The following is a 72089-nucleotide window of genomic DNA, read 5'->3' on the forward strand; positions in this document are numbered from 1 at the left end:
GAAGGGCATAGCAGACATAATGGTATATTGCTTTTTAAATTGGCCATTGTGACAAAAAGTGACAGTTGAAAACATTGTCACAAATGGCCGTTTTTTCCTACTCATTTTCAGTATTTATTTAATACAACAGTTAGTTTCTTTGGAAAAACCGTGAAGAATCTACACAAATGACCACTTGATGAATTCAGAATTGTATCTACGTTTCAGAAATCTATAGCTTTTCTGGATCACCCATGGGATTCACACTGGTTTCCACCAAAAACTGGAAGTAGGTTGAGAGCACAAAAAAGGAAAAAGAGGCTACTTCTTTGAAAAAATACCCATAACTGTATTTTTTTATTCAGCTCTGAATGTTCCTGAAAGCTGGCAAGATGGTGACTTTAGCACAGCAAACCATTCGTTGATGCCTTTATTAGGAAAAAAAACAGACACTTTTATTCAAAGAACTAAAATGTAGCTATAATTTGCCTATTTTCAACATCCCCTCCAGGGGAATCAGCAAATCCTGGGTTTTAAACAAAAGGACACAAATATTGCGTGGATACCTTATGTGGAAAAAAGTTATGGAGAACTAAGCACAAACTAGCCTAAATAGCCAAAAAAGGGCTCATCACTGGGGTGTGGGGGTGGGAGGTCCAGCAGTTTAGGAGTTACATTTCTCCCATTTAAAAAAAAATGGTTGTATGTTTATGTTATATATGTAACGGTGCTACATATAATAAAAGGTATGTCCTGTGTAACAAAGAACATATGAAACAGGTTCTCATTCACCCATACACATATATCCCATTCATACGCACACATGTTCACATATCCCCAAAGACCACACTCTCACTGACAGACATGGCTGCCCTGTCATAGTGCTCATAGTCAAAGTATTTTGTTCGAACAATAGTATCTGGCTGTATGGGCATGAGGCCTAAAGCCAATGAAGATGGGCGTGGGGGTATCTGGTAACAATGCCCGAGTTGCTTTGTCTGGTGTAGACATTATGATGTTCCAGGAGAGCTGTCTGAGGGAGAGCAGGAGGTTGAAGAGTTCACAGTGGTTGCCAAACATGCTTCATGGTGGCCAGTTAATAATGATTTCAATAAAGATTGCAAAATCTTTCTCCCAAGTACACACTTTGAATGGCTCCTCACAGCAAAAGTTGATATTCAATTGGGTAATATTCATTGTAAATCTTTTGTTCTTGTAAATGTGTATATTTTGCATACATTTTTTAAATTCTTATAACAGTTATCTCTTTTGGAGAGAGATTTAACAATCTTACCATCTGACAACATGCTGTGAGTGTTAGCCCTAGTAGGTGATTTTATTAAGAAAATTTACTTGTCGCAATTCAGTGGTCCATTAGATGACCAAGTACTTATATGCAGTATACCTAGAGCACATTTGTTCTTTTACTATCTCACAAATTAGGAATGTGTTATCCTGGAGGCTAATGGGAAAGATTATCTTTCTTCCATTTATGTAGCTCAGATGATGGAAGGAAGATATTCATTTAAATGTATGTATAAATGACATATGAGTCACTCAAAATATATAAAAAATGGAAACTAATAGTAAAAGCTTTCTTTATTAGTCACATAGAGATCATTATTTGTCAAAATATAAAGAATTCATCGAAAGAGACCACCCTGAAGCTGATATGCATACCAGACAAAATAACACATTTGTGATTGTATTCAAATTAATACTTATGGACCAATTGCCTCAAACAATTATTTAAAACAGCTGATAATTGAGTGACCTATAGAACTCATACTGTTCTGTCAGGTAAGAAGGCGTTGATAACATTACCCAATATTTGGGTATACATCTAAGGATAGTAACAATTGAAGTATAAAATACTTCAAAACCTCTTTACATGTATTCTATCTTAAATTAACAAAGATTAAATAAATCATCCCTATAGATAAAGTATTGTCAGTGTTTTGGAGACTTTGAGGCTATTCTAGGTCTCCTTCATCAGTACAGATGATTAAGAAGTCATATGTATTACGTACAGATGATTAAGAAGTCCTATGCATTAAATAGATTTCTCAATTATAATATGTAAAAAGACATAAACATACATTAAAACACTTAATATACAACCTACATGATACCACAAAATATTTATACGTGAATTGAGCAATAAGGCCGTCAAAGAATAAATTACACAGGCACATATCTTTTTTTAAACATATTTTATTGATTTTCGTGTGTATGACATTGCAGTAAGTGAATGAAGAACAAAACAGCACCACTCAAGACCGTTGTGCTAGGACACCAGTGAGGGTGGATCCTTATGCTTCCATCTGCGAGCAATGTCTTTCTTGGCTACCATCAGGCCCAATTGCAAAAGTGTTTAACCGTGCTGGTTCAGGTTCAAGTCAGCCATGATGTGCAAGAGAGCTAGTTTACGGTCGAAGGGGATGAATGTCATCAGGGCTGTTCAAGCGATCACCTGCCTCCAGAATGGTTTCAGTCGCTCGTATAACCATGTGGTGTGTAGGAAGTCTCTCTCCTGGGTAGTGCAGAGGAGACAGGAGGAAGGAACTATGGTCCCTATTCTAGTTCTAAGTTTTTTCCTTGTAATATCAGTCTGGTACAGATAATGCAATTGAATTAAGCGGTATTAAATCGCTATATCTACATGGCGGGGGGAGGCCAGAGCCTCGGCCCAGTCATCATTCTTCAGGATGCCAAAGTTCTGATTCCTAGATGCATTGGGCGTGTGGTGGACAATGGTTGTATAAATCTGTTGCACTTTGTGGTCTCCAAGATCCTCAAGGAACGGTTTAGTCTCCAAGAGATTGTATTCTGGGAGGTTCTTCAAATTTGTAATGTAGGGGGTCCGAGCATGGCATAGATTGTATTCTACTTGCAGCATTTGTTAAGTGTTGAGGGTCATACCCTCCATTAAGTCACCCAAGACAGAGACGCTAATCAAGTCCCACTTGCAAAAGCCTTCCAGTGCTGCCCTCTGTGGCATAATGGAACCCTCCCACAGCAGAGTCTTAGCTGTAAGTCTGGTCTCCCACCCCCAGCATTTAAAGGTCTAGAGTCTAAGGACCATCCTTGTTGCCAGGGGGAGGGGCACTCGCACTTTACCTCTGTATAACAAATGACATATGGTCGTTCCCTGGAGTGCCCCTGTCTTCCCGGTGTGGGCAGAGTCAGTTTGTATGTCATAACACCACTGATTGATGACTTGTAAGTGAGAGGCCGCAAACCATGCCTCAACATCCACGGCTGCACTGCCCCCTACTTAAGTGGACTGAAAACAGGATGCGAGGGCTATACGAGGAGTGCCATTATTCCACAAAAAACTGAGGAGCTTGGACTGAAGGGTGTGGAAGAAGGATTGATGTAGGTCATAGGGATAGTTTTGCAACTGATAGAGGAAGCGTGGGTGGGACACTATCTAAAGAGGGACAGTGGAAGGGCAGACAATGTCCAAAAATCAGACTCCAGTTCACTCATTAGTGATTGGATGTTGTGCGCTCATGCTGTGTACGTTTGTAATGTGGTATACAACACCAGGTAGCGGAAACCCTTTTGTCTTTATGTGGAAGACTGTGGCTCATCAACAGTCCTTTGGATGATTGGGAGTCCGTAAGAAAGGCGTTTTTGGCAAGATTAATAATTTTGCCCAATGTGTCCCCGAAGATGTAAACATACACAGCGCCTGAGGGTCAGAGGTCTCGGGGTTGATGAGAAAGTCAAGGACGCCGTCAGCGTAGAGGGTTATTCCTTCTGAGATCCCCGGTCCGCACTGAAACCCACTTACATGTGTGTGAATCCGGAACCACTGTGCCAGCCGCTCCAGGCTAATGGCAAAGAGTAATGGGGATAGGGGGCACGCTTGCCATGTGTCTCTTTGTATAGGGAATGGAGCTGAGGTTGCTGAGCCCACCCAGGCACAAGCTGTAAGGTAATTGTGTAGAGCAATCTCAGATATCCCATGAAGTGCGACCTAAAGATGAGTCAACAGACAACAGCGACGAGTTATGGCCAACCCACTGAATCAAATGCTTTTTCTATGTCAGCTTAGAGAACCTCAGCCAGTCTCCCCAATCTACCCGATAGGGCCATATCCAGGCTTAAAGTCTGCCTGGCCTGGATGCACCAAGGACGTGATGACAGGGAGTAGATGATCTGCCAATGTTTTGTTGAGAATTTCCACATCTGTGTCTAGAAGGGAGGTCGGAGGAGCAGGAGTCAAGAAGCTGTTCTGTTTTGTGAATCAACACAAGTTTGGTCCTCTAAAGTTCCGGGAGCAGATTCTAGCTCTCCAGGGCCACCTTGAGGTTATCCTCCAGGAGAGCGCCCAATTTATACATACGATACCAAAGGGGATGATGGACGGAGCGCTGGGGCAAATCAAACACTCACCCCCAGTCAACTGATCTGGGTTTAATCCATCATCATTCTTTAGCTCACTCCACCACCCCAGTTCAGACATGGCCATATGCAAATCAGTCTGACCCTGTGCCTCGTGGAAACAGTCCAGCCCGAACTGCCAAGCCATATCTTCCCTGGACCGGAAGCAAGCATCCTGGGACCGGTTTCGGGTTCATGACCCTCATCAGCCAGGCTATCTTGAATCCAGTGGCAAAGTGAGCAAGGGACCCACGTCTGGGCATACCCTGCCAACTTAGGGCGAACAAAGCGATACCAAAGGGGATGATGGGCGGAGCGCTGGAGCAAATCAAACACTCACCCCCAGTCAACTGATCTGGGTTTAATCCATCATCATTTTTTAGCTCACTCCACCACCCCAGTTTAGCCATTGCCATATGCAAATCAGTCTGACCCTGTGCCTCGTGGGAACAGTCCAGCCCGAACTGCCAAGCCATGTCTTCCCTGGACTGGAAACAAGCATCCTGGGACCGGTTTCGAGTTCATAACCCTCATCAGCCAGGCTATCTTGAATCCAGTGGAAAAGTGAGCAAGGGACCCACGTCCGGGCATACCCTGCCAACTTAGGGCAAACAAAGCGATACCAAAGGGGATGATGGACGGAGTGCTGGAGCATATCAAACACTCACCCCCAGTCAACTGATCTGGGTTTAATACATCATTCTTTAGCTCACCCCACCACCCCAGTTCAGACATGGCCATATGCAAATCAGTCTGACCCTGTGCCTCGTGGGAACAGTCCAGCCCGAACTGCCAATCCATGTCTTCCCTGGATCGGAAACAAGCATCCTGGGACCTGTTTCGGGTTCATAACCCTCACCAGCCAGGCTATCTTGAATCCAGTGGCAAAGTGAGCAAGGGACCCACGTCCGGGCATACCCTGCCAACTTAGGGCAAACAAAGCGATATCAAAGGGGATGATGGACGGAGTGCTGGAGCATATCAAACACTCACCCCCAGTCAACTGATCTGGGTTTAATACATCATTCTTTAGCTCACCCCACCACCCCAGTTCAGACATGGCCATATGCAAATCAGTCTGACCCTGTGCCTCGTGGGAACAGTCCAGCCCGAACTGCCAATCCATGTCTTCCCTGGATCGGAAACAAGCATCCTGGGACCGGTTTCGGGTTCATAACCCTCACCAGCCAGGCTATCTTGAATCCAGTGGCAAAGTGAGCAAGGGACCAACGTCTGGGCATACCCTGTCAACTTAGGGCGAACAAAGCGATACCAAAGGGGATGATGGGCGGAGCGCTGGAGCAAATCAAACACTCACCCCCAGTCAACTGATCTGGGTTTAATCCATCATCATTTTTTAGCTCACTCCACCACCCCAGTTTAGCCATTGCCATATGCAAATCAGTCTGACCCTGTGCCTCGTGGGAACAGTCCAGCCCGAACTGCCAAGCCATGTCTTCCCTGGACTGGAAACAAGCATCCTGGGACCGGTTTCGAGTTCATAACCCTCATCAGCCAGGCTATCTTGAATCCAGTGGAAAAGTGAGCAAGGGACCCACGTCCGGGCATACCCTGCCAACTTAGGGCAAACAAAGCGATACCAAAGGGGATGATGGACGGAGTGCTGCAGCATATCAAACACTCACCCCCAGTCAACTGATCTGGGTTTAATACATCATTCTTTAGCTCACCCCACCACCCCAGTTCAGACATGGCCATATGCAAATCAGTCTGACCCTGTGCCTCGTGGGAACAGTCCAGCCCGAACTGCCAAGCCATGTCTTCCCTGGACTGGAAACAAGCATCCTGGGACCGGTTTCGGGTTCATAACCCTCACCAGCCAGGCTATCTTGAATCCAGTGGCAAAGTGAGCAAGGGACCAACGTCTGGGCATACCCTGTCAACTTAGGGCGAACAAAGCGATACCAAAGGGGATGATGGGCGGAGCGCTGGAGCAAATCAAACACTCACCCCCAGTCAACTGATCTGGGTTTAATCCATCATCATTTTTTAGCTCACTCCACCACCCCAGTTTAGCCATTGCCATATGCAAATCAGTCTGACCCTGTGCCTCGTGGGAACAGTCCAGCCCGAACTGCCAAGCCATGTCTTCCCTGGATCGGAAACAAGCATCCTGGGACCGGTTTCGGGTTCATAACCCTCACCAGCCAGGCTATCTTGAATCCAGTGGCAAAGTGAGCAAGGGACCAACGTCTGGGCATACCCTGCCAACTTAGGGCGAACAAAGCGATACCAAAGGGGATGATGGACGGAGCGCTGGAGCAAATCAAACACTCACCCCCAGTCAACTGATCTGGGTTTAATCCATCTTCATTCTTTAGCTCACTCCACCACCCCAGTTCAGACATGGTCATATGCAAATCAGTCTAACCCTGTGCTTCGTGGGAACAGTCCAGCCCGAACTGCCAAGCCATGTCTTCCCTGGACCGGAAACAAGCATCCTGGGACCAGTTTCGGGTTCATAACCCTCATCAGCCAGGCTATCTTGAATCCAGTGGCAAAGTGAGCAAGGGACCCACGTCTGGGCATACCCTGCCAACTTAGGGCAAACTAAACGATACCAAAGGGGATGATGGACGGAGCGCTGGAGCAAATCAAACACTCACTCCCAGTCAACTGATCTTGGTTTAATCCATAATCATTCTTTAGCTCACTCCACCACCCCAGTTCAGACATGGCCATATGCAAATCAGTCTGACCCTTTGGTATCAATTTACACATACATTCTTTAAAAAATCCATTGGAAACTCATTTGGTCCGGGTGCTTTCCCTGAGTTAATGCGACCTAATGCTTTTGCAAGCTTGTCAAGTGTCAGTTCACCTGCTAGGGATTGCCACTCTACGTCTATGAGGGTTCAGAGGGGGAGGTCAATTACGAAGTCAGCTCAAACAATGTTCCTGGAGGTACACTATCCAAAATTCAAGCTCACACACCGTTTTCTGCTTACTGCATTTCCCACCCGTCATATGACTGATAATAATCCCTCTAAGAGATGCCTTAAAGGCCTCCCAGAGTCTGACGGATGTCATGACCCTGACCTCCTTGTGTTCTCACTCCTCCTGTACCTTGTGTGTGTGGGGGCTAGCGGGATCGAGCACACATCTCAGTGCCTCCCTGGCTGTTCATAGGACTCATTGCCCCATAGGCTTGACAATGTTCTTTGCATGGTAATTATCCCCTGGGGCCCTAGGCCACTGAGTCATGAAATATTAAGGTACAAAAGTAACAGCCCCTAGGGCCTTCTGACTGACTCATGATGACTATGGTGATATTTGGGCTGACTCATAGGCACATGACTATGGGGATATTTGGGCTGATTCATACACACATGATCATGGATATTTGGCCTAACTCATTAGGATTTGGGAATAGTATTTATACTGCACACAAACCACGAGGCAGTGATTAGTTTACCCACTGGTTGTAGAGTATGGGTCATCTTCAGCAATCCTGCTCACCTGAACGTCTCCATGACCCGGCCAAGCTTCTTTTTCATTGCGGCTCTCCTGCAAAACTCAGAAGCTGCGGACATCTTCTCCCCTGCAAATCCAGATACGCAGCAACCTCCATGCCTGCAATACTGCACGGCCCTTCTGTGAATCTCTGACTCTGCGGACATCTCCTCCCCTGCAAATCCAGCGATGCAGTGAACACCATCCCTGCAACACCACATCTAAACATATCTAAGCACCAACTTTAATGTTAGCTCACTAACAGAAAGCGTATCAACCAAAGACTAGTTTTAATGACTTGAAAATTGAGACATTGTTGGCATTATTTAACACGCATACCAAAGCCTTGGTATTAGCGCCCAGTGACGGTTTTATGTGCCATACTTTATTGTTCTGTAGTTTGTGAGGCAAAAAGCACACGCTTGCGCACTTTGTGCCTAGTGTTGAACAAACAAGGTGTACCTTAGTGTGTGATGTGAAAACACGATATAGCTTCTTCCGGGAGTCCCACACTCCGAGTATAACTTTTGATTATTGGAAGTCTACACAGCAGTAGATTAATTATCGTATAAGTGACTGTTAGTACACATGTAAAGGCAGGAGGGAATATTTGATGTCTACTCATTTGTTAAATAACCTCTCTACTTGTATTTGCAGTACAGCTCACCCCACAATCCATTACACACAGACCACGTCAATGCTCTCCAGGACTGAGAGGAGACTACGCACGACTCAAAGAAGACAGTGGCTGAACTTGAAGTCATGCAAGTCTCACTTGTTTTCATTTTGTCCCAGCCAATTCCTTCATCAGACGCCACCCTAGGGGAGATAGGTGGTCCAGCATTGTCTCTCCAGACAAGAGCCAGATGAGTGGCATGACAACGGTGGAGGTCACGGAGGTGCCCTTTTGGGCAAAGTATGTGTCAATGGTGTCACTGAGATATGTAATGGAAGTATTATTGTGCCGGGATCAAGGAGTGAGCCTTCAATGTAATGAGATTCTTCGGAGGCCTGTCGATAGTCACAATTCTACCAGGGAATGATCCAAAAGGTAGTCTGTGGCCCTGTGCAGTATGGCTTTTGGTATTAAGAAACAGTCAAGGCCTGATTATGTACTGTGTGCCCTGGAGTAAAATGTGTACCCCTTCTCCCGCAGGTGGTATTGCCATCAGAGCCAATGCCTCCATAAAGGACATCATCAGTGTGCAGCCTGTGGCAGTCTGGGATCCGGTCCTGTGTCTGTCAGTATTGTCGACCACCAACCATTCCAGGTGCCCCCCCAACATGACTGGCCCCTTGGGAAGGGGTTTACATCAGGCTCTAAAAAGGAAGCGATGGGGTGGGGCAGGGCATACACATGCACTACTGTCGAGGGGTCACCCTCCAGTTGGCTGGTGACTGCAGTGTGTCTAACCCATGGGTCCAATCACGCCTTGAAAGGGATGTAGAAAGCTCCCTTCTGGAGCAGAATAACCACTTCCTGTGACCCCCTCATGAAACCAGTGTGGTAGACGTGGGTGTAGCCATAGCGGGTGAGTAAAGGGGTTTTATTGCCTAGGAGGTTTGCCTTTTGGAGAATCAGCCTGCGCCCTCTGAGCAGCCTCCAGGACCGCCATCTGCTTGAATTTATCTAAGAGGTAATTTAAATTCGCTGGGCCCGATTCACAGAACTAACTTAAGACAAAATCCTAAACTTACTACCATTTTCGTATTCACAGAAGACACTTACTCATTTTGGTATTCACAAAAGATACTTACTCATTTCAGTATTCACAGAAGTTAGGAGTCCTAACTTTAGGACTCCTGAATGCCTTCTGTGAATACCGAAAGTCTTAAAGTTAGGATTTTTCTCAGTTTAGGAGTCCTAAAGTTAGGACTCCTTACTTTACTACTACTAAACTGAGAAAAATCTTAATTTTAAGACTTTCGGTATTCACAGAAGGCATTTAGGAGTCCTAAAGTTAGGACTCCTAACTTCTGTGAATACCGAAATGAGTAAGTGCCTTCTGTGAATACCAAAATGAGTAAGTGCCTTCTGTGAATACCAAAATGATAGTAAGTTTAGGATTTTGTCTTAAGTTAGTTCTGTGAATCGGGCCCAAGGTGAGTATGCAGAACTGGGTCATACGGGTTGCGTTAGTATGGCCAGGCATAAAGGAACTGTGGAGGTACCGTGCCAGGGTGGTGGGCATTGTCACCTTTAGAGCCGATGTACACTAGCAATGTGAACAACAACATAGAACCCGGGTAGGAACCTAACTGCCCACGCAAACTATCTGTAGGGGTGAGGCAGAAGGGACCACGGGACACGCCTGGTAAGTTTGTAAGGGGTTTTCTTTTTCTTGATATTCTCCTTTCTTCGGGGTTAATTAACAAAATCACAAAAGTCTTTACAAATGGGTAGGTATCACAGGACAGAGTGGTACACGGTCCCTCTCTGTCTTCTCTTCCGGCCCTCAGGTATCGTGGAGTCTGGGTCCACCCGGCCACTTCCTCAGGTCCCGTTATAATAGGAGAACGAAAGAAAACAAATACAACCAGTGATTACTGCTGGGTTTCAAGTCTCCTCCTTGTGTGCTACTGTCACCAGAACAAAAACACGGGTAGTGAGGGAGTGGAAGCTTGAGGAAAACCGACGCAGTGCAGGGATTTAAAAATAACACTCACGTGACCTAGTTTCCAGTGCCTCCCCACCACCCCCACCAAAACAACCCCATTAATGGTACTCGCCTTGAACCACGGCCCATGTCCAGGGCCGTGGTATAGGGACCCGGGGCATCCTCTCTCCTCTGTGCGCCACCGTGCTTGGTCGCAGTATACAACACTCTCTTCTGGATCTCCGCCCACTTGCCTTGGTCGTCCTCATCTTCCTTCCCTGGTTCGTCCCTCTTGATCCTCGGCTCTCTCCTCACCTTCTATGCCTCCGTCTTGGAACACTCGAGTTCTGTCTCTCCATCTTTTCTCCCTTCCACCGCCGATGACGTCAGGGGTCTCCTTGTTTTTCCCTGCCGACGCTAGACCGCTAACCTCTTCCGGTTTGGTTAGTGAGTCGGCACTCTTCATCGGGCACTTCCGGTGTGCTCCGTTTCCGTCCTCCTCACACTATCCTTCTAGAACATGAAGCATCTTCTGCGGTGTAGTGCTGTTACCAGCACCAACTGGACACTGGCCCAATACCACCGCAAGTGGATCCCAGCACAACTGTCAAACACCAGCAGCCGATACCCCCTAAGAAGCTTCACAATATTAGCACCTGAGTGAGCCTCAAACCGTAAAAGGTAGGCAAGTGGTCTTCTCTAGCCTTCCTCGCCTTCTGCCGGTGAGTTAAGCAATCATTGATCAGCAAGCCGAATGCAGGGTTGAGCCGGGGCCCTCTTGTAGCCCACCAGTCCCCTTGTGGGCTGCTGGTCAGTCCTGCAGTAGCCTTGCTGGAGTCATCGTGCAGACCATTGATTCTGATGGCGAATCCTGGGTGTCGGGAGACTGATGGTCCTGCTCCCGTAGATCGTCCAGATTCCCCTTCTTGTGTCTCCATGAGGAGCATGAGCGCTTTCTAGCACCTCCTCAGCCACAGAAGTGCCTCAGGGGTGGGGTGCGTCAATGTGTTTCAAGGTGTTGCGTCATCCCAAATGGGGGCAGGATGTGGGACCGGATGGCAATGGTTTCCTTGGTCCAATGAAACAGTCTCGATTGATCACTTTGAGTCAAGCTAGGTAAAGTAAAGGAGCATGTAGTTGCGCATCCTCCTCTTGGCCTCCAGGAAGAATTTACATAGTTTTTGAACAAGTTTGGTCTAGTCTGTAAAAAGCAATATTTTGTGAAACTGGTACTGTATAGTAGTCTGGCTGATGGTATACTGCAGATGGGCTTCTATATCATGATAGTTCAGGATGCAAATGATAATGGGTTTTGCTGAGGCCCCCGGAGGCTGCCTCAGAGCCAAGGCCCGGTGCGTCCACTACACCACAAAGCAGGAGGACAGACCATGCTGCGGCTTAAAGGAACACAGGCATCGGCCCATCAAGGTCTCTGGGGAGGGGCCCTCGCTATCATACGGGAACTCAATAAGACAAATGTTGCTTCACCTGGCTCTCCCCTCAGCCTCCTTGACCACGTTGCCAGTTCTTTAGTAATGGAGGTGAGCTTGAAGAGGGACTTTTGCATTCCAAATACTGTAGTCTCGATGCCAGGCACTCTATTCTCCGTGTCCTATATTCTGTCCACAGCTCGGCGTAATTCTTGGCGGAGAAGCATAACATCAGAGCCCACTGCTCCAATGTTAGTTTCCAGACTGGGCAATGGCATTAATGATCGCTGTGGTGTCAGCCCCCTCACCGTGCGGCTCACTCTCAGGCCCGTAGTCTCTGTCCCAGAAAGGGGTGTGAAATCTCAGGCACCCAGACTCAGTGCAGTCCAACAGCTACTTCTTGGGCACCCACAGGGGCAAAATCACCTTCCTACCAGCCTCCAGTCCCGGTGGGACCACTCCAGGGCAAGAGGTCTGAACTCCGCAGCCCCAGCAGCAAGGGCAATCCCTTTGATGCAGTGATGAGCAGGAGGAGCCTCACCTTCTCTCCCAGTGGCTAGGGATTTTCTGCATGCCCCTGCTCCAGGCCAGAGCTGCACCCAGGTCAAGGCTGCATGGGTAGGGTCTGAAGGGGGTCTCAGCGCAATCTGGCACTCACTCTGCCAGGTCCTGGCTTCCGCAACACTCCCAGGAGGGCCAGGCATCATGCTATGGTAACTCCGTTCTTCAACACCATGGGCATTACAGGTCCAATTCCTCCATAAGAGCTCAGAGAGCTTGCCGCGGGGAGGCGACTCCGAGCCTGCAGACCACCCATAGCTCTCTACACCACCTTCTCCGTGCTGGTTTCAAGGACTGCGGGAGTCTCGGAGAGGGTGCCGCAACACACCCCTCTCAGGTGACCTGTACAGTGAGTGCTGGTAGTATAAGGTAGGGGAAGGATGTCGGGCAGGCGATAACGAGCTGACCTCGGTTGCAGCCTCCATCTTCAGCATCCAGACTACGCCCCCCTTCATTCGGCCTCATGAACCAAACAACTCACAGACACATATTAATCAATTGTAATTTCAAATATCGAAAGAAAATTCATAATTTTAACCAAGATATTCAATTTGTATTGTAACATATTAAATATTATGTCATGTATATATAAAATATTGTCATAATCTCAGAGCCACAAGACAACAATCTTTTAACATTGTGTTATGATGAGAAATAGTAAATGACCAGAATCTCTGCTGCTAGAATCTAAATAGAAGACTACTTGTACTCATTCTAGGCAACAGCCCTCTTTAACACATCAGTTACACAAGATATTTAAAAAAACACTGAATAGAGGAATAAGGAAGCTCTTCCTGCTATAGACAAGGTTACTCTGTTGAAGTGATCCCATGCATGGATGCTATTGAATATCTATGATAATCTGAAAATGCAACCATACCTTAGATCAGGATATGCAATAAAAAAATTCATGCTTTTACTTTTTGGATCCCTCCCATCGTGGGACGATACACCATCCGGGGTAAAAAAAAAACTTTGAAGGTAAGACCTGCATACTATGTGGTAACACAAAGGAAGACATAGCATCCTGGGTCTGCATCTTCCCTTCTCTTATGAATTTTCAGAAAAGCGCTACTACGTTCTGCTTTTAACCAACTGAATATCAGCACATGCAGACGAACAATACTGTAAGTCACAATATTGAATTCTCAATTTACAAAGTTTTTAAATAAGACTGAAAAACAATTAAAGGAACTTACATGAACTTCCCATGCTACATGCTGATGTGGAGTTATTAAAGATAGGACTAGATAGATGAGTGTGGGAAACTGATTTTTAAATTATTCTGTATTATGATATTGTAAGTTTTATTGTTAAATCTTTACTTTTATGCTTCTTTGCACTGTTTTGTATATGCAACATTTTAAATTAATTATGATTAATAAACGTATTCTTTATATTATAAATGTGATTTCTTGTTTGCACCTTTTATCTGTAATTGTTTTTTTATATTACCTTTTATGTGTAACATGAAAACTATCAACATTCTGCCAATTAGCTGAATATAATTTATTGATTTATTAATGATTTATTAATGATCCTTAAAGCAAAGCCTCTGACTTTATTTATAGCGGATGACATTACATTCTTTTGACATAATAATACATAATGCTGAGACATATCACATCAAAATCAATTAGGATTCACAACCACTAGCTTGCTTATTGCAAATTGTAATTAAATCCTTCATGAAAAGAAAATTATGAATTATCCCAGAGAGCTAGTCCCATATTGTTCATATTAATCGCAGAAGAAATTCACACACTCATCTTCTTGCTTGAATGAATGAATGAATATAAATTTTCTAAAGCGCGAACTTAGCCCAGGGGCATCAAGGCGCTGCGGAGCAGGATCCTGGTAGAAGATATCCGACGGTGAGGCACTAAAGATTCATATTGGGCACAGCAATCGGACAGGTGAAAAGCCAGGTTTTCAAGGACTTCCGAAAGACCAGATGGGACTCCAGGGAAGAAAGAGTGGAAGGGAGGGAATTCCACAGGTTGGCCCCTATCAGGGAGAAAGCCCCCCCCCCATCTGACTCTTCTGGCTCTAGGGACAATGACCTGGTTCCTATTTCTAGATCTGAGGGCCTTCCCAGGACAGTATCTTTGAAACATTTTATTGAAACCTTCTAACCCCTTTTTGTGAACAGCCTTGTGGACCAGACATAAGGCTTTAAACACAATTCTCCTCCCCAACGGGAGCCAATGCAGGCTCCTAATAGTGTCAGATACTGAATGGAATTTAGGGAGGTTCATCACCAGTCTGGCGGCAGCATTCTGCACCAGCTGGAGACGGTACAGGAGTCCTTTATTGGTCCCCAAATAAAGAGCATTGCAGTAGTCCAGCCTGGACACCACAAGGGCCAACACTACCTGTTTACGGGCAGAAAGGGGCAAAAAACAGAAAATCTTCCTAAGGGTCCGTATCATCCCAAAACAGGTGACAGCTGTCCTATTTATTTGAGAGCCCAGAGAAAGCGTGGTGTCCATAATAATGCCTAAGTTCTTGGCAGTGGGACAGGGGCTAGGGCAAGAACCAAGCGAATCCGGCCACCAGGCCGCTGACCAAATGTCAGTCTTGCCCCCGAAGATAAGGACCTCTGTTTTATCCCCATTGAGTCTCAAGTAGTTCTCCACCATCCATGCAGCCACCACTCGCATGCAGTTTTTAAAGTTAAGTGCTGAGGCAGAGACACTCTCGGTGATGGAGATCAAAATCTGAGTGTCATCGGCATAGGAAAGCACTTCCAGGCCGAAAGACCTTACCACAGCAGCGAGCGGTGCTTTATAAATTAATGAAGGCTACCAGTAACCACAAATATTTCAAAGTGTGGATATGTTGACCTTAGTAACTACACCTGACAATGCGTATCAACCAAACACCAAATCACTGTTAATTAACGTCAATCACTCAGTTAGAAATACCACCCCAGTGTTATAGGGAAAAGTCCAATTAAATACAATTATAATAAACCTTAACTACCATTTCCATTATTTCTATTGTGTTATTTTTTTTGTTGCTCACTTGCTATAGAACCACGGCAGATGTTACTCCCACTCGCAAAGCTTGTAGTTAGGAGAAGTGCTTGGGCTGCAAAGTAACCCTGCGGTTTACATTAATAAAAAAATGATGTACACATATCAACTAAAACAACTGCTAATACAAAAACATACTACTTAAAGAACATCTACAACACAAATCTTCCACAATTTTACCTTATTTAATAATGGATGTTTTTCATATTATTATCTATTTTTGATGCAAGGAGAATACTCTTCAGGTTGAGTTTTTCAAACAATGAAGAGGTCCTTTATTTGATGGAACCTACTGCGCTTTTTGAAGTAATTAACTCAATGAAGCATACTTGTGCTTACCTGACAATGCACTGGCAGGTATATTAAGTCAACACACGCACTGGTGGTCTACAGTTATTTCTCCAATTTATAAAAGGATGGTGTCAAATTGTGGTTGATGGCGCGTTAGAATAAGGTTACCATTTCCATCCAATAGAAGTGTCAAATTGTGGTTGATGGCGCGTTAGAATAGGGTTACCATTTCCATCCAATAGACCTTTGTGATTGACTGAGAGGCAAAGAAGTTAACAGTCAATAAAACAATTTAATGTTCGTATATCCCTGTCACGGGGTCGCCCCGGACTCACATGGTGCACAGCGGTGCGGGGACGCGGGCTCCCCAGTGACGTCGGACCTACATTTATCTGGCCGGTGCACTGTCTTTTCTCCACAGCATCACGAAGGGACTTGGAGTCCCACCGCCAACGATGAACCACGAAACGGGACGGAGCCCTTTAATTTTCCCGGGAGTACGGAGGAACCCGCCCATAACTGCCTCGTGACCTGCCATCTCCCAATGAAAAGGAACCTGGGTTACAACATCAGGCAGACGAACGTTCCAGGAAGAGAAGCAGACGAAGAGGACAGCGCGCCGGGAACCGAGGAGTCGGAGGGCTTCACAGACGCTGCACGGGACGAGGACTCGAGGAGAGCCACGGACGGAGAAGGAGGACGAAAGCCAGGAGGCCAACCGGAAGGCGCATCGCCCAGCCACGTACCTGGAGGCGCGTGGCTCACCCAGGTACGTGGGCGTATGGCAGGGTGGTTTGGGAGGCGGGAGAAGGTTTAGTCGGCTCTCCCTTCTATTTTCCTGGTAAACCCTGGGATCACTGCACCTTCTGATAATACAAGCACCGGTGTCCCTCACGCCTTTCCACAAACAAAAACACATTAAGGCAGGCTATTATAGCACTTTTCTTGTCTCCCTTGCCTTACATGCACCCTTGACGTATCCACCCTGGGGAAGAGACCGGAGAAGACGCCAAGCCATCGCGGAGCATAAGGACACACCAGGAAGATCGTACATAGCGGGACTTCCCAGTTCGTTGAGTGTATTACTGACTGTAGCAAACAGCCTGCTTAGACATATACGGAAGAGGAATAATAAAACCATCTCCGTTTTGCCACAACCTTGTCTCAGTGTTATCTGCCTTTCGACCTGTCCCCCTCGCTTAGCTAAACGCTAAGGCCAACCCCGGGGTCCAAACGATCACAGTTGGTGGAGAATGCGGGCACTGTAGCCATTAGCATCGAAATAATGGAAACCGTCATCCAACACCTTATCAAAGGGCAAGATGACCTCAAATGGGCGGTCGAACGGCAGATGGCGTCTGCCCAGGCAGATAGAGACGTGTTCAAGGATTCCTTTGCGACCCAGCTGGAGCATTTAGTGAAATTCTCCAGTGAGAAAGCAAGTGGTGGGACAGAGGTACCCCGATCAGTTCCTACAGGTCCAACAGGCATCGCCCTACAAAAATATATACCGGGTGAAGATCCAGACGCATACCTGCTGAACTTTGAGAGAGCGGCAAGGGCCTGTAAGTGGCCAGTAGAACAATGGCCTTTTGTCTTGGCTCCCCTACTCACAGGGAACGCCTAGGCCGCATCCCAGGTGGCAAACCCAAATGGCACCACCCTGTATGAGACCATTAAAACTGTTATACTAGACCATCTTGGAATGGACTGTGAAGCATACCGCATACGTTTTCGCAAGGAGAGGGGACACCCGGGAGAGAACCCCAAGACCCTCTTCTATCGCCTGAAAAACGAGGCCGACAAGTGGCTGCGCTCACAGGATAGTACGAAGGAGGAAATTCTCGATAAAATCTACCTGGAACAGTTCTTAGAGGCCCTCCCCTACAATACACAACGGTGGCTCCGCCAACACTCAGGTCTTACCACTACTGAGGCCATCGAGATGGCCTCCACGTTTGCACGAGCCCAGCCTCGGCTATCCCAACCAGAAACAGAACGTGGGAGTTGACTACAGAATCAAAAGCCTGAGAGGAGAACGATAAAGCCCCCTCCGGAATCGCTGCGAATAATTCCGCGCCGCATGGAAGGAGTACCTCCTAAGGGGCCGCAGTGCAATGACTGTGGAGACTGGGGTCACATTGCTAGAGCCTGTCCCAAAAGAAAACCCCAGGAAGAACCCATGGAAATCGGGTATTTACCGAGGACAGTGTTGCATACAGCCGAGTTGGGAAATGCATTTTACGTGAGTGTCCTGGTGAACGGTCTGTCGGTAAAAGCCTTACTAGATTCCGGGTGTAGGCAGTCAGTGGTAAAGAGGGAATTGGTAGAACCTATTCAAATCTTGCCAAAAGAACAGGTACACATCAGGTGCGTCCACGGAGACATCAAGCCCTATCCTGTAGCCCTTTTAGAAATCACCTATCCCGGGAAAACCCCACACTCCATCAGGGTTGGTGTAATGACAGGCCTTCCCGAAGCATTGATAATAGGGACAGACAACCCCGAATTTCTAGAACAATTCCAGCACCTCCTCCACATTCAATCCCTGAAACCAGACAGAACCAGAGTAGGGCCCACGGTCACAGACGCCTTACTTACCCCAGAACCGTGGCTTCTGGACAGAAGCTTCAAGTTCGCACAAATACACTGTGCGACACTGCATAATGCCTGGGAGAGCGCCCGTAGAAGGAACGATACCAATACCTCAACCTATCCCTATTTCTTTATCGATAAAGAAATGTTGTATAGAAAACCATCCCTAGAGGATGAGGCACAGTTGTTGGTGCCTAGGGCCTTTCGCTCACAGCTTATGTTCTTTTCTCACTCCCACCTAACTGCGGGGCATACCGGGGTAGAAAAAACCTTAAAAAACGTGTTAAGACACTTTTACTGGCCAGGGATCTATCAAGAGGTGAAACAATACTGCCAGGAATGTGCCACGTGCCAAAAACGCAACCCCTATCAACCCCCCCATGTGCCATTACAACCGCTCCCGATTATTGGCACACCATTCACCAGGGTTGGGATGGATATAGTAGGTCCTCTCCCCAAGACCCGTAAAGGGCATGAATATCTACTCGTGGTGGTCGATTATGCCAACCGGTTCCCTGAAGCCTTTCCATTAAGAACCACGACCACCCAGAATATAGCCAATTGCCTGGTGGAATTGTTTGCGAGAGTAGGGTTTCCCAAGGAGATCCTTACGAATCAGGGAACCCCGTTTATGTCCCGGACTATGAAAGAGGTGTGTACCCTCCTCGACCTGTCCCATATTCGTACCTCGGTTTATCATCCCCAAACCGACGGTCTGGTTGAGAGGTACAACGGGACCTTAAAACTCATCCTCAAAAAAATGTTACAGGCAGAAGGAAGGGACTGGGACCGCCTCCTACCCCTCGCTCTCTATGTGATCCAGAGCCAGCACCAGAGTAGTCTCGGTTGTTCGTCCTTCGAACTACTCTATGGACGACAGCCCCGGTCTCTTCTGGACATGACAAAGGAGGCATGGGAGAAAGAAGAGGAGATAGGCACCAGAGAAATGCTGGAGTACACACGGGATCTCAAATCCCGCTTGGGAAAATTACGAGACTTAGCCTATTCACATCTAGAGAAAAAACAGGTAGAACAAGCATACCACTACAATAAGGGAAAAAAGTGGAGAGTCTTAAAGGAAGGAGACTGGGTGCTGATAATGATGCCGTCCTCCACTTGTAAATTCAAAGCCGAAAAACTGGGACCCTATAAAATCGTGGGAACAGTGGGGAAAACGAGCTATAAACTACAAATAAACCCCAATAGAGTACAAACCTACCACATTAACCTCCTTCGCAAGTGGTTGGGCCCTGTACCCCAAACGGTAGGCTTTACCTTACCCACTCTCAAGACAACCGACACTACTTAGAGCAACTAGTTGTCAATGCAGAGCTAGACAGTGGTTCCAGGGAAGAGCTCAATGTCATCCTGCAGAAATATGTCACACTATTTTCCGACCTACCCGGTAGAACTACCCTAGCCGAACATAGGATACACACCCGTCCTGGCCAAGTGGTTAATAAAAAACCCTATAGAATACCAGCTGCCCGACGGGAAGCCGTCCGGAGGGAGGTACGCGATATGGTACGGATGGGGGTCATACAGCCCTCCAGGAGCGAGTGGAACTCTCCAATAGTAATGGTCCCGAAGCCTGATGGTTCCATTCGCTTCTGCATGGACTTTAGGGCCCTCAACGAGATATCGAAATTTGACTCATACCCCATACCAAGGGTGGATGACTTAATTGAGAAACTAGGGGAGGCCCGCTTTATCACAACATTCGACCTTACCAAAGGATATTGGCAGGTCCCGTTACATCCATTAGACCGAGAAAAGACCGCCTTTTCCACCCCAGATGGGTTGTATGAGTTTTTAGTGCTACCCTTTGGTCTTCATGGGGCACCGGCAACATTTCAGCGCCTCATGAACGAGGTGCTGAAAGACGTACGACATTGTGCCTCAGCATACCTGGACGACATAGTCGTGTTTAGCTCAACATGGGAAGAGCACCTACAGCACCTCGAGCTAGTCCTGAGCGCTCTAAGGGAGGCGGGCCTTCACATCAATTCAAAAAAATCACGAGTGGGTTACCAATCTGTCAAATATTTAGGGTACGTGTTGGGACACGGGTTGATTGCCCCGCAAGAAGAGAAGGTACGGGCTATCAGAGAGACACCCTTTCCTAGCACCAAAAGGGAGGTTCGTGCCTTCTTAGGCCTCCTCGGTTACTATAGGAGGTTTATACCCTCATTTTCCGAAATAGCGGGTCCACTCACCGACGTGTTAAAAAAGGATGTAAAGAACAAAGCCCTCCAGCAACCTTCTGAGACATTAAAAAGAGCCTTCGAAAGCCTTAAACACGCCATCACCACCAGCCCAGTCCTGGTGTCCCCCGACTTCACACGCCCCTTCCTGTTACAAACAGACGCCTCCGGGTGTGGGATCGGAGCGGTACTGTCACAAACATCGCGGGAAGGGATAGAACATCCCGTTCTCTTCATAAGTCGAAAATTGTTCCCCAGAGAACTAAAATACCCAACTATCGAAAAAGAGTGCCTAGCAGTGAAATGGGCTATTGATAAATTAAGATACTATCTGGAGGGAGCCCATTTCACTCTCTACACGGACCATGCCCCTCTACAGTGGCTAAGCAGGACCCAAGGACACAACCCCAGAGTATTACGATGGTTCCTGACCCTCCAGCCCTTCTCTTTTACTGTCAAACACAAAAGGGGCAGTGAGAACGGTAATGCGGACTTCCTATCCCGCATTTTGCCTCTCCCCGATCGGGGGAATCCTAGGGGGGAGGAATGTCACGGGGTCGCCCCGGACTCACACGGTGCACAGCGGTGCGGGGACGCGGGCTCCCCAGTGACGTCGGACCTACATTTACCTGGCCGGTGCACTGTCTTTTCTCCACAGCATCACGAAGGGACTTGGAGTCCCACCGCCAACGATGAACCACGAAACGGGACGGAGCCCTTTAATTTTCCCGGGAGTACGGAGGAACCCGCCCATAACTGCCTCGTGACCTGCCATCTCCCAATGAAAAGGAACCTGGGTTACAACATCAGGCAGACGAACGTTCCAGGAAGAGAAGCAGACGAAGAGGACAGCGCGCCGGGAACCGAGGAGTCGGAGGGCTTCACAGACGCTGCACGGGACGAGGACTCGAGGAGAGCCACGGACGGAGAAGGAGGACGAAAGCCAGGAGGCCAACCGGAAGGCGCATCGCCCAGCCACGTACCTGGAGGCGCGTGGCTCAACCAGGTACGTGGGCGTATGGCAGGGTGGTTTGGGAGGCGGGAGAAGGTTTAGTCGGCTCTCCCTTCTATTTTCCTGGTAAACCCTGGGATCACTGCACCTTCTGATAATACAAGCACCGGTGTCCCTCACGCCTTTCCACAAACAAAAACACATTAAGGCAGGCTATTATAGCACTTTTCTTGTCTCCCTTGCCTTACATGCACCCTTGACGTATCCACCCTGGGGAAGAGACCGGAGAAGACGCCAAGCCATCGCGGAGCATAAGGACACACCAGGAAGATCGTACATAGCGGGACTTCCCAGTTCGTTGAGTGTATTACTGACTGTAGCAAACAGCCTGCTTAGACATATACGGAAGAGGAATAATAAAACCATCTCCGTTTTGCCACAACCTTGTCTCAGTGTTATCTGCCTTTCGACCTGTCCCCCTCGCTTAGCTAAACGCTAAGGCCAACCCCGGGGTCCAAACGATCACAGTTGGTGGAGAATGCGGGCACTGTAGCCATTAGCATCGAAATAATGGAAACCGTCATCCAACACCTTATCAAAGGGCAAGATGACCTCAAATGGGCGGTCGAACGGCAGATGGCGTCTGCCCAGGCAGATAGAGACGTGTTCAAGGATTCCTTTGCGACCCAGCTGGAGCATTTAGTGAAATTCTCCAGTGAGAAAGCAAGTGGTGGGACAGAGGTACCCCGATCAGTTCCTACAGGTCCAACAGGCATCGCCCTACAAAAATATATACCGGGTGAAGACCCAGACGCATACCTGCTGAACTTTGAGAGAGCGGCAAGGGCCTGTAAGTGGCCAGTAGAACAATGGCCTTTTGTCTTGGCTCCCCTACTCACAGGGAACGCCTAGGCCGCATCCCAGGTGGCAAACCCAAATGGCACCACCCTGTATGAGACCATTAAAACTGTTATACTAGACCATCTTGGAATGGACTGTGAAGCATACCGCATACGTTTTCGCAAGGAGAGGGGACACCCGGGAGAGAACCCCAAGACCCTCTTCTATCGCCTGAAAAACGAGGCCGACAAGTGGCTGCGCTCACAGGATAGTACGAAGGAGGAAATTCTCGATAAAATCTACCTGGAACAGTTCTTAGAGGCCCTCCCCTACAATACACAACGGTGGCTCCGCCAACACTCAGGTCTTACCACTACTGAGGCCATCGAGATGGCCTCCACGTTTGCACGAGCCCAGCCTCGGCTATCCCAACCAGAAACAGAACGTGGGAGTTGACTACAGAATCAAAAGCCTGAGAGGAGAACGATAAAGCCCCCTCCGGAATCGCTGCGAATAATTCCGCGCCGCATGGAAGGAGTACCTCCTAAGGGGCCGCAGTGCAATGACTGTGGAGACTGGGGTCACATTGCTAGAGCCTGTCCCAAAAGAAAACCCCAGGAAGAACCCATGGAAATCGGGTATTTACCGAGGACAGTGTTGCATACAGCCGAGTTGGGAAATGCATTTTACGTGAGTGTCCTGGTGAACGGTCTGTCGGTAAAAGCCTTACTAGATTCCGGGTGTAGGCAGTCAGTGGTAAAGAGGGAATTGGTAGAACCTATTCAAATCTTGCCAAAAGAACAGGTACACATCAGGTGCGTCCACGGAGACATCAAGCCCTATCCTGTAGCCCTTTTAGAAATCACCTATCCCGGGAAAACCCCACACTCCATCAGGGTTGGTGTAATGACAGGCCTTCCCGAAGCATTGATAATAGGGACAGACAACCCCGAATTTCTAGAACAATTCCAGCACCTCCTCCACATTCAATCCCTGAAACCAGACAGAACCAGAGTAGGGCCCACGGTCACAGACGCCTTACTTACCCCAGAACCGTGGCTTCTGGACAGAAGCTTCAAGTTCGCACAAATACACTGTGCGACACTGCATAATGCCTGGGAGAGCGCCCGTAGAAGGAACGATACCAATACCTCAACCTATCCCTATTTCTTTATCGATAAAGAAATGTTGTATAGAAAACCATCCCTAGAGGATGAGGCACAGTTGTTGGTGCCTAGGGCCTTTCGCTCACAGCTTATGTTCTTTTCTCACTCCCACCTAACTGCGGGGCATACCGGGGTAGAAAAAACCTTAAAAAACGTGTTAAGACACTTTTACTGGCCAGGGATCTATCAAGAGGTGAAACAATACTGCCAGGAATGTGCCACGTGCCAAAAACGCAACCCCTATCAACCCCCCCATGTGCCATTACAACCGCTCCCGATTATTGGCACACCATTCACCAGGGTTGGGATGGATATAGTAGGTCCTCTCCCCAAGACCCGTAAAGGGCATGAATATCTACTCGTGGTGGTCGATTATGCCAACCGGTTCCCTGAAGCCTTTCCATTAAGAACCACGACCACCCAGAATATAGCCAATTGCCTGGTGGAATTGTTTGCGAGAGTAGGGTTTCCCAAGGAGATCCTTACGAATCAGGGAACCCCGTTTATGTCCCGGACTATGAAAGAGGTGTGTACCCTCCTCGACCTGTCCCATATTCGTACCTCGGTTTATCATCCCCAAACCGACGGTCTGGTTGAGAGGTACAACGGGACCTTAAAACTCATCCTCAAAAAAATGTTACAGGCAGAAGGAAGGGACTGGGACCGCCTCCTACCCCTCGCTCTCTATGTGATCCAGAGCCAGCACCAGAGTAGTCTCGGTTGTTCGTCCTTCGAACTACTCTATGGACGACAGCCCCGGTCTCTTCTGGACATGACAAAGGAGGCATGGGAGAAAGAAGAGGAGATAGGCACCAGAGAAATGCTGGAGTACACACGGGATCTCAAATCCCGCTTGGGAAAATTACGAGACTTAGCCTATTCACATCTAGAGAAAAAACAGGTAGAACAAGCATACCACTACAATAAGGGAAAAAAGTGGAGAGTCTTAAAGGAAGGAGACTGGGTGCTGATAATGATGCCGTCCTCCACTTGTAAATTCAAAGCCGAAAAACTGGGACCCTATAAAATCGTGGGAACAGTGGGGAAAACGAGCTAAAAACTACAAATAAACCCCAATAGAGTACAAACCTACCACATTAACCTCCTTCGCAAGTGGTTGGGCCCTGTACCCCAAACGGTAGGCTTTACCTTACCCACTCTCAAGACAACCGACACTACTTAGAGCAACTAGTTGTCAATGCAGAGCTAGACAGTGGTTCCAGGGAAGAGCTCAATGTCATCCTGCAGAAATATGTCACACTATTTTCCGACCTACCCGGTAGAACTACCCTAGCCGAACATAGGATACACACCCGTCCTGGCCAAGTGGTTAATAAAAAACCCTATAGAATACCAGCTGCCCGACGGGAAGCCGTCCGGAGGGAGGTACGCGATATGGTACGGATGGGGGTCATACAGCCCTCCAGGAGCGAGTGGAACTCTCCAATAGTAATGGTCCCGAAGCCTGATGGTTCCATTCGCTTCTGCATGGACTTTAGGGCCCTCAACGAGATATCGAAATTTGACTCATACCCCATACCAAGGGTGGATGACTTAATTGAGAAACTAGGGGAGGCCCGCTTTATCACAACATTCGACCTTACCAAAGGATATTGGCAGGTCCCGTTACATCCATTAGACCGAGAAAAGACCGCCTTTTCCACCCCAGATGGGTTGTATGAGTTTTTAGTGCTACCCTTTGGTCTTCATGGGGCACCGGCAACATTTCAGCGCCTCATGAACGAGGTGCTGAAAGACGTACGACATTGTGCCTCAGCATACCTGGACGACATAGTCGTGTTTAGCTCAACATGGGAAGAGCACCTACAGCACCTCGAGCTAGTCCTGAGCGCTCTAAGGGAGGCGGGCCTTCACATCAATTCAAAAAAATCACGAGTGGGTTACCAATCTGTCAAATATTTAGGGTACGTGTTGGGACACGGGTTGATTGCCCCGCAAGAAGAGAAGGTACGGGCTATCAGAGAGACACCCTTTCCTAGCACCAAAAGGGAGGTTCGTGCCTTCTTAGGCCTCCTCGGTTACTATAGGAGGTTTATACCCTCATTTTCCGAAATAGCGGGTCCACTCACCGACGTGTTAAAAAAGGATGTAAAGAACAAAGCCCTCCAGCAACCTTCTGAGACATTAAAAAGAGCCTTCGAAAGCCTTAAACACGCCATCACCACCAGCCCAGTCCTGGTGTCCCCCGACTTCACACGCCCCTTCCTGTTACAAACAGACGCCTCCGGGTGTGGGATCGGAGCGGTACTGTCACAAACATCGCGGGAAGGGATAGAACATCCCGTTCTCTTCATAAGTCGAAAATTGTTCCCCAGAGAACTAAAATACCCAACTATCGAAAAAGAGTGCCTAGCAGTGAAATGGGCTATTGATAAATTAAGATACTATCTGGAGGGAGCCCATTTCACTCTCTACACGGACCATGCCCCTCTACAGTGGCTAAGCAGGACCCAAGGACACAACCCCAGAGTATTACGATGGTTCCTGACCCTCCAGCCCTTCTCTTTTACTGTCAAACACAAAAGGGGCAGTGAGAACGGTAATGCGGACTTCCTATCCCGCATTTTGCCTCTCCCCGATCGGGGGAATCCTAGGGGGGAGGAATGTCACGGGGTCGCCCCGGACTCACACGGTGCACAGCGGTGCGGGGACGCGGGCTCCCCAGTGACGTCGGACCTACATTTACCTGGCCGGTGCACTGTCTTTTCTCCACAGCATCACGAAGGGACTTGGAGTCCCACCGCCAACGATGAACCACGAAACGGGACGGAGCCCTTTAATTTTCCCGGGAGTACGGAGGAACCCGCCCATAACTGCCTCGTGACCTGCCATCTCCCAATGAAAAGGAACCTGGGTTACAACGGCAGGCAGACGAACGTTCCAGGAAGAGAAGCAGACGAAGAGGACAGCGCGCCGGGAACCGAGGAGTCGGAGGGCTTCACAGACGCTGCACGGGACGAGGACTCGAGGAGAGCCACGGACGGAGAAGGAGGACGAAAGCCAGGAGGCCAACCGGAAGGCGCATCGCCCAGCCACGTACCTGGAGGCGCGTGGCTCACCCAGGTACGTGGGCGTATGGCAGGGTGGTTTGGGAGGCGGGAGAAGGTTTAGTCGGCTCTCCCTTCTATTTTCCTGGTAAACCCTGGGATCACTGCACCTTCTGATAATACAAGCACCGGTGTCCCTCACGCCTTTCCCCAAACAAAAACACATTAAGGCAGGCTATTATAGCACTTTTCTTGTCTCCCTTGCCTTACATGCACCCTTGACGTATCCACCCTGGGGAAGAGACCGGAGAAGACGCCAAGCCATTGCGGAGCATAAGGACACACCAGGAAGATCGTACATAGCGGGACTTCCCAGTTCGTTGAGTGTATTACTGACTGTAGCAAACAGCCTGCTTACACATATACGGAAGAGGAATAATAAAACCATCTCCGTTTTGCCACAACCCTGTCTCAGTGTTATCTGCCTTTCGACCTGTCCCCCTCGCTTAGCTAAACGCTAAGGCCAACCCCGGGGTCCAAACGATCACAATCCCATTTGACCACACAATAAGGACCAGGAATTGGTAACTTAAGTGGGTTTATTATACATTAATAATACATTTTAATCAATGAACATTGAGCATCATTTATATACAGAATTCAAAGAGGAAGCATTAGTCAACATAGTAAATTCAGTTTGACAGCATTAAATATATGACAATGTAGCCACATAGATATAAATTGCAAAAAAACAGAAGTTAACGTTCCTTAAAGAAACTCAAACGCTCCCTTCCCAGCATGTATAAATCTTAAAATCATCTAACCAAGGTTCTCATTTTACATTGAGGATGGTTCAGAATGAAATATCTGCAAGAAATGTAAGAAGCAGGGAGGTGTTAGCATAGTGAAGATTTCAGTAGAAATCTACTAAAAAGGAATAAGTGTTTAGCATATAACTTTGCACCTAGAAAAATAGGGCAAGCAGAGAGGTCTGTACCTCTCAAAGTCCAAAGGGGTCTGTTCTGAACTCTAACAGTGTTTACATTAATTAAAGCATACAGATACAGCCTCATTATCCGATTCTCGCACCACCGTTCCAGGGACAAATGGTGTTGCACTTCACATTGCACAGTGGCAACGTCTCCAGATTTTCTCATCACACGAAACCTGGACATTCACACGACCTTGGGTAGTACACCATTACTGATATGCAATGAATAGGAGGCTCTTCATATCTCTGCCAAGATTTTCTTATGAGGCCTCACTATCTCTGATCCTTTCTCTAGTTACTTAAACCTTGAAACGGCATCTGCAGAGGAGAGAACATGCAAGGCAAACAAAATGCATTTCAAATTCAGACCTACTTGATTAAGCTATGGTGAAGCTTCACGATGTGCACTTCAGGTAAATGACAATATGTGCATGGATAACTTCAAAATAAATGCAGCAATCTAAATGCGAACATAGGTAAATGAGTTAATGCTTACATATGTGGGGCATTTTCATATAAATGCACCATAGCTTGAGACATAATTATACATATGTATGAGAACTACATTTCTTCATGGTTAGGCTAAACATTAAGGTACACACATTTATGAATCTCTATTTTTTACAGTGAATGCATTTCAGTAATACATTTGAATATTTCTTATTAATAAGGTTAAGCACACAGAGTAAATGATGCTAAATGCACATATATATAGCGCTTTTGTTACGCGCAAGGGTGGAGATACAATTGTGCTGCTCCATTGTCAATCTTTCAACTACTTCATAATGAGATTTGTGCCTGGGGAAGGGTTTGATGTGGATGGCAGGCTAACTGAATATATCCCCATCAACAATGGCCTTAAACAGAACCGTGGTTTAGATGTGCCTATTTGTAGTCTATTTTTAGCAGATGCTCCTTCTATATTCCAGGGTACCCACTCATTCTGAGCAAAAATGTCAGCATGGAATGCTTCCTGCCTTCTCTATGCAGATGATCTTGCTGTTTTAGGTTATGCTTTTGGTTGGTATACAATACAAATTGTTACCATTAGGAAATTATTAAAAGGTGAATAAACTAGTTGTGCATGTTAAAAAAATAGAAATTGTGATAGTCTCCTCTAGGTTTCCAAAATATAAATGGTGGCATGCAGAGAAAAAGCTGCACACGGCTTCTTGCCTTAATTTGCTAGGGATAATCACCTTTCTATGAATAAAGCATATGCACTGCATACAATTAATGCCCTCCTTTATTTTGACAACTGCTTTGGGGCGTATTCGATAACACCCTTAGTGGAAACTTTCATGTGCAAAGTTCTTCCAATGGTCTTTATGAAACTGAATTATTGACTCTTGATCCACAGGTTTACTGGCATCTGCTTGAGGCAGTGTGTTTGAAAGATGTTTGAGACTCACTCCTAACTCCATGCCTTTATTTTGCGTTTGGAATTAGGGTTTGTGTTGTGGGTCGTGCTTGCCCAATCTCATACTTAAATGTTTTCTATCTGCTCCAAGCTATAGCATCAGTTAAAATCACTTACTTTTGGTTTAAATCTTTGAGAAAAGAAGCAGCTAAAGCAGCTCTTCAATTTATAAACCATTGAAACCTATGTGGATGGAAATGTTTCCTGATTGCTGCAGTGGATTTGAATCTAGTATGAATGAAAAAAGACTACTTTGTATGGCTGGAAGAAGTGCTAGTCAAGAATTTGATGAGGAATATGTAAGTAAGACATACTCAATATCCTCAAACGATGTCTAGTGCAATCAGAAACATTTCCTTATCTGCTGTGCCAGAAAGGAGACTGTGTTTAGAAATAGTATGCATAAGGATATGTTTAAACCAAAAATGGTACCAACCCAAGTTAAGTATTACGTTTCAAAAGTATGTTTATTAAAGATAAATTGAGACATAAGTATATAATGCAATACAGTAGAAAATACTCTTACAATTAAGATTATGAAATTGAAAAGATTATTTGGGGATAGAGGGGGTTCTACATGGTTTGGGAGGAGTTAGAGATTCAATATATTGTATGTAAAAAGCAAAATAACAGTAATAAACATATTAAAACACTTCTATTATCAATAAGTGGAAACTCAAGGAGGTTGAAAAACTGCCTGTTGATCTGGTGTATGTGAACAAGTGCGTTTTGCATTGTCATCAAGAAATTGTGTAACAGGAGACAATAACATCAAACGTTTCACACCAAGAGGTGGAGGGAATATATATGCTGTGTCCAATCTATGATTATGAAAAACTGCACACCACCATGCTTGGAAAGATAATATGGTTACGCCCTTCCAATTTTTGGTTATCTGCTGAAATGCAACTGCTATTAATGAATCCAGAATTTGCACGTTAGATGAGCACATAATCCAATCACCAGATAAAATTCCCAGAAAAATGTTAGCAATAGTAAAGGGTACTATGGAGTGAAAAATTGAGTTCATCTGAATACAAATTCATTCCCAAACATCATGATCAGAAGGACAAGTGAAAAGTAAGTGCTTAAAATCAGTATGTTCTAAGGAACACGTCCAGCAAGTGTCAGAAAGCTCTGAATGTATCTTATGTAGGACCATAGGTGATAGGAGAAGTATATAATACATTTTAAAAAAGTGTTTGGTATTTGCCACTCTAGAGGATTTCCTAATTTTGGCTCATATTTTGTTCCATGGGGTAATGGAACATTCCAATCCTAAATCCTATTCCCAAGATAGTTTTACATTTGTTTTTCCTCGGTCAGTAATGGAAAAAAATAAAAGGGAATAAATAGTTGATCCTTTGGGGTAAGTGAGCAGAAGGGTGTGCAATCGCCTAGTACAGGCTAAGACAGTAATTGAGCATAAGCGGAGCAATGAGCATGTTGTAAAAGCTGATATTTATTCTGAAAAAAGGAGGGAAAAGCAAAAAGATAACAAGCTTGTGAAAGTAGCCTAGAAGTATTTTGAGCAAAAAGTTGATGCACTCAAATTGACCACTTCTTTCTACAGGACTTCCAATAAAAGGGTTTGTTATGAATCACTGTGAATTCATTATGCCAAATAGTAGTTTCAAGATCTGTGGGAGTACAGCATAGTACAGAGTCTAATAATGTGCCTGAATATTTAAGGACGGGTGTGGAAAGAGTTTTTGATTTCTGGGTAAAAGAGAGATACTCTTGAAAAGAAAAAGGGGAGAGAGATTTTTTCAAGTTCAACCCATAGTCGACAATCCATTGGAGAACCTGAAATCCAATGTGAGGATTGAAGCAATAAAAACGCCCTGCGATACTTGGAAAAATCTGGAAAATGTACCCCACCTTCTGATTTTGAACGCGTTAGTCTTAACGACGACATACAAGGCGTTTTGTTACTCCAAAGGAACAAGGAAAGTATAGAGTTCATCTTTTTAAAAGATTTAAAGGGTTTAGGGAGTGGTATATTAGAAATGATATAAAGTATATTGGGAGCTAACTTCATTTTAATGGTGTCAAGGCGGCCCCACCAAGAAAGATATAAGGGGTGCCACTTATTAGTAAGCGTAGATAATTTTTGTGTAAATTTTTCAATATTTAAGGAAATTGAAGTTTTAATGGATTGAGTAAAGCATAAACACAAATATTTTTTACGTGCTAGGGAGTCCACACAAAATTGGATATGGTAAAATCATCTCAAAATGTGTATTTAGTTGAAGGTAATATCTCACATTAATCATTGTTCAGTTTAAAACAAGATGCCGATGCATAGGAAGTCCCTTCTTGTAAGAAGGTTGGAATTGAGGATTGGGGTTGTGAGAGAAATAATAAGACAAGCATATGCTACTAATTTAACCTGCTGATTATTAAAAACAAATCCATGAACATCTTTATTTTGTCGTATTGTAGACAAAAAAGGTTCTAATGGTAAATTTAAAAGAAAAGGGGAAAGATGACATCCTTGACAAAGACCTCTGCCGAGTGTAAAATATAGAGAAATTAGGCCATTGGCAAAAATCGCCGCCCGTGGGCTTGAATAGTGAAGAGAAATTAGAGACATAATTTTTGGGCCATACTCAAACCCTTTAAGAGTTTGAAAGATAAAAGGCCAGTAGATTCGATCAAACATCTAAGCATCTAAAGCGATTGCTGCAAGAGGCCCAGACATATGGGAAGTTTTTGATAAAATGTCAAAAATGGACGAGTGTTATCAGAAATAATCAATATTAATTAAAGAGATAGGCGTATAATTTTTGCAATAATGTGGGTCATTCCCTGTTGAGGTCTCGGGCTTTTGGTACAGAGTTCGCCAATATCCACAGGAGCGAAGTACACGTCTGTCCTCTCCCCCTAGACACCTCACAACCCTGTTAATGGAACAAAAAGTGGGTAGAGTGGTATCTCTAGGGAGCGAAGAGACCGGAAGGGGCCACCAGGGAACGTCTTGACTGTCTTTAGGGAAGGAGGAGCGATTCAGTAGAGAAAAGGAACCTGCAGCAATACAAGAAGCAGAAGGGGACAGGTTGGGGCAGACACCTTTTCTATAACAGGCTATAACAACTCAATATAGGTATGTAACGTGTACCCTCACACACTTACACTGCAAACAGCAGAAGGGGGCTTGTAAAGCGAGCATCTGGAGCCTCCAAAAGGAAATGTGGACGAAGGCATATATCTGCCTAGCACCACAGAACTAACGTATCAGTCAGAGAAATCGAAAATAGTACTCACAAATAAGAGAAGGCTTTGACAGTTCACAGCTCTTGGTAGTGACGTAGATTTGTTTGTAAGCGAGGTTCCACCCACAAGGTCAATCCATTAACACAAGGCAGAAGTGACTTAATGTTCATATGCACAGAAGAATAAAGGTGGTAACGTAGGAGAGCGTCCTCTCTCTAGGTAGAAATGTGTAAAAAGGTGACTCAGAATGTTGTCACATGGTACGGAGGCATGTAGCGCTTCCTGACGCTTGCGTATATCCAATAGTGAAGGCAGCGCGTCCTCGCGCACACAAGATTACAGGCAAAACCCCCCCCAAAAAAAACTGCGCGTCCTCGTGCTCCTAAATGCAACAAAAACAGAATACTCGTAGCGCTTCCTCGCGCTTGTGAAAGTCCGGTCAAAAAGCAGCGCATCCTTGCGTTGCTGGGAAAACAATTTGAAAAGCAACAAATAGCGCTACCTCGCGCTGTTGAATGGTGGCAATCAATAATTAACAACCAGCGGCGTCCTCGCGCTATCAAAGGAAAGGGATATCTTCAATGAAAACAGTGTGACCTCGCGCTGTAGCAAGGTTAAGGCAAGCGGGCAAACCACAGCACAAATCAAGGTACCGTCCTGAAGGAGGCAGAGCCAGTAGCAATCCAAGGAAAACAGGGCGTGGCCCAAAACAGGAAACAAAGCCAAGCACCGGGGCTCGGTGGCTCCCAGCTTATAAGCTGCGCTTGTCAGCTGATCAGATCCTAGTGCAGTATGGGAAGGCACACAAGCTACATACCATACTGAGGCATTGTGGGAAGGGTAGTTCTTGATTTACAACAGGGGTACTATGCGGGAAGTCTACCGTCTAACAGTTCTACCCCCTAACAGCCTATTCATAGGTCGAGGCTTGGAGGGATGTCTAGCATGAAATCTCCTTACCAACATAGGGGCATGTATATTCTCAGCGGGTTCCCAAGTTCTATCTTCTGGGGCATACCCCACCCAATCTATGAGATATTGGAGCTCTCCCCTGACTTTTCGTGAATCTATGATGCTTTTCACTTCATACTCCAGCTCTCCTTCCACAATTATAGGAGGGGGCGGAGGTTCAGGGTAGGAGGGAGGGACATAGGTTTTAAGTAAAGAAGTATGAAAAACGGGATGGATCTGCATTTCAGGTGGAAGGTCCAATTTGACTGTAACAGGATTAACAATTCGGGAAATGGGAAAAGGCCCTATGTATCTGGGATGTAATTTACGGGGACCTGGTAACTGGAGATTTTTGGTGGAAAGCCAAACCTGTTCTCCTTCGGTGTAATCTGGTGAAGGGCATCTGTGTTTGTCAGCCTGTGTTTTTACTGTTTGTTTGGCTTCGAGCAGGTTTATTTTGGCTTGTTCCCATATAGATTTGAGACGAGTGTAGTGGTCTGTAACTGCTGGTACATCACTGTGCGGGAGGGAAAGAGGCAGGAATTTAGGATGGTAGCCGGTATTAAAGAAAAAGGGGGAGACCTTGGAAGCAGAATGCGTGGCATTGTTATACGCGAATTCAGCCAAAGGAAGAGCCTGGAGCCAGTCAGTCGAGGTAGTGCTTATTAAACAACGGAGATACTGTTCTAGAGTCTGATTTGTTCGCTCCGTTTGCCCGTCTGTTTGCGGATAGTAGGCTGAAGAGAGGCGATGGTCTATATGAAGAGCCTTACATAACCCTTGCCAGAATTTGGACACGAACTGTGGGCCCCTATCAGTAAAAATTACAGAAGGTAAGCCATGTAACCGGACTATGTTGTCGATGAACACGTCAGTGAGTTCTCTGGCGCTTGGTAGTTTCTTAAGGGGGATGAAATGTGCCATCTTTGATAACATATCGACTATCACCAATATAGTGGTAAAGCCTCGTATTGGTGGGAGATCTGTGATAAAGTCCATGCTAATGGAAGACCAAGGTGTATCGGGGATAGGCAACGGCTGTAACAGACCAGCAGGAGCACAGTGTGAGGGTTTCTGACGTGCACAAGTAGGGCAGGCCTTGACAAACTCATCGATGTCTTGGGTCATGCCTTTCCACCAAAACCATAGCTGGCACGTTAATAATGTTTTTTCTCCTCCGGGAAGACCTGCCAAGGGTAAGGCATGACACCATTTCATAATCAAGTCACGGGTTTCCCTCGTAGGGATAAATAGACGATTCTCATGATAGAACATTCCATCCACTATTGTGTTTGAAGGGTCTGTCAACCATTTCTCCCTATCAAGCGTAGAGAAAGCATAAGTTAATTGAGATGCAAAAGAGTCAACCGTGTTGTTAACAGCTATGATCTTGTTTCCTGGGATGATAGGCATGGGAGATTCCTCTGTATGTTTATGATCTTTTCCTAAGCGTGACAAAGCGTCCGCTTTACCTTGTCATGAGCCCGGGCGAAAGGTAATTATGAAGTCATATTCGGAAAAAAAGGAGACCCAACGCATTTGTCTGGGAGTGAGGGCTTGGGCAGACCTAAAGAACTGAAGATTCCGATGATCGGAGTAAATGGTGATGGTATGTGGTGATCCCAAAAGATAATGACGCCATTCTTGAAAGGCCATCTTAATGGCCAAGAGTTCTCGTTCTCCAACGGCATAATTTTGTTCTGCTTGTGAAAGGGTTTTAGAAAAGTAGGCTACAGGATGGAGAGTTCCTGATTGGGAATCACGTATTGAAAGAACTCCCCCAACTGCATACTGAGAGGCATCCGCCTTTTCGTAGTATGGCTGTGTTTCATCTGCGTGACGAATGATGGGAGCAGACGTGAAGTTGTTCTTCAACTGTCGGAAAGCTCGCTCGGCGTCATCATTCCACTCAAAAGTGACTCCCTTTTTTAACAACCGGTTTATGGGTGTAACTATATCAGAGAAGTGATTAATGAATCTCCTATAGAAATTGGCGAATCCTAAAAAGGATTGCACTTCTTTGACAGTTTTAGGGCTACTCCATTTAGTGATAGCTGTTACTTTAGCTGGGTCCATGTGTATGCCTTCTGGGAAGATAACAAAACCTAAGAATTCCACTCTTTGGACATGAAAAGGGCATTTGTCCAGTTTAGCAAACAGGTGGTTGTCCTGCAATCGGTGTAGAATTAATTTAACATGTTTCATGTTCTTGGTCATTCTGGGAGTAGATCAACATATTATCAATGTAGACGATAACAAAAACGTCCAAATACTCTCCTAAAATCTCATTCACGAAGAATTGGAATGCCGCAGGGGCATTGCATAGGCCAAAGGGCATGATACAATACTCGAATAGCCCGAATTTTGTGCGGAAGGCCGTCTACCACTCATCTCCCTCTCTAACGCAGATCAAATGATAGGCCCCCCTCAGATCCAGCTTAGTAAAGATCTTGGCTTTTCGCACCTGATCCAACAGAGTAGAGATGAGTGGAAGAGGGTACTTATTTTTTATTGTCACCTTGTTCAATGCCCTATAGTCCAGGCAGGCTCTTAAGCCACCTTCGCGTTTGGGAATAAAAAAAATAGGGGAGGAAACTGGGGAAGTGGAATGACGGATAAACCCTTTTTGTAACATGTCCTGTAGGTACTCATAGAGGTATTTATTTTCAGGTTCCATAAGAGCATACACCTGACTGACAGGAAGTTGCGCACTTGGTACCAAATCAATCCTGCAGTCGTAGGACCGATGAGGGGGCAAGGCTACTGCTCGTACGTCATCAAATACACCTGCAAACTCCGCATAGTCAGGGGGTAGGGCAGAGGTGTCTGGAAGAGACAAAGCACAACTTAACGGTGTGTGCCAATGGGCTGTGTCATGGTAGCAATGCATCAAGCAGTATGGCGAACGTAGCGTGACTTTCCTAGAAACCCAATCAATGAGCGGATTGTGTAATTGTAGCCATGGGACTCCAAGAATGGCGCCAAAATTAGGGGCATCGATTAAGTCAAAGGTAATAGCTTCTGTATGTCCTTTGTCACACATCATCATAAGATTGGGGGTTTGATATGTGATTAAACCAGAGTACAATTCTGTCCCGTCCACTGCTCTTACCTTTTCAGGTTGAGTTTTTGAGACAAAATCTATCCCTAGCGCCTTAGCCAAGGAGATATCAAGAAAGATTCCGGTTGCACCGGAGTCTAACAATATGGACATAGTTTTCCTATGCTGGGAAGGTAGTAAAACTACAACTGAGATGGGTAAAATATTTAGGTACAAGAGCCAAGGTATTAGCCAAGAAATGAGAGATCTGTATGGAGGTAGGACTTGGAAGAGCAATCTCTATACTGTCCAAGTCCGTCAGTTTTCCGACTGCGCCACCGCTCCCGTTCTGAGCGCTGTGGTTTTCACAGGGGGTTTTGGTTTAACAGGACATTCCCTAGCGAAATGACCACCCTTGCCACAGTACAAGCACAGATTTAATCTTCTACGCTTTTCACGTTCTTCAGCAGATAGTGGGCCCTTAACACCCCCTATCTGCATGGGTTCAATAGTATCCTTAACTTCTTTTTTCTTGCTTCTAGCAAGAAAAAGACAGGTATAATCACTCTTGGACTTTTCTCCTTTTCTTTCAGCTAATCTATGGTCCAATTTGACAACTAGATCCATGAAAGAAGAACAGTCCTCAGGGGGGTCCACTATTTGTAACAAAATGTCATTTAGTTCATCCTTTAGACCCCTGTAAAACAAAGAAGTTATTTTCTCCTCAGGCCATTGCGTTTCGGTTACTAACCTATTGAAGGTGGTGATATATGTCAACAGATCTTTAGATCCTTGTTTAAGACTTAATAATTCATTATCACTTGCTTGCATGTAGGAGTGACGAGCAAAAATACTTCTCATTCTTTCTTTGAATCTAGAGCGGTCATACAATATGGGGTAATCGTTCTCTACAAGATGCACCACCCACAGAGCCGCATTGCCACTGAGGTAGGAAATACTAAAGGCTATTTTCGCCGCATCATCCGGGAAAGAGGCTGCTCTACATAAGAACTGGAGATGGCACTGGTTCATGAATATCCCATACTTGCTGCTATCCCCTCTGAATCTTTCTGGCATTGCTAAAGGGGTCTGGGGGAGAGTCGGGGTCTGGGGGAGAGTCACTACTGTTCATTAACTGGGGCAGGGGTAGGAACCACATTAGTAGAGACAGAAGCAGGAGAAGGGACCTGGAAATGCGCAGGCTGTATGGAACTCCTCTTGAATTTTGGTATAGTATCATGTGCTTTATCTTCTAACTGTCTTTGTGTTTTCAGTATATCTAACTCAGAGACTAGGCACTGATTTTCTCCTCTCAGTGAGTTAAGCTCTGCTTGTAAATTTGCTACAACTGCTGCTATCTCATTCATGGAGGTCTGTGGTGTAGCAAGGGACAGTGTGTTATCCATAAGGGCATCAAATGAGGCGCCCTTATCCATCTTCGCTCGGGGGATAATATAACCGTGGGCTTGGCTTTTCTGTTGAGGCCTCGAGCTTCTGGTACAGAGTTCGCCAATATCCACAGGAACGAAGTACGCGTCTGTCCTCTCCCCCGAGACACCTCACACCCCTGTTAATGGAACAAAAAGTGGGTAGAGTGGTATCTCAAGGGAGTGAAGAGACCGGAAGGGGCCACCAGGGAACGTCTTGACTGTCTTTAGGGAAGGAGGAGCGATTCAGTAGAGAAAAGGAACCTAGAGCAATATAAGAAGCAGAAGGGGACAGGTTAGGGCAGACACCTTTTCTATAACAGGCTATAACAACTCAATATAGGTATGTAACGTGTACCCTCACACACTTACACTGCAAACAGCAGAAGGGGGCATGTAAAGCGAGCATCTGGAGCCTACAAAAGGAAATGTGGACGAAGGCATACGTCTGCCTAGCACCACAGAACTAACGTATCAGTCAGAGAAATTGAAAATAGTACTCACAAATAAGAGAAGGTTTTGACAGTTCACAGCTCTTGGTAGTCACGTAGATTTGTTTGTAAGCGAGGTTCCATCCACAAGGTCAATCCATTAACACAAGGCAGAAGTGACTTAACGTTCATATGCTCAGAAGAACAAAGGTGGGAGCGTCCTCTCTCTAGGTAGAAATGCTCCCAAAAGTAAAAAGGTGACTCAGAATGTTGTCACATGGTACGGAGGCACGCAGCGCTTCCTGACGCTTGCGTATATCCAATAGTGAAGGCAGCGCGTCCACGCGCACACAAGACTACAGGCAAAACCCCCAAAAAATAAAACAGCGCGTCCTCGCGCTCTCAAAGGCACCAAAAAATAGAATACTCGTAGCGCTTCCTCGCGCTTGTGAAAGTCCGGTCAAAAAGCAGTGCGTCCTTGCGTTGCTGGGAAAACAATTTGAAAAGCAACAAACAGCGCTACCTCGCGCTGTTAAATGGTGTCAATCAATAATTAACGACCAGCGCGTCCTCACGCTATCAAAGGAAAGGGATATCTTCAATGAACACAGCGCGACCTCGTGCTGTAGCAAGCTTAAGGCAAGCGGGCAAACCACAGCACAATTCAAGGTACCGTCCTGAAGGAGGCAGAGCCAGTAGCAATCCAAGGAAAACAGGGCGTGGCCCAAAACAGGAAACAAAGCCAATCACCGGGGCTCGGGGGCTCCCAGCTTATAAGCTGTGCTTGTCAGCTGATCAGATCCTAGTGCAGAATGGGAAGGCACACAAGCTACATACCATACTGAGGCATTGTGGGAAGGGTAGTTCTTGATTTACAACAGGGGTACTATGCGGGAAGTTTACCGTCTAACAGTCCCTTTCTTTGGAATGAGACAAATTAAGGCATTGAAAAAAGAGCCAGAAGATTCACATGAATGTAAAAAAGTTCTGAAAGCGTGCAATTTTGGGGCAGTAACGGAGCAAACTGAACGAAAAATTCAACTGTGAAGCTATCATGGCCTGGGGCTTTATCTTTTTTAAGTATGCAAAGCAGTCTGAAGTTCTGTTTGTGATATATCGGACTCTAAGAACACAAAATCAATTTGAGTGTCAGAAGGATTCTGAATAGTAGAAAGGTATTGAATAATGTCAGTGTTTGAAGGTAGGTGTTCCGGTGTATACAATGATTTATAAAACTGGACAAATTCCTCCAGAATTCCTGAATCCTTATACTTTGATATTTGTTGTGTATTTATAATCGAGTCAATGTTAAGTTTATTACTTTTTACCTTAAGATAGTTTGCTAACAATTTACCAGATTTATTCTGGCCCCCATAAAGTTTTACACTCGACTTTAATAAATAAAGGGAAGCATTATCAGTAGACTCCTTGATGAATTTAAATTTTGTATTAATGAGCTCTGATAAACATTCTTTTGACTTAGAGGAATAAAAGGAGTGTCCCAGTCTTTTCATTTTTGCTAATAGTTCCTTGGCATAAGTGCATGATTTTTTCAGTTTCTTAGAAACATAGCTAATGAGAAAATCATGTGCAGCTACATTAAATACATCCCAAATTATGTGAAAAGGTAAGTTATTTGCTTGGTAAATATGAAAATATTAATTAAAAAAAGAAGTAAAAGCAAAGGTGAAGGTGTGGTCTAAAAGAAGTGAGTTGTTAAAATGCCAACGTCTGGGCAAATTGGTTTCACTAAAAATATCTAGTTTGATTGAAACAGGGACATGGTCAGATTTTAGGATGGAACCTACATTGGCAAATTATAAAGATTGGGTTATGTTATGTGATACGAAAAAGTAATATATTCTTGATTGGATCTGATGTACAGGGGAGAAATATGTGTATTCTCTTAAAGTGGGATTGCAAAGTCTCTAAGCGTCTTTTAAATTTCGCTGTTTAAAGTTTGAACAAAAGGTTTGAGAGCTTTAGTTGGTTTGAAAGAGACCATAGAGTTGTAGTCAATAAAAGGATCAATAATCTGATTAAAATCACCTGCTAGAATAAAATTATCATCAGGATAATCTATGAGTTGCAGAGTGAGGTGAGACCAAAAAGAACAACAGGAGCATAACTTTTGAACAAAGAGACGTTCCCAACCAATAATTTGGTGAATTACCATCAACCCTTATCATCAGATTCCTGAGAAAACAAATTGGCACACAGTGATTCATGACAAAGAGTTTTAACTTCATTCCTTTTATCACCACCAGGTAAGAAGAAAACTTCACCTACCCAACCCCTTTTTAATTTTAAATATTCATTTTCCGTAAGGTGAGATTCCTGGAGTAGAGCTAGATGAGCTCCAAGCGTTGATAGATGTGATAAAACATGCTGTTTCTTAATGGGAGAATTTAAACCCCTGACATTCCAAGAAACAATTTTCAGAGACATAGAAACATTTCCAGAAAGAAAATATAGGGTAGATCGAAGAAATCATATAAGAAACAAGATAACAAGCAATCTAATCAAGAGGACTTTAAAACATAGCAAACAGGAGGTGAAGAATAGAAGAAGTTAAGGAAGTATGAAAGTACAACGATAAAGGAAAAAGCAGAATAAAGAGGGAGAAAAGACATGGAAAGAAAGAAGAGGAAGAATAGTAATAAGATAACAAAGAAAGAGCAAAATATACCTAAAGAATGCCCCAAAAGACGAGGTGGATGAGACCACATGATACAGATGACATGTCCAAATTCTGCAGGAGAGGGAATGAGGATGATTGCAGCACATAAGAAATTAAACAAGGACAGGCACGGACAAAAGATCAACACTGTAAGGGAGGAACACATAATTAGCAGAACATTACACAGCTAATTACCAACATAGTAATAAGGAAAACTCATTTTAAGTAATCAAAAGCAACAAAGGGGAGCTATAAATATATAAGGATGAGGACTAGGATGTTCCAGAAGTATCTCTGTTTTCTCTCTTGCAGGCATTGATGAAGCTCTTCAATCTGATAGGATCCTCATATGTAGTTATTTTGTTTTTATAAGTAATTTTAAATAAGCAAAAGTGACTGAGACCACAACGGGCTCCAAGAGAACGAACATCTGGCCTCATATTTAGAAATTCTCTGCATCTGTCAGTCGTACCCTTGGTATAGTCTTGAGAGAAATACAGAAAGTTACCTGACCATGAAATGCGTTTTGCTGATTTGACCGCTAAAAGTACTTTAAGGAGGTCAGTATATTAAAAAAAAATACAAGATAACTCCTCTTGGCCATCTTGAGGTGGAAGCAATAGCAGACTGATGACCTAATCTATGTGCATGTTGGATATTAAGGGAAGTTATTTCTGACATGTTCAGTGATTTAGGAAGAAAGGATTTAAAGAAGGTGAGGGGTTCAGAGCCCTCCGTGCCTTCAGGTAATAAATATATGTGCAGATTATTTCTCCTAGTCAAGGCCCTCAAACTGCTTCTGAAGTGAGGAAATGTGAGATTGAAGGGCATTCACTTTGAGATCAATCATTCCAAAGGAAGAAACATGTTGCTCTACTACGTTCAGTCTCTCCTCCATCTGAGACTATCTGTCTGTAAGATGTTGCCCTTTGACATTGGTTTCCTCCATATAAGGGCCTAAGGCACAAATCTATTCCAACAGGAGATCCATGGAAACAAGAGGAAGAGATTTTGTAGGGGACGGAGATTCCTTTTTTCAAGCGCCTAGTCAAGCTTTCCCAGAAACAAGTAGGGCAGAAGTTACAACAGAACTCGAGGAAGAGTTGCCCATATGAAGAGAAACCAGAGAGGCTTCAATTTTTGAACATTTTGAAAAGATAGTAGAATTTTTAATAAACTTATGTGTTGAATACATGAGGGAGGAGTTTGGTTTTGTACAATAATACAATATCACACCAAAGTAATACAAAAACCACACAGCACAACAGAACAGCATGCAACAAAACATCGTCACGCAGAAAAAGAGTGAAATAAAAGGACACAAAACAACACTAACACAGCAACACAACACAACAAATTAACAACACACACAACACCACAAAACAATGCAATGACGCGACTCACCAACATAATGCAACAAAACATCAGTACCACAGACCAAAATAGAACAGCACAACAAAACACCGCCACTATAAAACTGTGCAGTATCATCAACAAGTAAACAGAGCAGTGTAATACATAACACAACAAAACACGACAACAGAACTATACTACAATTAAGAGAAGATATCAACAACCCGTCACAGCACACCAAGTACAGTACATAAAGTTGCAATATAACACAGCACACAACCCAACCCTACAATACAAAACAATGCACCAACATAACAAACCAACTCAAAACAAAAGAAAACACAGCACACCAACAAATACAGATAAAATACCAAATTATAAATACAACACTTCAGCCATGCACAGACAGCATAGCATGATTTCAACAAACAGCAACACAGTACAGTTACGCTGAGTTAGGTTGCTACAGTGTCTGTGTTTTTATGTTATGTTGCTAGGGTTTGTTTGGATATTTTGAGGTCTGCTGTTGTATTTAATTACATTTTGGGAGGTGACAGTGTGCTATTTTGCTTATTATACAATTGTGTTGCTGTGTCTTTGTGGATGGTTTTGCACCTCTTTCGCATGTGCACCCTTGGGGTATGTGATGCTAACCATAGTGCTGCCACTTTTGAAATATTAAGTCAATACTGGCCCAACCGTACTAGGGGTATATTTATCAAAGGAGCCCAGAGTTGCAGTGAGAGTTGTTAGGTTACAAAGTTAGGAAGTTCCAGTCTCTCATTTACCTAAATAGTTTGAGGTTTTTGTAGGAAAGAGACACTAAGGTACAAGACATATGCTGTTGCAGGAGTTGCTAAGAAGGAGCCTACCATTCTTTGATCGTAGGGCAGCATGGTCTAGGCTGTTCCCAATGTGGCTGCTCTAGTACGTCAGTAGCTCTTTAGTTCCGCCCATGTCTGCACCTACATTGGGTGCATTGGGATGCAGATTTCTGGTTTAATGGACAGATTTTCTAAGAGAGAGGACAGGTCAGTTGAAGCAAGGTCACCAGTCTCAAGTGATAGGGCCGCAAACACGGGCATACACACTCTCATAGCATACCTTGTGTCTGGATTTTTTATCCCAGTTGCCAATATTCTTCAAACACTGGTCCATTGCGCATGCATCCTAGACCTCCCTGCTTCTTTCTGGGTACCTGATGGATAACTGCCAAGATTTGTTTCTTATTTCAAGTTAATTTTAATACCTTGGGAGGATAGTGAAGATCAATGACCGAGTTAGGTAGCTTTGTTATCTTTTTTGAAACATGCATATTTTAAGGTGACATGTTGTTTTTTATCAGCCAGTTTGGCATATTATGTGTGCAGGAATTCTGGATAATGGAAGAACCCTTTCTCAGAAATATATGGTTGTCTTCCAAGAAGCTATTATCACAGGGGTAGACATGGTGATTTTTACAAAAATCGCTTAATCAGAATCTGTGATTGTTTTTAGATCCTACCTTAAAGGGCTTTTGGTATCTCTTTTCATTGCTTAAACCTATTTCCAACTGGGTTTAATGCATTTGACAAATGTAATTGCTTTTAACTTATGTTTGCATTCAGTAATGCAGTTCATGTTAGGGAGCGGGTTAAGGAATTTAATGAAACACAGGACACTGTAATGGCACTTGCAAATGGAAGCTGGTAATAGTAGCAAATAAAGGTAATCTCAATGATTAGGGATCTGATCTTAATAGTCTATATATAGTACACTTCTAATGCCTGAATAAATGGTAGTAAGATACTAGAGAAGGAAGTGCTCTTGTTTTTTAGAAGTACCTCATTATTGTTAGTTTCTAGGAGTTCTTAATGAGCGATAATTCTGCCGGCCTATTTGGGTGTGCACCAGGGTCTAAAGCAGGTATGGATTATGTCTCAGTCACATGTAAAGACTGTGGGAGGTATAACTCACAATACGGTGCCAGATTGGTGCTCAGTTGCATTCTCATATGGAGATGATAGATGATGAGAAATTGATCTGGCCCAGTAAACCTCTAGAACACACTCAAACATGGCTTTTGAGTCATAACGTAATTCAATACATCTTGGCACTCTTTGTGCTCAGCCGAATATTACCCTGATACTCCACAATTATAATGAATTTGTTCGGAACGTCTCTGGTGTTGCAGTATGGAGACCCTCTAGACCACTTGCATCACTATTTCAACATTAAAACAATTTCAAAACTAAACTAATTAAGCACAGAAAACATACGAGCATCCTACATTCTTAGTATATATCTTGAGTTCCACCAAGAAGTGGACAAGCATTCATCTAGGGAACAGAGTGACAGAAAATGCCTAAAGCTTGCTAACAGAGAGCAGAAAAAGCACATTTGGAAACTAATGCCTGAGATTATCCATAGGTCTGGATGGGAAACTATAGTGACATACAGGGACCTCGTCATAGGGCCCCGTTTGAAAACACAGTCTTGCTACTTAACTTTGCAATTTTGGAAAGTGTGCTTATTGCTTATATCAGACAGCACAGACTAATTGTTTTAAACTGGCTGTTTCTGTGAAAGCTTCTTCTACTGCATGACCAGATTATTGACCTTGTTCCAATAATAACTTAAATATTCCTCTGACCCAGACGGTTCGTGGAAGGCGCCGTGCATTTCTACTTGCATTTTGGTCTTCCAGTATCTTTGCATTCCTCTTAATTTAGTCATTCCTCACTCAATGGTTGGAAAATTGCTTTGCCAGATTTTAAAAAAAGTGATTCGGTTTTTCCATCCAGTTAGAAAATGTTCACTTTGCCATATAATCCTGCACAAGTATATGCTCCAGTTTTGCTTTTTTACCCAGAGAGTGGGGCAGGCTAGTGTCATCTGCACACACACTGGTTTGAAGCCACATCACGCATGCGCTTGAGCTATGTAGGCTAGGAGAGTGCGGGCGGTCTTGTGTTTGATCTCTGATGGCTTTGTTTTACATTGAAGATACAAGATCATTGTCGGCTTTGTTAGGTAGGCTGCAGCTAAAAAGCTGCTTGAACTGCTGGGTGAGAGCAAGGACTATTGAGCAGGTTCTAGCGGATTTAAGGGCTTAAAATGCATTTCGTAACTATCTGAAATACATTTCCCCATGCCAGTATTTTCTAATTAATGAAAACATGTGGGTACACGGTGGAGGGCGTAGACTTTCTAAAGGATTCATTTAACTGTGATGCATGCCTTTCTGTTGTGCCCATATTTTCTGCGGACTAGTAAATTGCTCCTGCAAATCATTTTACGAAATATGTAACTGGTACATGTTATAGCGTTTACTTACTTATTTACGCCTACTACCCCTCCTGGGTATAGGCCGCAATCAGGACTCTCCAGACATCCCTGTCTTAATGGGCAGGGAAGTAGACCATTTCAATTAGAAGCATTGTAAACATACTACCCTTGAATGTATATAGATATTATTCATTGAATTGTATTCACAAGCAACAAAAAAATCATATTACGTAAAGGGACAGATTTTATAAGGGTTTAGGTCAGCGCTAAGTCACGCAAAGTGGCACAGAGTCTAACTCGAGTGTGCATTTTCCAGCGCAAAAGGTATTTTGTTTGGGCAAGGTATTCTTTTTTTAGTGCAAATAGCACTTTGATCTTCTTTATGTGGAGGGGGCATTACCTGGGTGAAAATTGGGTGTTACAGTGAAAGATACCATATTTTTGACGAAAAGGCTGATCTACCAAGATAGTTATAACAATTCCTCGATGGAGGTGCTAACTTGGAGCGCCGTTTTTATATTTTCAAATATGCACCCACGCAATAATTAGTAAACCCATTGATTTTCACAAGCTGCACTTCTGAAGTTACGAGTGCCAAAAAGGGAGCCACAAAAGTAGCCAATTACTCCACCTCAGAGCTGGAGTGACTGCAGCACCTCACATGGCCAGCCACTGATACTGCAACACCCTCTCATAAAAATAATGGTGGGAGGAACTTCATATAAACCCCCCTAGGAAATAATGTTAAATGTAATTGAGTTACAAATATACATTATTTTAATTCAATGTTTACAAATGCAAACTTAAAACACAATTATTATTTAATTATAACATGTTTTGAATTTACAAACTAATGTAAAATTGTCTTTTATTAAAATGTAATTACATTACTTTGAATTAGTTCTATAGTCACTTGTTAATCATTATTAATGCATTATTAAAATATGTTTATTAATTTTGTATATGTAAATTAATTAAAGATTAAATCCAGAGTTAAGTTACAATTTGTTTTCTAGTTAAATACATGTTTTTACTTTTTCCTATGCTTTACCATAGGGAGACTCCATGGGTGGGGTGGAGATCTCCCTATGGAAAAGTTTCGGGAACATTTTATACGTTTATTAAAGTTTATAATAAATGAAGAAAACAGTTTTTTATTTTATTCATGTAAGTTAATTTCATATATATATATTATAGATGTAGAACAAAATAAAAAAAATGCCCCAGCACTATTAACTTTAAAAACAATTAAATATTTATTTTGGCTATTGTAATTTATCAAACTCTGACACACAACAAAACTTATAGTGCAGATGCCATTCAGTTCTCTGCCAGACTGCAGTCCCTCCTCAACCCTACAACACAATTTATATTCAACTATGCTTTCCTCAGTCCATGGATATGCAAATTTCACCCCCTAGCTTGCTGTGCGCGGATTGTGTATTTTCAAACTCTTTCGGCTGAATCCTGAGACTCAGCCCAAACCTAGCCTCTCTGACCTCCTCTCCCCACACTTCAAATGTTCTTACTGTATTTGCCCAGGTGATTAAATCCTCCGTTACCTTGTCATCCCTCTGGGACTTTCTAGTAAGTGTCTCCTCCGCCAACACCAATTCAATTGTATCCTTGACCCACAAAGATGCCACAGTCCCCAACCAGCCTATGGCTATGCATCTCTTCACTAGTACCAAAGCCAGAAGCATGATTTCAAACTGCATTTTTCTTCTTTTGGATTTTACTATTATACCTAACAGACAGTGTTGAGGGAGAGATCGAGTACTATCCCTATGACTCTTCGCAGTCTAGTTACCACTGCCCTCCAATAATGCCAGAGTTTATCACTGGACCATGAAAAATGCATAAAAGAGGCTTCCTCCATCTCACATTGCAGTCAGGTTTTGACCTGAATTTATCCTACTCAGCTTGATTGGGGTAAGATAAGTGCAATTTATGAAATTGAAATAAATAAGTTTAAATCTTACATTGCCTGAGATCCCTTTTATCAAGACACAAATCATCTGTCAGTCTCTATCTGTTAGCTAGTCACCCAGATCCTCCCCCCATGCCAACCTGGCTGCCAGCTCTCTTGTAATTGTGTCCACTTTTATAGACTTGTACAGGCAGGTCACGAAATGCCCACCCATTCCCTAATCGAGAACTACCCGAAGCATCTCAGGGGGATATTCTCAAAATCGTGTGACAATCATCGCAAAATTAGCTTAACGCAACTTTGCACATTGCAGTCTATCACAGGAAAATAACACCGTGGTAATGTGGTATTCTCAAGCCGGCGATACCATGCGATAGGCTCACGATAACGCGTCAAATGTCCGTGATAAAGTCAACACGACGCCGCACAAATGCGAAACACGAACGCAAAAAAAGCTGCGATGAGGCCAATCGCGATACAAAAATCAGTGAAAACCAGCGACAGACCTGCAATTCCCACGCGTCATGTGGGAAAATGCACTATAAAAGCAACAAAAAAAAGGGAGAAAAACAGAAACTGCAGAGCACCATGGATACACCCGGACCGAATGTAGAGGCCAACGTGAACCCCACAAGCCCCACAAACCACCAGCAAGGAACCTCGTGGTCGGGGAAGGCCAAGGAGAAGAGGAAGAGGCAGACGCAGGAAAACCAGATCAGCGTTACGGAGGTGACAGAACACTACCATCCACTGAACGTCAATATGACAAACGTGAATGCAGTCGGAGTGTCGAGGAGGTCTATGGAGGAGGACAAGAGGCGCTGGCATGATGTGAAAAGTCAAACTAAGCACAAACCCGCTGCCAACAGGAAGGCAGCAACGGCGACAGGAGGTGGGAGTCCTGCGCCACAGGAGGAGCTGGAGGAAATAGAGACCACAGTCATCAGGGTGGAGATGGCGCAAGGAGTTGGGAGTCCAGAAACAGCTCGATAGGACCTGACACAACATCAACAGGGTGAGTCACGACCAGGGACTGGGGGGACGGGGGGAGATGGGCACAATGGAACACATGCACAATGATGTGTAGCACACACACATAGCAATAACAGCACAGCAGACGACAATGTGGTACAAAATGCAACACCGACACTGCAGAACAGAGGACACAACTGGGTCCGCTCATGCGCAGAAACAGGCCAATCATATATAACATAGTAGGAAACTGTGAGATGGAAATGTATGTGTACAACCTCACATCCGTCATGTAGTCAAAATATCCACTGTCCCGCATCAAATATTCAGCAGCTCCCAAACAGTCACAATGTACATTGCCATACAGTCTGCATGTAAGCTAGAACAATGCGCCAACATACATGTCAACACAATGTCAACAGGCATCTCCCCTTCACATTGCAGAGGGACAAACAACACCTCCAGCAGAGCAGACCAGACTACTCATTAGTGATGCTGAAGAGAACCACCACACCTTCGACACCGGAGCCCTACAACAGCCCATGGACATCCTAGGCAACCCACCCCCAGGAGCAGGGCAGCCAAGCTACATAGAGCCCCTGCACAGACCACACAGCAGGAAGCACCCACCACCATGGCTGGCTCCCAACACTTCACCTAGGCACACATCGCATTCCAATGCCAGGTGTCAGAATGCCAAAAGAAGGTGGCTGAACGGGTGCGGGTGGGGTCAGAGCTCATGGAAGCCGAACTAGATCACATATGTGGGTGTTCAAGTCCCATCAGGGACCACCTACACCCCACAAATGAGACCCACACCGGGACAGAGACACATGTATTTGCACATTTCCTGTAATAAACCACGCCTAGAGACCCGGAATCATCATTCACACTCCCACGCTGGATCTCTGTATGACAGCCCAGTTCACTCCTCTTACGTATTGAGTGGGTGACGACAAGGCTACATGTCCAAGGTCTTACTCGCTGCCAGCGGTGACATGGTTGCGTCCGCCGTACACAGCACAAAGTAATGTTGTAGGCCCCGGGGCCCTCATGCATACATCATGACCACACAGATGCACACAGATAGTTTGTGGAACTGGCTATGGGCACGTGCGCCTGGCCCCTTTATTGGCAGGGTCACATGTACAGTGACGCCTGTGCTGGATGGGTGTGGGGTGAGTGTAAGCCAGTCCGCACAGAGTAGCTGGTGCTGGCAACAACTTGAACAGTGAACACTATTAAAACGGAAACAGAAAACACCAGCATTACAGAGACAACTGCGGAGCATCATGGTGGTAGCCGGAGCAAGTACAGAGGTCAACCAATCTGCAAACAGAAGTGTCCGTGAGTTGCAGTGCACTGAGGTCGGGGCCCTAGAGCTGAGCGTGCTCATGTGAAGAAAAGTTCTAGGATTGTGTCTCTTCGGGATATTCCTGATGCAGCTGCAGTGGGGTGTGTTGCACCTGCATCATCTTCCTCATCATTGTCCCAGGTCTGCCACACTGCCTGAGGTGACATTGCTGCGTGTGCTCTCCACAGCACACAACTCATTCAGAAATGGGACCATGAGTCGTGGTTCACTGAGTTAGTGGCACCTGGAGTGCTGAGCAGGGTATCAGACAGATGATGGCATCCACGACAGATGTGAGCAACTCCGTTAGTCTGCCAGTATGGCTGTTTCAACTCTGGCAGTTGGCTTTTGGAGGTGGTTCTGTCAGTGGTGGCATGTGCCTCCTGCGGTGATGCGAGGTCGGGGCCGGTCAGGACTCGATTTGATGTGTGAGTCCTGGTGGACCGCAGTTGAGGCCGGAGGCAGCAGACAGTGCAGGGCCACAGACACATGGCATTGATGATCCCAGGGCCATCGTCTCAGAGGCAATCCAATATCTCACCGGACAGGGTCTCTGACTTGAGCTGCACAGAGTTAGTGGCCCTGGATGCACTGTGGCCAGCACAGGCACACCGCCACGGGACGGTGACTTGCGGTGCACTGAGGTAGGGCCACGCAGACTGAGCAGGTCCTCGTCGATGTCGAAGATTAATATAGCGGAGGGTTGCGGGGACAGTGGAAGGTGTCCTACAGGGCATAATGCAGAGGGCAGAAGCCATTCGGAAGTGGCAAATTGAGGAGTGGAATGCTACAGCCCCGTTTTCCCCAAAAAATCAGTATCACCGACATGATGATGAGGACAACCCCCAGTCCATAGACTCAGTCGCTACCAAAGTTCAACCAGAAAGTGTCCATGGCTGTCAGGGAACAGACTTAGTGGCACCGGAGTGAAGGGGTATACAGTCTGCGATGAGGACAGTACAATGATATAAAAGCTGACATAAATAAATCAAGACTCAGTTCCAACTGTGTGAGCTACTCGTCCGCAGTGTAGGTGGAAGGCAGTAGTCAGCAAGGGGCCACAGGGAGGTGTCGTTCGGATGCTAGGCACAGAGTGGGTGGCACCACATTAAAGGGAGTACAGTGACATGTAATCTTCCATAAAGTGTGCACTCTGCCATTGCATAATCAAGACTTAGTTCCACATATGTGACTAACTTGGCAGCTGTGTAGGCCAGTGGAGTATGTCATCGAGAAAGGAGTACTGCGGGTCTTTGTCGCGGAGGCCGTGATGGTCTGAGGAGGCTGCTAAGTTTGTGGGCCTCGGGCTTGGGGCTTGCGCCGGCATGTGGTGGGCCCTTCTTGACACACGCCATTATCAGCAGGTGAGCAGTGAGGCCTGGGTGCGCAGGCGCGGGCAAGACAGATTCAGGGACAAGTGGGCCAGGGTGCAGCAGGTGTACAGGATCGCTGGCAACACCACTCACGGCGACAGCGTTGGCCTCATGGCGGGCTGGGAGGCACCACCCTGGCGGAGACGTTAGACATTCCGGAAGAGAGCCACGCCCAGAGCTACATGCTTTTTATTCACACCCCTACGCTGGCCTGGCATACGTCGGGCCGGCCCACTCCATTCACGCTTACAGGGGGGGACGTCACAAGCTACATTTCCGGGATCTTCCCCACTGGCTGGGGTGACATGGTTGCGTCCACTGTCCACTACACTCCATACACCAGCAGTGCATGTGGACATGGATATGTCTGTGGTCTGCATACTGCAGTCTGTCCAGCACATCTCCGCCACACTTGGCATTGTGTACCTTTTCATTCATGGGTCACTTGCCTCCTTTGGACATGCCTGGTTCTCACCTCTCCCCACATTCCGCTATTGTGTGGCTGCGGTGCCATGCCGTTGATGGCTCATGTACATGGCTAGCCCAGGTTGCCACAGTAAGTTATGGTGTCGTGTCTGGTGGGTGGGCATGTTGTTTGGCATGTTGAATGTGAGTCTGTGATGTGTGCATTCCCAGAGTTGTGAGTTGCATTATTGTGAAGTTGGGGGGTGTGGTGTGTTCATTTGGTACTTGCCAATGAGCAGTGCATTTCCATGGGTGCCATCCTGTTAGCGCTGGTTGATGATGGACTGTCGGTATAAGAAGGAATCATGCACACTGCGTGGGTAGTTGGCGGCGATGTTGGTGGTGATTCACAGGTGGTCCACTCTTGCCTGCACATTGATGAAATGCATGTGCTTTCTGTTGAGGTAATTGTGTGCAGTGTCACCAGGGGGCACAAGTAGGACATGTGTGCAGTCAATTGCCCCCTAACACGTGCGGGATGCCAGCTATGAAGTAGACACCTTGCTTGGTCTCCAGTTGTTCCTGTGCAGTGTGGGGGCAGTATAGGTACTGGGGTACCAAGCTGATGATGGCATCCAAGACAGTTGTGATGAACTTTGATAGGGCTGGCTGTGAGACTCCTCCGACTCTGACGGTTGTTGGTTGGAAGGTCCCAGAGGCCAACATGTGCAGCACAGCCAGCAGCTTTGTCTGTGGAGGGATGTTGGTTGTCTGCTGTGTTTGTACCATCAGCCTGTGGGCAATGGTGGTCAGGATGCGTAGGATAGTTGTCCTTTTGAGCCTGTAGTGGGCAATGACATTCTCTGGTGTTGGATCTGTGAGCTTGGTTCATTTTCTGAAGGTCCGCTGTCTTGGTCTGCGCTGCTGCTGTGGTGGTCCGGTGGCGGGGCGGGAGGGGGACTGGGAGGTGGCGGTCCTGGGTGTGTTGGCGGTGGGTGTTGTGGCCCTGTTGGGGCTCCGAGCTGCATGATCAGTGGCCTAATGGCATCTGTAGGTCTTAAGGTGTGGTTGTGGTCTGGGCTCCCTTTTCTGGTGCTGGTTGTCGTCCGACTTTGCACCAGGTCAGAGCAGGTGTTAATTTCCTGCCCCCAACGTACCTTATCGCATGTTTTGTGATCTTATCGCTGATCTGGCTGGCCGTTGAGAATGTTGAGGTGTGGTGTTGTCGCGGCTTTTTACACGGGAACGCCTACTCTGCATCTCATTAGCGATAGTTGCCGGGGTCATCTGTGGCGATGTTTCTTGAGGATGCTATCGCCGGAAAACTGGTGATATCAGCGGTTTGCATCAGCTTGTGAATGCGGCGATAAATTTATCGCGACTTTGGCTGCGATAAAGTGCGGCTAACTCGGCGATAGGTCCTTGAGAATATGCCCCTCAGTTGAATGAATGAATATTTTTTATTGTATCAATTAACAAAAATTGTTACAAAAAGTCTCCTATATAATACCCGCCAAACTTAATTGCTACAATAGGCATCATCAACTACTACAAGTTTGATGTACTACATCCAGTAAAACAAATCCTAAAAATACAGATCATAGATTATAAAAACACTAAAACCCATGTATCAATTTATACAAAGTACAGGGAATAAAAAGTGTGAGATGGGTACACACCGGCTCTCTTTTTTTTTTTTTTTTGTAAACCGGGGACTTTTCCCCTGGGCAGAAACTTCACAAATCAGGCAAATTCATATAAAATTTCAACATGGAGAGGCATTCAAAGACCTATTTTGTAAGAGAGATTTCGACTGTGCGAAGTAGATACATCTTGTCACAGCATACAAATCAAAGTCTGGGTGTGCCCAAAGTGCAGTTTTAAAATTCTAAAGTGCAAGGTGCGTTACTTAAACGTTCTTTAACTTTGTGTGCACATTTAGCAAACCTCACCAGTTCCATCGGTGTCACCAAGCTAAACAAGAGTTTCATGGCATCCTTGCAATTACGTGTCCCATATTTTAAAAACAATGGTCTTAGTAAAGTCCGACATGTGTGTGTTAGGCAATGGCATATGCAGACCAGATGAACCAGATGAACCATGGATTCTTCATACTGTTGACATAGTCTGCAAGTGGTAATTGCCTCTATGGATTTCCAGCGCCTGTTGATATCTTTTATCGGCAAGGCCATAAGCCTCGCTGTTAAAATCTGCCCCTCAGTTTGTAAAGGTGCTTTTGGGAATCTAGCCCATATCTCCCTGGCAGTCCCGGTGATTTTGGAATATTATAAAAATTGACCCACCCCCAGCGAGAATGCCTCCTGAAAAGTGATAAACCTTTCTCCTGGATACAGATCACTCAGTTCTTGACATCCTCCCTCCTGCCACTGTGCAATTGGCATATTTACGCTTATGTCTTTAAAAGGCTTCAACACCCTTATGTCCAAATTCCTGGAGCAAGGAGGTATCCTAAGTCCATGCAGTTTGTCTCACTAGATCAGGATAATCACCGTCCACATTCTAACCTTTCATCAGCAAATACATTAACTGGATATCTGCATGGGTTCTTCTTAACAGCCAGGTCTGCCAGTTATCCTTGCCAGTGGCCAATTTAGCTGCATGATGTGAATGTTCTGCTAATAATACAGCTCTATATCAGGTAGTCCCAAACCGCTGTCCTCATGATCTAATTTAAGCGTATCTATAGCAACCCTGCTGTGCCAGCCCATATCAGTGAAATCAAAAGGCTGTTGAAAATTTTGAATGCATCCTGGAACAGAGGACATAAAGACTTTTGCACAATATAAAGATATCAGGGAAAGAATGCTATTTTCACAACAGGGACCCTTACCATAATGGGAAGGGGCAACATATCACAAAACTGTATGGATGACCTCAACCCATCAAGCAACTTACTCATGTTATACTTTCTATTATTTCTCAGACGTCAGTGCCACCATTATTCCCAGGTATCTGAACCTATCTAATTCCCATTTTAGATTGAGATTAGGCAGCTGATCTTCTTTGCATCCCAAAAGGGAACGCAAAGGGAATAATAGGGTTTTACTTCTGTTAATTTTTAGCCCTAACATTCTACTGAAGTCTTCCAAAGTGACCAACAGCCTTGGAACAGACTCCCTTGGCTCTGTCAAATAGAACAGGATGTCATCTGTTCACAGAGGGCTCATATGTGTGTGATACCTCAATCAGAAGCTTCAGTCCCTTAGCTCTCTCCCAAGCTTGAGTGTCAGAAGCTCCATTGCTAAAGTAAAGAGTAGCGGTGAGAGTGGACAACCCTGCCAGGTGTCCTGCTCCACACCCCAGTCCTCAGATGTGATCCTCCCATTCTTGACCCTAAGGTTGGAATACAGCAACTTTACCCAACTACAGAAAAAAACACGACCAAACCCTGTCCTTCTCAGTTAAGCCAAATCCAGCATATCAAAGGCCTTCTGATTCCAACCGACATCATGGCAATCCCTTTATTGCTGCCCACTACACAATGCAGTTTGTGGGACAGCCTGTGTAAATTTATAGATGTAATGTGTCAGTAGGTCTGTCCCCGTGCCCCAAACTACATGATGCCTCCTTTGTAGGCCCACTAATTTATCCTTTGGTAATCCTACGTCCTTTTAGAGCTGTTTTTTAATCCCATATCCTTTCTCCGTACAGACCGCTTTTATATCTTTCTTTAGGGCCCCATATTCATGTACTATGGCAGTTGTGGAAACCCAATTTGTCATAGGCAGATAACTCTATATGTAAGCTCTCCCAGTGCAACAGCGATTCCACTCTGCCTTCCCACGTCAAACTCCATAAATAGTGGGGAATTATCTGATATAAACCTGCCTAGTTATCTGGCTCCATGGACCAGCAAGAAAATACCCCAGTCTCTTAAGCACGATTTAGCTGACTAAGGGCCTCATGTAGGTAGCCAAATACCGGTCGGTAACGGCCGATTTTCGGTAAATATGCCGTTACCGACCGGTATTCAGACAAGTGAGATGTAGGAGTCCAAAAACCACTTTTCGGTAAATATGAGGCGGTAAATACCGATTCATATTTACCGAATTCCAAAATACCGAATCAGATTTACCGAATACATAATTAACGATTCGGTAAACATGAAGTGGTAAATATGAAGTGGTAAAATTTAAAATGACATGTAGGAGCACTCGGTAATTAAGAAATCCAGGAAAATCGGTAAATAAGAGTCGGTAATTAACACGGATTGAAAGCAGGTGGTAACCATCAACAATGCATATAGGCAAACCCAAAATGCAACAGCGTGGACAACATGGCCGCCATGTACGTCATTGCAAGGCGCCTACGTCTACAGGCAGCAGGACTGAGGGTGTGGCGACGGGAGGAACAAATCTACAGACAGCGCATCACACTATTCCAGCTGACTGATGCAGAGATACATGAGAGGTACAGGCTACACCCCGAAACCATCATGGACTTAATCAGGGACCTTCACCCACTCCTGGACCAGCCAATAAGAAGGGCGCACGCCATACCCCCACATGTGCAGGTGCTCTGCAGCCTACATCTGTTGGCATCCGGCAGTTATCAGGTGGTGATAGCTGCGGTGGGTGGGGTATCCCAGAGTTGCCTGTCACGTTTCTTCAGGAAGTTCCTGGATGCCATGATGCAGAGAATGCACCACTACATAAGCTTCCCAAACACACAGGCTGCACTGCAGAAAACAAAAACAGACTTTTATCACATGGCACAGTTCCCCCATGTCATCGGCTGTATTGATGGTACACACATCCCAATCTGTCCACCAGCTGATACAGAGCACATCTACAGGAACAGGAAGTCCACCCACTCCATCAATGTGCAGGTGATCTGTGATGCAGGGAACATCATCACAGATATTGTTGCAAAGTTTCCTGGGAGCACCCACGACTCTTACATCTTCCAGAATAGTGGGATCTACACACGACTGAGTGCCGGAGAATTCGGAGAGGGATACCTGCTAGGTAAGTAACAGTGACGCCCCTTGAAACCTGCAAATCATAGTGTATAGAGGCATGTTACTGATGGTTCCCTTTTACTCATCCAGGCGACAGTGCATATGCATGCCGGTCATTCATCCTCACTCCCTACCTACACCCAGCAACCCAGAGTGAGAGACGATACAACGTGGCACATAAAACAACACGCAATGTGGTGGAGCGCACATTTGGACTACTGAAGAGCAGGTTCCGCTGCCTGCACAAGAGCGGAGGCGCACGCCAGTACAAACCCATCACCTGCTGCAAGATTATTGCCACTTGTGCAATGCTGCACAACCTTGCCACGAAAAAAGGTACAGATGTGGAACTAACATATTTTGAGGACAACGAGGATGAGTCAGGCCAGCCAGAGGGCAACGCAGCTAGAGTGCCAACTGCAATCGATGGGAGAGAGAGACGGGCAGAGATCACATGCAACTATTTCTGAGTAAGTGAGGGGACACAGCGAGTTGTGAGAAGTCCTGACGTAGTTTTAATGTGGCACCACGCCATGAACACATGAACAGGCCAATCAGGCAATATACCATCTATACAAGGAGTATGTCCAGGGTTACGTCACCCAATGGGAAGTGGCTTAGCAGGGCTACATCAATGTTTGCGCATACGCGCTGCAGTGGTGGATTGCACGGCCTGTGCATCCTCACTAGAGCCAACCCCAAGCCGCCTGCTGCTCCTGCGTGCTTCTGGGACGGGGGGTGTGATGCTGCTGCTGGTGTCGATGCTCTCCGCAGCATCCCCTGCAGCAGTTGTCGACGCCTGACTAGTCAATAGCACCCCTAGTGCACTTGTCACCTGCACCATCCCCCGGGACAGGTCGCTGCAGCACTGTGTTAGGCCCTCCTGCATCGTCACAGAGCGCCGGCACAGTAGAGAAGTCGCAGTTGCCAGACGGTTGAGTGCCCTGCTGGTAGTGTCCCTTCTCTGGCGTTCCCGGCGCCGTGCTTCGATGTCAGCATCTAATTTGCTGCACAACTGCTGGATTGACTGGGACATGTCCCGAATGCCCGCAGCCATGCCGCTAATGTTACTGTCCATGTTGACTAATGTTGTCCTCATCACCCGCATGTGCCTCTGGACTGACATGACTGCCTTTGATTGCAGGCGCTGTTGCTTCAACATTTGGCCCTCGAGACCCAAGAAGACACCATGGCCGTCAGTGGGTGCTGGTGGACTCTGGACACGCGACCTGCGGCACCCTCTTGCTCCCGTCTGTGCTGCCTGTGAGGTGTGGGGCACAGTGGCATGGCTCCCTTCCTGGGGCCCGGTGCGGTCTTCTGGGCCCATGCTGTCGTCTGACGAGGTGTCTAAGGCTCGTAGCCTGGCTGCTGGACGCCTCCTCATTCTCACACCTGCAAGCGGAGATGTGGCCGGTGATTCGAACATGAGTGGCGATGCTGGCTCTGGTTGTGGTGATGCTGGCTCTCGGTGAGGTGATGCTGGCTCTGGGTGCGGCGAGGCTGGCTGTGTTGGTGGTGCGGCTGCCAGTGGGCCTGCTCCCTGGTCTGAACTTGTGCTGGCTAGAGGTGATACTTGTGGCCGGTGTGCCGTCTCTCCTGCAGCATGCCCTGTCCTGCATGATGTCACATCTGTGGACAGAAATACAACATTGGCTCAGTGTCCCCGAAGGGCTGCATTGCAAGCGTCACAATAACACATTTCACATTCCAATATGTCCTCTGTCTCCTTGTGCCTCGAGTGCGTGACATGCCTTGTTGCCCTGTAACATTTACGTCATGGTTAGTGTTGCCCTGACTACATCTCCCGGAATGCATTGCCTGTCTGCACTGACACGTGTGGACTGCAGTGTGATTCTCGTTTCACAATGGGGGATGTGGGATAGGGGTAGGGGGGGCTACATTGCTGTGCTTTCGTCTTACCTTGGTGTGTTGCGGCTCTGGCAGAGCTGTCGGCGTCCCCAAGACCCACGACGCTCTCCTGCTGGATTGTGGCCGCCACCAGCTCCTCCAGTTCGGTGAGGGCAGGTGCCCTGTTGGTTCCACCTCCGGTCTGGCTGGCCTCCTTCTGGATGTCGCCCATCTTCCTCTTGGTTACAATCCTCAGGTCATACCAGCGCTTTTTGAGGACCTCAATGTCCCTGTGGGTCACTCCCACAGCATTGACCTGCGCCTGGATGGCCAGCCATATGTTGCGCTTTTCCGCCTCAGGCACTTGCAGGGATTGCCTTCCAAACAGCTTCTGGTGCTGCTTCACCACCTCCTCCACCAGCACCTGGAGTTCCTTGGGGCTAAATTTCAGCTTCCTCCTCCTTTCCCCTCCGTCTTTCTGTGTTCTCTGGCTGGACATGCTGTTCGTTTACCCGCTCGCACATGCAACGGCTCCCTGCCTCTCCTCTGCACTCCAAGCCTCTCCAGGGTCGGCTAATTATGTACACCTGCCTGGGTGTGGCCACTTCGGCTAATTATGTACACCTGCCTGGGTGTGGGCACTTCCTGGTTGGGTGGGCTGTCGTTGCACAGGATTAGCTGTTTCGTCAAGTCATGTGATTTTATTTACCGAATCCGTACATACCGATTCGGTATTTTCCGATTCGGTAAATACCACCTCGGTATTTTCCGATTCGGTAAATACCACCTCGGTATTTTCCGATTCGGTAAATACCACCTCGGTATTTACCGATTCGGTGAATTCCGATTGGTGATTACCGAATGTTACCGAATCGGTAACTGTTACCGAATTTTTACCTACATATAACTTACCGATTCTAATTTACCGATTCGGTACGGCTCGGTATTTAAGAACCGGTAAAATTTATTTACCTACATGAGGCCCTAAATGTGCTGTGTGTCAGGAAGTGGCGTGAGTATTCCTTAGTAATAGGGTTCAATTCTCTCCAAGTATTTATACTCCCTATGTTGTGCGTCACCTGCTGCAGTGCTGAGACGACTGCTCTGGGGGGAATTTGTTTAACTACCCAACTAAGATACAATTGAATTCTCCCACCCAGGCTACCAGAATATCTAGATACTCCGCCACCAAGTCTTGCACTTTGAAATCCCCCCTCCCATCATCATTATTAGGTGCATAAATAATAAATAGATATCCCTTCTATTTAGAAACTCCCAGTGGGGATGTTACCGACCCTCTAACTTTGCCTTCGGAGTATGTGAGTAGGATAGGCACACCGGTGATCACCCAGATGGTACCCTGCCTCTTGTGTATGCTGAATACGTGGATGAGTACAAATGGCCCCTCCATTTTTTTTCAGCTTAACTTCTTCGGATTCTATCAGGGAAGCCCCTAGCAGGCAGGCAATACTCACTCCATGGCAACTAAGAAAAGATAACACCCTATATCACCTTACATAGTCGCCCAGACCAGAGACATTCATGTAATCAATTTATAGTATGCAGAGATTCGTTTTTGGCACATGACTGCCTAGTCCAAACACGCCTGGTACCTCCCCAATGTTGGGCATTGCAGTCTAACTCCAGCCAAACAACCAGTCAAGAAGATGGGAATTCAATGTGACTTGAAAAACTCCACAATACAATTGCAAACCCTACCCAAACACTCACCAGCCACAACCTTGGAAACACGTCTGCATTTTACTGAATGTGCCTGCCCACCCTGCCAAACTTGGATCTAGGTAAAGGACAATCCTCCAAAAAAGATACGAAACAAAATGCAGTGAAGTAACCCAGTGTCCTATTGGAAACAACTAATGAACCTATCTAACTTATACTATAGACGGAGCGAGAGAATGCCTTAGCATACCACCAAACTGCGAAGGTCAAGGCCCCACAAATGATCTACCCCCAGCAGCCCTACTCTACCCTATAACATGACCCCCATCAATTTAGATAAGCAAAGAATATAAACAAACCACACAACATTTACCTGGCATAGAGACCCAAAATAATTCCTAATCTTCAATGCCTACAAGTCGACTCAAGAGGCAGGCACCTCCCTCACTTCTAATGAACCGTTCAGCTCCCTCTGGTGCTTGCAATCCATACTCCACTCCACCCTTCACTGGCAAAGATAGTCCAATGAGTGTAACGTCCCTCATGTTGTGGCTTCCATCAGCTGCCCCAGAGCCCAAAGACAGTGGATGTCTGAAATCCCAATGCCAATACCTCTTTCTCCACATCCTGGGTTTCATCCATCTATGCAACACACACGGAGTCTGATGTCCAGACAGGCAATGCCCCTCCAGAGATCTTCAAATCCCGTTCTGCAGCCAACCACCTCTGTTCCTGACCAAGATATCTCCATGGTTAAAGGAGATATCTTGCCCCAGAAATCTAGCCACTCCCAGACTTCCTGAGGTCTCTCCAAGAAGTGGATTTTCCCATTTGCTCTAAACCTAAGCTCAGCAGCGTATATCAACATGTAAGTGTGGTTCATTTCTCCAAACTTTTGCTTCAACTCTAGAAAATACTTTTTGGGTGATTGGACTTTCCCGGTGCATTCACTGAATGTAGCGGTTCTACTGTTTTCTAATTGTATAGCACCTGATTCTGTAGCTGTCTTCATGCCATGGTCCTAGTCTCTGTAATTGAAAATGCGTACTGTGAGTGCACTCGAAGGACTGCCCAGAAGAGGTCTGGTGTTTAGAGCTCTATGGGTCTGATCCACCACAAACATCTTTGACGGTCCTTGTGGCTGTAACTCGTGTAGCATCGAGTCTTCAGAAACATTCTGCCGAGAACCCCTTCACTCCCTCTGGAAAGCCCAACAGTCATATATTATTATGGCAGGAGCCACCCTCAGTGTCCTCCATCCTGTATTACCGGTTCCTAGAGCAGTTACCATTTTGGACATGTGTTCTTTGAGCACTTACATCCTCTTGTAGATCTCTGAGCTAATGCTCTTCTGTTTTGATTCTGTTGACCACTTTGTGTGGGTTCGTGCAGAGGAGGTTGACCCCACTTAACACTGAATCTATCTTCCTTACCTATGCAGTTTGGGAGCCCTGTATGGCTGAACCAGTTCTACTTTCAACGGCTTCTTACTCCTGTCCGGCCACTTTGTAAAAGCTGACGAGCACTGCGGCACCTGAGGCTTTGTTTATTGAGTAATGGTATTACCCTGTGTGGCCCTGAGCACCTTATCCTTCCTCACTATGAACATTGATTTACATTTTTAATTAATTTAAATCTATTTAATTATTTAAAATATACTTTCCGAAGTTTAAATTAAAAAAAATCCCATCTAAAATAAAACAATTATTTTATTATGCATTCATAATTACTAAAAGTGAGGTATACAACTAAAAATTATTTAATTATATTTTGATAAATATCAGTTTTACATTAATTTATAAATTAAAAAATGGTTGTTAAAATATTTTATAATTAAATAATACATGTTTTATTTTTTGATTTTAATATGACATTATGCTTATTTATATTGTTAACTAGTTTAAATAATGTAATTCAATGTAGCATCATTTACATTATTTTCTAAGGGAATGAATTGTAGCGTAACTGGCTGGTTACGTGTGGTGCTGGACTTACTACTGTTTAATTTTTAACAGTATTAACTTACACTCTTCAGTTTAACTCCACCCCCTTTTTGTGGGGAAGGGCCAGACATGTAAGCATACATTCTTGAGTAAATTTACACTCGGATTTTGTGAATAGTCAAATGTAGTATAAGTTACTCAAAAGTTTCAGAGCAAATTACACGTCTAAACTAATCACAAATGTTAGTTTCCTTTGTGAATAGCCCAGATGGTTTGCAGCTCCTGAGGTTTCTGGTTGATAAATAACGCAGGCCACTCTTAGTGGAAGAAATCATATCTAATTTGGTATTCTGTACCCGTAGGTGTTTTTTTCTTGGGCAACAATCCCAATAACACGGCTGAACAGAATCACAAGAGTTCAGGATGGTTCAGGGTAAGGCATACATTCTTTTTACTTTCTTTTTTTATACATTTCTTTATTTAGGGTTTTATAGTCAGTCCTTGGCAGAATTTCAATAAAATGTGTATGAAGATGAATGAGCATCATAAATAGCTCATGGGAAGACAAAAGAAAAAGGAAACCAAAACTTTGAAACTAAGTACACATATAAAGGAGCTTATACATTGCCAGAAAGCAGGTCACATCCCTAAACATCACACCCAAACATAGTCATGAGGGTACAAACTACAAACCAGCCTGTTTCTCCCCTCCCCTCCACCCACCTAACATTACTGCAACAAGGGCCTATATTCTTAACAAGTTTGAATCAAGCAGTGGATATTGCTCTGCCTTTTAAGAGATCTCCTAATGTGTTCCTGCACACAGACCCCACTGGCTTGGTCCAAAGAGTAACTCAAAATCATAATGGTCTGGGTTGTGCTCAGTGAAAGACATTACGTATACCCAGCTTGTACCATAAAAACCCATACTCTATGGGGCTAGTATGTTTATTTTAGAGTGGTCCTAAAGTTCAGCTCCATATATACATTAGTTTCCTAAGTATATTATTTTGTAGTATTGGATCCAATATTCCTTTTATCTGTGAACTGATGTATTTATTTATGTATGTATTTTTGCCACACATCATTCTTTAGACTAAAAGCTAAATCAAAGGTCAAAGAATGTACCAAAACCACTATTGGCTGTGCTGCGGCACACTTTCCCCTGAATGTAGCAGCGTTTTATACAGAAGATACAGGAAGCAACATCATAGGAAAGAGAGGGGCCATCTTGGAATGGGGAGTAGCCATAGGAGTCCATTGCACCCAAAATCATGGGTTTGAATAATGATAGGGTCCAGTTCTGCCCTTTCTGGAGAACTATTGAACATGAAAGGTTCCATAAAACAGAAAGTTGTATCACAGAAAGTACAGGAGCCATCTGGGTTTGGAAAGCAGCCATAGGAATCAACTGTGCACACTCCACCTCTTTCTTGCAAACTACAGCACAGAGAAGGCAAAAATGGAGGATTCCAAGATGTAAATAAATAGCTTCCTGAAATAAGCTTTCTTAAACATCTTTGCCTCCTAAAATATTCCTTGCATAATTCAGACTTGTAGTGGAAAATTTCCACACTATTTGTGTCCTTGAATTACAACAGGATGGGCCCTTGAACAGACCTGAACAAACTTACCTTGGGCGGAACTACAGACACTTTGTGAGATCTGGGTGTCAGGGGTTCAAGACTCCCATAAGGATGAGTCTTTGAGGCCTCCTAGCGAAAACATAACTCTTTTAAATAGAAACAGAGGAAAGTTTATTTTTCCCAAATTTGGAAAATGGGGCCATCACCTACCAGGTCCATGCTGTGAGCTAGAAAGAAAGATTACCCTATTTGTTGTCTGTAATTGAATACAAATAAGGACTGTTATCTACAGGATACTAGGACCAACAATGAAAAAACAGACTACTACCTAAGGATAGACAAAGAAATACTCACTGCCTGACTCTACCTCACCAGATAAAACAATAAGATTACACCTCAATCAACTTGAACAATGCTTCTGTGAATTGATTGACTGTAGTGAGTTTCTTTATGCTGCTGATATTGCTGATCATCATTTGAAGCTGTCAAGGATTATGTAATATTAGCCAGTTTTATTATGTAAATATACCAGGATCATGTAAAAGAAGGACTACTAGTTGGATATGTAAAACATTTAATAATAGAAACCTTAACTCATAACCCAGTTGGTCTGTCTGAACTCAGTGAATGAGCACAAGCCAGACATGTGTCCTGTGCTCGATATGCCACTGGATTCAAGCTAGGCTGGCTGATATGGGGTGATACTCCGAAACCAGTACCAGGATGCTTGTTATCTGGTTCAGGGAGGACCTGGTCTGGCAGTTTGTGTTGGACTGTTCCCATGGGGAGCAGGGTCAAAACTGATTTGCATATCACTAGGTCCAAACTGGGGTGGCATGGTGAGTAAAAACACAATGGATTTAACCCAGATTTGTGACAAGGGATGAATGTTTGACACTGTTCAGTATTTCACCCATCAACGTTTTGTGTTGCTATGGCTCAAATACCAGCATTTCTATAGAGTGAGAAACATAAATCCTGAATTGTATTTCCGTCTGCCTGCTTTCAATTCCCCGTATTTTAAATGTAATCCCCTAATCCCTGCATAACCTTAATATGTCATGACCTGATTGTCAACAGTAGTAATTTCTTCATTATTCCATGTTGTTCTCTATGTTACCTGCAGACTAGTTTTATGTATCACAGTAAGGTTTAGCTCTTTTAGTCTGATTCTGATATTCTTCTTTTGCATAATTTATTCAATGTGTCTGTTCTCTCTACATTGACGACTCCCATTACACCGATCTCTCCTTTCTCTCTTTTTAAATGTTATTATCAAGCATTCCAATCATTAATATCTCAACAAGCAAACATCTAAGTTAGGCTCCTTTTAAGAGGGTAGATCGCAGTTACTGTTCCTCTGTGATTACATATCGTCTTAAAAAAACTGTCCTATGGCAGGAAATGCGAGTCCAAGCTCACTAGGGTGTATAACTTTCCTGACCTTGCTAGCATCTTTATTAGGTATTTAGGTAGCCCCATATGGAGAGCTTTCTTTGTGATGCAGGCTGTCTTGAAGCCATCCTAATTTTGTCATTGTGGGGGCAATGTGGTTCTGTCGTTGATCTCCTGTGATGAGCCTGGCTGCTACATTCAACATGGCCTTCATAGGTGCTATCAGGGTTTTGGATGTATCCGTGAGAGTTGCATTGTCATAGTCCAGTCTAGACACAACCAGGGATGGGACCATGCTTTTGAGGTCCTCTTTCGTGAAGAAAGGTGTGGTGATGTCAATGAAATCAATGCTTGTGACGTCACTTGGAATGTCCTAAGGTGGCATGAGGATTGTGCCTGTCGCGTGTTGATAGTGACAATTACTGCCTGCGCCTCTCAGTAGCTGGACGGATCCCTGCAAAGATTATGTAATTCGTCATTGTCACATTTTTGTCAAGAGATTTGGTGGGGTTGATTATTGTAGGAAAGCTGTTAAGAGCATCTAAGTGAGTGATTCATTCTTGTATTGATGATGGATTCATTTGAAGAGATAGTAGCAGGAATTCTGTCTTCTGGTGATCTGTAAATAGCCAGTGATGAACTTCTTTTAGTATTTCATTTAGGTGGAGGATGTCTTTGAGTGAGGAGAATTTCAGGTAGAGTTGTGTGTCATCTGCGTATAGGTGATAAGCAAGGTTGGTGTGTTGCAGAATCGTGGTCACGGGATCCATGTATTTTTTCCCAAACTTTTTTGGTTTTTCACAAAACTTGCCTTTAGTGCATAAATAGTATTTAGCAACGCTTTCATCATTGTCTTTTACTTCAATGATATCCGTTCCCACCACCCTCCCTCCTTCTTGTAGTGCCATCATCTTAGCGCCTTAGATGAGAAGAAACAAAGTCAGAATCATCTCTTTAGTGTTCGGTATGTGAATTGTGACCAGTGGTGCATAGCTTTGGCTAGTAGGAACAAAACTATATAAATCTCATGAAAAAACAAAGTGAGAGAATTCCAGTCTTGGCAGTCAGTATAATCAGTATCTAATGAGGGATATTGATTATATTTGGGCTCAAAAATAAGACTTAATGTCCAGTTGTAAGTAGAGACTGTGGGACAAGCCATCCTCTGGTGGAAGAGGTCAAAAGGATAGGCCAAGGGCGTCTGTCGTCTCTAGCACCTTCCACCCCACTACATTATTGTCGCCTAATATCTAGAAAACTAGACACGATGTCCATCCACTACACTGCCAAGGGCTTTGTACAGGCTCCTCTGGCTTCTTCTGAGCATAATGCAGCACCCTTAGCCATCGCTCAATCGTCAACATCCACCCTCCACCTGCTGTGAGGCGGGTCCTCTGTTGATTTCCAGTGCTGTCCTATAGCCCTGTGGGCAACACTTAATGCCAACAAAACCAAAAGTCCTACCTAATTACTTTAGGGGGGGGGAATACCTAGCCATATCTTAAATTAGCTGCACAGTCATAATGGAGCCCAAATATATATGAATGTAGAAAGATAAATAAGAAACATTTATCTAGTCATACTATTAGAACTAGGAGTTTTAACATAACACATATTTATTATTTTATAAAAATTTATTTTATCTATGCCACCTTGAATTCATGTAGTGAGTCCATTATCGATTGTAGTTATCCTACTGTCTATTAGGCCTATGACATCATGATACAGATGCCTTTTAAGAAAAGCAAAATGCCGGATTCTTTCTCCCTTCCCTTCCACTCTGAGAAGGTGAGATACCTGTGGATGAGACGATTGTGTGTGCCCGCTGAGCTGCTCACTTTCGGTAAGTAGGACAGTTTGGGGCATTACACCGTATTCTGGTCTTACGTTTGTGGACCTCTCACTCGAGATCCAATGGTAGGGGGTTTTCTGGTGTATATAACACTATTTTACGAGTTTGCCTAGTCTACCTCAACATGCATGTTGTATCATTCACATGGCTATGTACCTGCATGCATTACGGCACACCACTGCAGGTTTAAAGGATATTGACAGGGCTTTACCCGCTGCCGACCTCCTCTGAGAGAGGCCTATCTAGTTTTCTATCCTTGCCCATTCTGTTAGCTCGAGGGACCTTATTCGTAGTGTCTAGATCATCTTTTAGAGATTCTATCTTTGTCTCTCTAGTTATACTCTCAGTGAGAATTCTCAGACATATAGTCTACACTGTGATTTACATCTCTGGGTTTCTGTTAAGTAAATATATATCTGTTCCCTCACAAAAGTATATCTGTACCCTTTGGAACATATCATATATATATATTACCTATTTAATTATATTATGTTTCTTTAGACATTTCTAAATAATCCATGGACTTCATGGCGGCTACACTTGGAGTCCTTGACTGGGACAGGCTCGACAAAATGTGTTCTTTATGACCTCGCAAAATTATTGGATGTCTTGAATTCATCTACCACTAGATATTTGATCTATGTTTCAAGATCTGTTTCTCCATACCAATAAGGTAGCAGATATCATCCTAGACTGGTTATTTACATGTTTCTTATGTTCTACCAGGATTTTCTGTTTTAGTGGACAGAGACAGGTGTCTTATTTGTATGCTCCTCAATATTTATAAAATAATAAATATGTGTTAAGTTAAAACTCCTTGTTCTTATTGTCTGACTAGATAAATGTTTCTTATTTATCTTTATACATTCATATATATTTGGGCTCCATTCTGATTGTGCAGCTACATTAAAGTATGGCGAGGTATTCTGCCCACTTAAGTAATTAGGTAGGACTTCCGGTTTTGTTGTGACTATTATTCCCGGGTTTTCCTGCCTTTATTGTTACCTTTTACACGGGCCCTCTTCTTGTTTGTTTTGAACACTTAAGGCCAAGTCTACTAACCTGTTGTCAGCCGATAGATGCCTAACAGACATATTTCTACTGTATTAAGCTGTTGTCTGTTCAGGATTGTTCCTAAATCCTTCGTGACCAAGAGCAAGAAAAGAGATATGATTGGGCAATCCAACACCAGGTGGACAAAACTTGCATCCTTGAGAGCACACCTGGGGCAGCATAGGTTCGTCATGTGCAGCATGACATTTAGTCTGTGGATCGTGAGCTATGTAATACGTAAGTACTTGACCTGTGTGAATTCAAAGCATGTATTTGGTGTGAGTGAGTACGTACATTTTAGGGTCTGTTACCACTCTTTACCCTGTAAAGGTCTATCAATGATGGTTTCCCATCTTGTGTGCAAAGTTGGGAGATCTTTGGATTTCATCGTAATCATTGTTCTGTAAATCTAGGAGATCAAGTGATGATAACGACCAAATGTCAATAAAGTCTGCAATTAGGCAAATGTGGGGACGCTCAGTGTCTAGGCTCCTGAATAGGTGGCGTGCTGCCTGTACTAGCCCTCCGTAAACTAAGAATTGGTAAGTTGTTCTCTGTTACCAAACACTCCAGGTTGTGAAAGGAACTCTCAGTGTGCCAGTGTCTCTTTATCCACATCTGCCCGCGTCCTCATCCGGCGGGCTGTAAAATAGCCCACTCCCGTGGTTGGAAGCCCTAGGAGTGGGAACACAGGCGCATATAGGGGATCATTTAGCACCCTGAGAGGCTCCCATCTTCAACACCTAAAATAACTAGAAGTTTTGGCTTCTGGGCAAGTTGTGAATTTCACACCAGGAGCATTGCTTGAAATGCCCCCTCCATGCTGGCCCTCCCAAATTCCCCTAGCTCTGTCAGGTCGACTCCTACTAGCCAGCGAGCAAGTCATTGCAGCTGTGCCGCCAGGTAAGACATCCTGAAGACAGGAACCCCAGACCTCCTCTATCAGTAGCTTTTCAAGGACACACAGTTGCACTTCCCATCCCAGACGAGATCTTGAAACAATGTGTTAAGGGATTGAAACCAATCCTCTGGTATTCAGATTGGGAGATTGGTAAAGTAATGGTGGACTCTAGGTAGGATAAGTGTTACACTCCAGAAGAAGTCCAAAGGTACCCATGAAGTAAATTATAAGTAAGAGGTTTATTAAGCTTAGTTACAGGATGGTAAGTAGGATAATAAGTTCAGCCCCACTACCGTAGCAGCATCCTTGCTGCTCAGCCCGCACACTACAACTGTCTCTCTCTCTCTCTCTCTCACTCTCAACCACACCAGGCACTCCAGCATTCCACTGCCTCATCAAGCATTCCAGCATTCCACAAAAATCACATTCATACTGGCTGAGCAGCAGGGAATGGATAAGCAAGGGAAAGGATGCATTATGGGAATTCAAGTCACAACACATATCCTTCACTTGGGAAAACAATAATAATTTCACAGCAAAGTAAAATATAGAAGGACGCACTACTTCAAAGATACATATATACAATTTAAATATGGCTAGTGGGAAATTAGAAGGACTCAGGATAGGAGAATATGAACACAATATATTTTTTTTGAAGTACACCGCGTTAATATTGTGCAGGACTGGACTGGACGAGAACACCAATGAGATGTAACTCCCTCACTCATCCCCTCTGCACACCACAACTAGCACACAACGGCACATGGTACATGACCCTTCAACACACACCTCAGGTTAAAGAACCGCACAGGGTACACCACCCTTCAACACACACCTAAGGTAAAACAATAGCACAGGGTACACCTCCCTAAATCGTACACCTCAGGTTAAAGAACCGCACAGAGTACACAACCCCTCAATGCACACCTAAGGCAAAACAACAGCACAGGGTACATAACCCTTCAACGTACACCTCAGGTTAAAGACCCGCACAGGGTACACAACCCCTCAACGCACACTTAAGGCAAAACAACAGCACAGGGTACACGACCCTTCAACACACACCTCAGGTTAAAGAGTCGCACAGGGCACACAACCCCTCAATGCACACTTAAGGTAAAGTAACTGCATAGGGTGAACGACCCTTCAACGCACACCTTAGGTAAAACAATTACATAGGGTACACAACCCTTCAAAGTACACCTCAGGCTAACCACCAAAGGGTACACAACCCTTCAACTCACGCCCAAGGTTATACAGAACAGGGTACACAACCCTTCAGGGTACGCAACACCACACACAGCACAAGGGTACAATATGCATAGGCCAGAGAACCACGATGTCTCACTAAATTTGCATAGTATAAACAACACCACCCTCAGTAGGAACATGGTAGCAAATTCAACATGACACGAAAAGACATGCACTTGAACAAAAAACAGATAATGACTAAAAGGAACACAATGGCAGAACCACCAATACATCTCATACATTAAGCTACTGCCACTGGGTTAATACCTCACGTCATCCACCATCAACAGGAAATCAAACCACATAAATCAACATACATAGCAATCACATTTTACATTAACTGGCATAGCAATACAACTGCATGTAGTATAGATTAAGACATTAGACAAAAACACAGTGAGCCAAAAAACCACAACACCAATGAGCGGCCTCTCACCCGAATAGAATATGTAAGATGGGGGGCGTGGCTTGACGCCCAAGGAGTATGGACGCGTCTCCGTGAGGCTCCCGGTCCCGGAGCGGAGAAGTGCAATTTCGCGATGATTTCTAGGGAAGCAGCTGGCAGCAGTTAGCATAGGAATTGCTCCTGCATCGCGCACCATGTTTTTCGAACAGATTTGAGACGATTACTTTGCCTTTGTCAGGTAATTAGTGTCTGCTCGTCTCAGCAGCAGCGCGACCGCCATTTTGTTTTTCGGCGGAATGGCTTCTCCTTTCACGAGCTTTCACCACAAGGCGACCTAAGGACAGAATTCCAGTGGCAATCGATATCTCCTCTACTCATGATGTCCGAATGATCGTTTTTCCTGGGTTTTTTTTCTGTCGCTGTCTCTGTTTCTACCTCAGCCTGCATGGATGCTAGCAGTGGCCGCCATCTTAGGTAATGATTCGTCCCATTGCTGGCTGGATCTGCACAGTTTTTGCCTGTAGCCCACGAAGATTTCCTGCTGTTACTCTTCATGACCACTTTTTTGGCGGATTGGGGTTTCTGGTAACCGTATTGGCAAATGATTTCTGATCCTCGCCTCCACCCTGCTTGCTGCCTCACGACCAGCTAATGTGTACCATAGTCGGTGGCTTCTTTTCTTTCCCTTTTTCTTTTTTGCGTGGCGTGCCTTGCTACTGGCCCTGCTAGTTGATGGGTAGGACACGGGGCGCTCATACCAGTTCGTCCCTGCCGCCACGTTCTTTTATCAAAAACTCTACTTTATTCTCACAACTCTCCAAGTTGGAAGATTCGCAGTTATCTGAGGAAGAAGACAAGCATTCGAAGATGGATTCTGCACCCGCTACAACTGCCAAGTCGAACGTGAAGAGGCTAAAAAAAGACCCTCCCTCGCCTCCCAAAGCATCCTCGGACATCTCCATGGAACTTTTGCTACATGAGATAAGGGCTCTCAGACCCTTTATGGAGGAAACAAATTCCACACTACAAGCTCTCTCTGACAAATGGGGGCAACTCGATGCAAGGCTTACAGCGGTTGAACATGATGTTGCCACTTTTATCGACACTACTAAAACGGTTCCTGTCATGCACTCGCAAATTGCCACCCTCCAGAAACAGGTTGAAGACCTCGAAAACCGCAACCGGAGGAACAACCTCCGCATTTTTGGCCTGGGGGAGGGACTTGAAGGGAGTGACCCCATTGCGTTCTTTAAGACTTTCCTCCCTAAAGTCCTTCACTTGTCAGACGGAACTATGCTCAACATCCAGCGAGCCCACAGGCTAGGGCGCGCTCCTTCGGCTGGTTCCTCTCCCCAGCGACCGAGGGGGGTCATTATCTATTTCTTAGAGTACACGGATTTGCTAAAGGTGTTGGCGGCAGCCAAAGCTCTTCAGCGTGTCACATGGTCAGGCTCCACGCTATTTTTTGCGCAGGATTACTCTAAGGCCACTGCTGACAGACGCAAAGTTTTCCTGAATCTTCGACCTGATCTTCGTTCTATGGGGGCCAGATTTGGCCTCTTTCACCCTTGTCTTTTCAAGGTCACGTACAATAATAGGACCACGACTTATGAAGATCCTGGGCGCCTGCAGAGCTTTATTGATTCACACAGGATGGATGCCACCACCTCTGCGGAAACATCCTCCTCACATGTTGCTTAATTGCTACTCAATAGTTGTGCTTTTTTCTCATTCTTCCTGCTCCACAGTCTCTCCACCCGCTAGGCGAAGTTGTTTTCATTCTATTTTATATAATAGTGCCAGCTTTCTGTGCTGATTTCCACTGCATTAATGGTTTTGCATTGTTACAGTAATGT

Source organism: Triturus cristatus, chromosome 3_1 (assembly GCF_964204655.1).
Source record: "Triturus cristatus chromosome 3_1, aTriCri1.1, whole genome shotgun sequence".
In the NCBI taxonomy this organism is placed as follows: Eukaryota; Metazoa; Chordata; class Amphibia; order Caudata; family Salamandridae; genus Triturus; species Triturus cristatus.